The sequence below is a fragment of the Apaloderma vittatum genome, unplaced genomic scaffold (assembly GCF_000703405.1).
Source record: "Apaloderma vittatum isolate BGI_N311 unplaced genomic scaffold, ASM70340v1 scaffold3434, whole genome shotgun sequence".
NCBI lineage: Eukaryota > Metazoa > Chordata > Aves > Trogoniformes > Trogonidae > Apaloderma > Apaloderma vittatum.
In genome coordinates this window covers 1-52,619 of record NW_009713074.1, presented here as the reverse complement: position 1 = coordinate 52,619, position 52,619 = coordinate 1, and the positions used below count along the sequence as shown (strand labels likewise).

Here is a 52,619-nt window from a genome sequence, read left to right as displayed (position 1 = left end):
AACTTTATGCATTAAGTATGAAAATTTTGTATCTAAACTGCCCATCTAAATTTGAATTTCAGTGCCTAACCACAATCCTCATTTCTAGCATGTAATGCTCCTGAGCAAGTCACTGTGAAATAGTTAAGGACGTTAGAGAATGTAGAAAGTGAGCAAAATGGAAGAGAAAAGGAAGGAGTATAAATCTAAAGGGAATCAGGTTGATAGCAGATAAAATTGAACAAAAATGAAGAGATGAAGAAACAAAGAAAGAAAAAGGAAAAAAATTGAGATGCTTGTGTATCCAGTCATAATTTCTTCACAAAGCTTTTCTGTCTTTCTGTAGTTTTGCTTTAGAACAGTAGCAGATGTGAACACTGGTACTGCAGGCTTGCTGTAGGTGTGGAGCAGGATGAGACTCCTGGGGGCACGCTGCTGCTGCCGAGAGCCCTTGCTGGCTCCCACCCTGTCAGAAGCCTCAGGCAGTGTAAAGTGGTGTAGCTCCGCTGACTCTAACATGTTTGATTATCCCAGTGAAGCACTGGGAAATTTTGGGTTGCTGCGTTGATTTGTCCAGGGAAAGGGAGTCAAAGAGCAGGTTTGTGGGAAATGCGCAGAACCTGTCTTCTAATAGTAATAATAATGTTGCTTTAAGTATTCCTCATTCTGGACACTCCCTATCCCGGGTACATTAGGTTAATACTAAAATACTTACAGATTTTGGTTTTTTATCTGTCACTTTCTGAAATAGCCTCATCTATTCTCTTGCATCAGCTGGGAACAGCTGCTTTTTTTTATCTCCCGTAGACTCTACTCAGACATACGAAAGAGGCAGACTTCCTTTATGGAATAGGTTTTCAAAATAGAGACAAAACACTTGGATTCAGTTATGGTGTGTGTGAGTGATGGCCACTGATTTGTACTGAAATATTGGCTATGTTCATCACACCACACTTCAGCCATCTGAAACTTCGAGTTCTTTCAGCTTCTTCTGCTGCTAATGGAGAGAAATAAGAATCTCCAGACAGAGATAATGACCCCATGCTAGGATAAGCATTGTGAGTAGGTGAGGGCAATTGGATTCTGGCCATGTCTGTCCCATAGCATGCTTTGAGAGAAAGTCTAGATAAGATAAGCTTAGGTAAGATGCTTAGTATTTAAATGCTTATATACAGTGACCTGAGTCAAAGTCTTTGTCTTTAATGCATGGCCTACACTAGTCATCTGAATGTGTTTTCTTCTGAAAACACCAAACTTACCATTATACTCAGGAAAGCAGATATTCAGATGAACTTTTGCTATTTTCTCTTTGAAGAGGTCTTTTTTGTTTAGAAACAGCACTATGGAAGTAGCTGCAAAGCACTTGTGGTTGCAGATACTGTTGAAGAGCTGAAGGCTTTCATGCATTCTGTTCTGTTGAGATGCAAAAGGTAAACATGAGAGACTGACAAATCTCATCCCCGTATGTCATTTTTATTGTAATGTTCTTTACTGGCAAGAACCAATACAGCATAATAGCCTTTAAATGGTTATCAGGGAACAGGAATAGTTCTGATATGCCATCAGACAGTACATTAAAACTTAGCAGCAAAAAGGGTTGTTTGTCTCTTCTGACTCACCACTTCTTTATCCTCCACCAGAACCATGTCATAGGCACTGAGTGCAGCACAGAATATGATGCAAGTAACTCCCTCAAAGCAATGAATCCACTTTTTTCTTTCTGATCGCTGTCCACCCACATCAAACATCCTTTGCAGAAAAAAATAACATATGTACAATGTAAAGCACTAGCTAATGAGGACCTAGTTATGCAGTTAATGTGCAGAGTGCAACTGGAGATGAATGACAATCAAATATACAACTTTTCCAAATATCGATCTGTTTCCATCCCAACAGGTCAGGGACTACTATGTATTATTTAACATTTGTATTTGTAGTGGACATAAAATGAAACATAAAGGTTTAAATACCTGCATATAAGAAATACACTCAGTGCTTTCAGGTGGCAATCTGTGTTGGGGAAGTGGGGCTCTGTGTAAGGGCTCAGTGCAGGACTAAGCCCTGCAGGCAAGAATTGATTCAGAACAAGAGTTTGTATGTGAAACATTGACAAAAGACCCTCAGATCCACAAGGCATTTGTTACTTCACAGTTTTGCTTGTAGTGAACTGACACCTTGATCAACGAGAACGTATGACTGGAAGCTGGTCACTGTTGGCCAACTGATTATATTTAATTGGCAGGTGTAGATCTATACTGAGTCAGCTGTTCCTTGCCCTGGTCTGATCCCTTAGCTGCCTGTAGAACCTGCAGCATGCATTTGTGTGTGTGGAGGTCTCTGCCCCATCAATCTCCTTAGTTGCTTTTAAGCAGCAGTTCATGGGGAGCGGGAATCCCATTATTTGTAGAGGGGAAAGTGTAGGGCTCTGCTCCTCTGCATTAATTTCCTTCAGTCTTTGCCACAAATTACAACCTTCGGGTGGAGTCGTATGAACTTTTTATGGACTCTTTATAGGGGGTCCAAAGCTGACTGAGCATGCTTAGCTGGGACCTATTAGGGCCCATCTGAGGTGGAGCTGTCATCAAAGCTACCATTGTTCTGCTTAGCTCCAAATTCCCACTTATATTTGCAGTTCTTCAGTGATAAGGGATAGGGATTTCTTTTTACTATTTTTTTTGTCAGAAAAGGTGCAAAACTTGAATATTTTTCGAGTATATTAGTAAAAAACCTCAGAATGTAAAGAATCAAGATCATCCTACCTTTACTTTTCCTGTTCCCATGTGTTTGCATGACTTTTCCCTGTGCTGCCTGTTGAACTTAAAACTGTAAAACCTAATCCTCTGTTGTGTTACCCCTTACTTCAAGAAAACGCATTAGATCTTACTCTCTGGATACATCTCCTGCGGTATCTGAAAATTAAACGCAACTCAATTTTTATAGCAATGAAAATATTGGGATTCAGTATGAAAAAATCATGTCGGTAATGAACAGATTAAGAATAATTTTTTACTGAAATGCCTATTTTTTTGCAGTATATTGATCTGTTTTCTTCACCATCAGCAATGCAGCTGATAGAAACAAAGGTTATTGTTTATCATTTTTCATCCTGCTTAGAAGAAATGAAACCCTTCCCAATGCTCATGATGAACTGTTTCTGCAGCTGAGGAGTAATTCGAGAAAATTAATTTTTTTCTAGTACATTTCATCTCTTTATCTGACCATTGAGTGTCTATGAATGTGTATTATTAGGAAATGAGGAAGCTGTTGTGGAGCAAGATTTTGATAAGAGTAAGGGCATTCTTCCAAGCATATCTTCACTGAGTTCAGCATGCCTGCTGAAAATTATGGTCAGTACCAATAAAGCATCTTGGCTTTTGGCTGTAATTAGTGCCCAAAAGTCACCTGCTGTTATGTGTGTCCCTTTATTTGTGGTATGTAACTCTGAAATCAGGAGGGAGAAGCTTCAAAATTTAGTCTGCAATAAAGTTTTGCAAGCATACATAATCATATGAATCTGTATTCCCTTCCTGCAAGATTTTAGCATATGGCCCTGTGAATACTGATGAGAAGTTAAAACAAGACAAGATCAAGAGCAAAGACAGTGCTCATGGGCAGTTCTTGTGCTAGCCTTAGTTTGCTTGGCTCTTCTCATCTCAGGCCAGAACTTAACACATGCCCGTGTAAAACTGAAGTCCCTCTGTGAATGGTAGAAAATATATTTCTCGGATGACATTTTTCTTTTACCAATGCAGTCAAAGTTGATCTTGAAAGCTTTATGTTTTCCCAGCATTGCTCTTGGAAACTTAATTACAGTTAGAAAACTGGCTGTCTATTCATCTGTCCTAATGGTACAGATAATGAGACTCAAAGACTAAGCTTGCCTGATTTCAGTCAAACTCTTCCTAGCATATCAAAGGACAGGAGAGCAGGAAAGAACCTATGGAGATCAGACCTTCTTCTAAAAATATTTAACTATATTCTGAGCTCTGAAAGTCAAAGCGAACATTTGCAAAATAAATCGAAGGGCACAAGAAAGGTGTCTTAAACCAGCAAAGTAACTACTGAGAAGATAACAACTAATGGGAGGTCTTGCCTGTGCAACTGTAATTCAGTTCCCTGGAGCAGCACTGGGATTTAGACTTTTACTGCACAGATACAAAATATTTTCTGCCTCATTCAGCTCAAAAGAGGGACAAGTGTTTAGTGAATAAGACATCTGTTCATGTTTTCTTTTTATCCATGTATGGCTTGTGACCCCAAGCCTTATTTAAGTACATCGACCAAAACTCTGCATGTAGAAGTGTTCCTCTCTCTTTATAGATGTTTCTGTGGTACTTATCAAACCGAGCACAGAGTCACCAGGTTTCCCCAGCTGTTTTGCATTGCTCTGGCAGTGTGAAGTACCAGTACCTGGCTGGGTAGGATGGATTTATAACTGCTCTGCAACCCTATAGCAACTCAAAACACTCAGACTATTTTGAGGCAATTTTGCCTTGTTTTACTCAAGAACCTAAAACCACCAATGAGTTTACTCACATAACACCACTGTGATGCATAGCAGAGAGGCTGAATAGTGTTTTTGGCGTTTGTGCTGGCATTATGAATCTTTCCCTTGTTTTCGGACACTCGGGTAACTTGACTCTCAGTTGTGCTGCATTTCAGTTGGACCTAGACACTAATTCTGATAGTCTAATATCAGGACTGGTAGCATTCATGCTGAAGAGGGTTTTTACTCTGATGATTTCTTTCTCCACCCTGATTTTGTGTCTTATATAAACTATTACTGAAGGTGCTCAGATTTCCAGTGTACAAAACTGTCTGGAAATACATTAATCAGAGAAAAAGATGATGATGTCTATGACATTTCACTGTAGCATCTGTGGGCAAGTACTGAATTTTCACAAATGATTACTGTATTAGTAGGTGATAATTTATTTACAGGGCATCTACTTCAGAATGTTGTATTCCATATGTAATTTCTGTTGTGTTGAAGCATCTGTGTGGTAGCGTAAATGGTTTGGGAGATGTTTAATTGCTACAAGAGGAGAAAAAAACAACCCCAATGGTAAATGTAAAAGTTATAATGCTGATGCTTTATAAACCTCTCTATCTCTGCAGACAATTTCTTGTCTAGATTCCATTCCTCAGCCTTTAAATTAAGAATGCATTCCAGACTTTAAATTAAGAATTCAGTAGAATTCAGTCCATACAGAAAAGCATTATAGATCACCAAAACTATCATAATTGATTCAAAGACATTGTCATGTGGAATTAGATATTTTTAATTAGTTCACCAAGCATAACAAAACCTTGAGTATCTGAAAGTGTCAGGTATTTTCAGTCAAATTTCTCAGAAACATTATTTGCAGGATTTTTTTTCTGAACATTTTGCTTTTTATCTTAAATGAGCATGAAGGCATACATAATAATGCCAAAATTTCCCATGAGACAGAAATTATTATTTTTTTTCCAACTGTAATGCATTTCCAGTGTTAAGAGCAGTTATTTCCATTCTCAAAATAAGCCAGTGAAAGGTTGAGAGTGCATGCAAATTAGTAGTCATCAAATGTTTTGCATGCTGTTAAGGACATTTAGGTAGGCAAATTTCATAAATGTCAAAAACAATTATTCAGATGGCAGGATACAAATAATGCTTTTTAGACAGTTACATATGCAAAAATGTCCTTTTAGAACTTGATATTCCGACATCTCTTAATAACAGACCATCATATACTTAAAGTTGGAGCACTGGTACTGAAATATCATGATTTTTTTGTCTATTTCAAAATATTAGATAAGAGTGGACTCAAGGATATTGCAATGGGAGTACTGATATTATAGTAAATAAATATGTTTGAAAGAAAATACTTAAGAAAGATAAAACCACAGAAATCTGTCAAATATAGCTTTCATACCTGAAATTCAATTCTTTGAAAGAAAACTGAGTCTCTATAATCCCCGTTGTTTTCACTCGCGAGTGCAAAATGTCTTGCTCACTAGGAACGTAGTCTGGCATTGCTAACCTGTCCAAATCATTGAGGTAACTAAGGGGAGTGAAAAGAAATCGTGATCGGTGAATTCAGAAGGTGAAATGAACATTGCATAGTCACTTCATATTGAGGTACTTTTAAATGTTTCATGTAAATTGTACATTGAAATACAATACTTTGGGGCTTTATACAATCTAGATCCACAATCCAGATCCACAATCCAGAGCCTTTCTTTTTTCCTCTCTCTCTCTTTTTTTTTTCCTTTGTGTATATAAATGTAATTTAGTTATATATAGTAAGCATCTTTTTGAGAATTTCACTTCCGGCAAGTCCTTATTTTCCTCATGGATGTTAAAAAGCCACTTTGTCAGGAAAGGGATTTTGTTCATTTGCTTTCAGCAAATGGGAATTACTACCATAGGGGAAGAACCACAAGAATCTTTCAGCATCAGCTTGACTAAAAATTACCACAGCCTATCAGACCTGTTGCAACAGTATCTTTCTTCCTAAGTGAAAGGCAGGGCATAATATTTGGAAGAATTCACATTTAGGGGCTGTTTTCCCTGCAGACCTATCAGTTTAAAAAAGGAAGGTACGTGATAATTTATGAAATAAATATTTTGTAATCAAAATGAGAAATTTCAGTGAAGCTGAAGACCACCTTAGGTCAGTATAGTTACAACCTCCTGGAAAAGAGTGGATTATCTTGTTTTATGCCTGGACTACAGAGATAAAATCTGCATGAAACAAGAATTCAAACCAGGTCTTCAGAGCCCGTTACTGTCCTACCACCAACCCTTCTCTTGACTTTCAGGGTCATGCAGCTTTCTCGAAATGGCTGGACAGAGCCTGTGAATCCTACTAGCTGGTCTAGGAATCAGTGTAAAGGGCTTATGAACTGACAAAAAGAAAATAAGAGGTGATGTCTGGGTACCTTCCTACCTTTTAACTACTAATATTCAAATAAGAGCAAAGCCAAAAGCAAGAAATGATGATCATCGAAACATTTTTAAGTTTTCAGTGTCACAATCACCACCTTTTCGTTTGTAGCCTCTTGTCTCTCACAAACACAGCATAGTCTGTCTAATGTTTATTGGGCTTCATGCTTTATTTTTATCTTCTCTAACACAAAGTCTGCCCAGCATCAAGTTCTGCTATTCAGTTTAACCAGACAACTACCAAAAAAAGCCTCACAGCTCATCATCCTTGTATGCAATGTTTAATATATCTCTAAGTACAATAAAATTAAATAAAGTAAAATAAAACTAAACTAAACTAAACTGAACTAAATTATATTTTTTTGAAAGCTAGAATCTTCCATACGGAGATTTGTAAGTAATGCCTGGAAATGAGATTTTAAGTAAGTTGAATAGCCTGAATCCACTCAGCAAGGAGTGCTGAAGTTGATTGGAGTGATTTAATGATTAGTCATTATTTGAGTCCAGGCAACAATTTGTTGAAAAAAACCCAAAACCAAACAAACAGAAAAAAAACAAGTAAAAAACCCAATAGAGCTCTGGTTTTCTGAGTAAAGCCTGAGGCAGAGTCATGTCAGCTCACCTTTGTGGAAGGCAGAAACAAAAGACATTTTGCAATTTCTAAAGCACATAAACACTGAAATAAACACTTGTATATAGAATGCATTGTAGAGATCTGATATTTCTTAGTCACAAATACCTAAATTCAGTTCAACACAGCCAATTGTAATTGCTGTGTAATTGTAAATAAAAAATTAAATAAATAAATTAAATAAAAAAATTGTAAATAAAAAATTAGACCAAGTTAATTATATGTTAACGGAGCAAGAGAGGAATCTTTGGATTTTTTCTAGAGCTGTAGACAGGACACTCTGCAACCCAGCTCTCCACTGACAAAGTGCCTGATCTTTGCTTGGCTTGAATTAAGTGACATGAATCCCAACCTGAGAGGCAAATGACTGGGCAAGAAACACCGTGTACTACTGGTAGCTATGCAATGATATTTGAGGTTACCCATCACTCCATCTTGAAACAGGATTAATTCCAGGTGAGCCTAAAGAAATTCCAGCCAGATTTGAAGTGCAGGGGATTTTCTATTATTGAGAAAATCCCTTTTTTTTTTCTTTTTTTTTTTCCCAGTGAAAATACACAGAGGAAAAGCAGTGATCAAACTTCTTTAGCATGATTAATAATGAAAACACTAAGAGAAGATAACCTCAGAAAGTCAGGGTTTACACAATATAAATCAATACTCTGTGTAGGAGCTGATTCATGGGATCTGAGAAACAGGGGTTTGGCTTTAAAAGAAATTGAGGTGTAACATCAGCTGGTTGATCGCATATGGGTGGTTTTGAATTGACTATTAGAAGCCCAGCAGTAAGGGCAAAAATTAAGTTAATATTAATGATTCAGAGCCAAAGGCTAGATTTTCAGAAGCATCAGGTACCGAAAGATGAAGAGAGAGGATTAGCAAGATTTTCAGAAGTGTTCAAGTAGAAGAAAAACATGTCACTGTTGTTTTTAATGTAACTCTAGCAATGAATAAGGATTATTGGTTCCTTTGCAGTCTGTACTGGCTCCTTAAAGGAACAAAACCTATTTCAGGTTAAAACATGGCACGGCCCATAACAGTGAGAGGGAATTACTTTAGACTACCCTATATTCATTATTGGACATGAAAACCTGATCTGCCAGACTTAGGGTACACACTAGAATGTTAGCTGGTAACAGGTAATTATTTTTTCTGCTTTTTTGGTTTTTTTTTTCCATTTTCAAGAAGTGTTTTCCCTTTTAATTATGATGACTGACTTGTTATGGGCTTTTAGTGCTGGGAACTGCAGTGTAGCCTGTCCGAAAGGTTATGTTACGAAACAAAAGATTGCTCTATATTATTCCTATAGAAATACAAAGCTGTCATAAAATACTGCCAAATTAGGCATAGATCAGCACAGGCAATCTGCTTTGTTTAGGTATCTTGCAGATGGGTCTTCATTCTGGTTTTGAAGATATAAAGAGACAAAGAATTTCTACTAGTTTCATGGTATATCCTCTTCTACTCTCTAACTGTCTTTTACTGCCCTCGGTTTCCCTGGCTCTCAACTCAGACTCCTATCTTGCCTTTCCCTGCTCAGTAGAAGGGACACCCACCACCTCGTGAGGTTTCACTCTGCAGGTGTCCTCAGCCTGTAGGAGGAGCTGCAGGAGCAGAGAAACCTCCAGCTGCAGCTTTCGAAAGATGGACCTTCATCTGGAAGAACCCTCTGCCCCAGGGCCTGAGTCAGACACAAAGTCTAGAAAAACTCCAGCCCAGGTGACACCTCCCTTCTCAATCTTGTATGAGCTTAGGGAGAAAACAGCAGAGCAGGACCACTGTAGCCTACGAGAACATCTGTAGAAGCAACCAAATCAGGGACTCCTGAGAAGTCTAAGCTTCCTGACTGCATCTGAGATGTACCGCAGCTCAATGCTGGCCCTTTGTGGAGTTGCAGCTGAGCAGCCCTAGTCACATTCCTAATAGAACATTAGCAAAAAAATTCATTTTTTTTTTCAAGTTAACAAGCAATAATTCTCGTGGGCTGTTCTGCACATGAGGAAGAGTTACTGTGGCCAGCCTTCCTACGCTGACATTGCAGGACCAGCAGCTGCTCAGCACCTGCAGCTGGTGTCACCTACTAGGCTGCCGAGTCACTGAGCTGGTACTCCGCTGCCCTTGCGAAGCAGGCCTGGGTCCCGCCGTCATTCCACAGTTGTTTCATGAGTTCAACCAAGTCAGAAAACATGTTGCCGTCCTCCAGAGCCGTTGCCATGGCACACAGCGTCTGTTCATCTTCCTAAAGAGAAATTTTGGTAAATATTGCGCAAGCATGATGTGCCCCTCCACCTCCTTGAAAACGTGCTGGATTTACAATGAGTCGCAGGGGCACAGCTTCTCATTTTCACTGATCTTTCCAGGTGGCTGCACTTGTCTGTCTACGTAAGCATTCTTTTATAAACTCACTTCCCTCTAGTTAGTGCCAAGGTTAAACTTAAATCGTGATACAAAGAGTTTTCTCCTTTTTATTGTTTTGTTTTGTTCATAAAAGGGCTTAGGTTCATCTTACCACAGGTGTTCACAAAAGGTCCAAACTGGAAGGAATGCTTTTATTGTAAGAGCAGGGGGCTATCAAAAACTGGATTAAAATGGATATTTTAATCTTAACCATATTATAACATCAAAGCAGAAATATATAGCTAAACATATTTTCTAATGCATTCGGAAGACAGTATTTCTAGCTTTAGGCCACAGTGAGGAAAGTGGCAAAGTGAATGCAAATGCATTTCCTGTATAGTTTTTATTTGGGGAAGAAGAAACCTGTAACTGAATGAAATCCCAAGTATTTAAAATGCATTACTCTGTAATTTCTTCCTCTTGCAGTCAACCCAAAAAGACTTCAAGTAATCTCTTACATTAAAAATATTTCTTTTTCAGTGGTTAACAGCTTAGGAATGTACTGTAAATAAAGAGTCTGATTAAAATAGGGTCATTTGATACACTGTCACAGCAGTGGATAATTATAGAATATAATTCCTTCCCAGCCGTATAAGTAGACAACTGAAGTGACTTGCAATCAATAGCTGCAAAAGTAGAAATGGATTCTGACAGACGCTGTTTTGGCAGAGTGTGCTTTATTCAAGAATAGAAAATATCTTCACAATAATTTGTAACAAACTTATTTTAGGAATGTACTATGCCTTTACGTTCCAATAGAAGTTGTAGCTTATGGAAACTTTGTAAAAGTCAGAGACTGATCCAAAATAAAACACTGCAGGTTTTCTAAAATGTTGGAGAAATTGAGTTAGCATGGAAAAAAAGAAAAAAAGGGATGATGGAGGGAAATCACCACTAGAGAATTACTCTCACTTGAAAGAGGAAGGAGGATAGCCCTGCAATTGCCCGTCTGCATTATCACCACCATCTCCGTTTACACCCCCATCCTCTCCCTCACTGCCAGGATCAGCAGAACTGAGTCCTGCTTCCTCCCATGTGCTGCTCAAGCAGCTTCAAGATAAGAGCTAGAATGTTCTCTCCTTCAAGATAACACAGGTCATTTAATGATTATAGTTATCTTCCTACAATGTTGGATTTGTTGGTTGAATAGCCTACAATAAGAAGCCTTGAGCTCCGAGCCTCCTGGTGTAAATGGTCATTGGTTATTATGCAAAAGGTGGCAACTGTGGATTTTGATGCTTACAGAATAAAAGAAGATAGCAGCAGATTGAGTTTATCCTAACCCTGATTTATATAATGTTCTGTTTCTCTTTGGCATTTAGACAGACTTGAGATGATTTTCATATTAAAAATAGATTGCAGTGGTGCTTTAGGAAGAAAAAAAATTCCTCTCTCCCCAGAACAGATGTTGTTCAAAATTACGCGCTGAAGCACTTTCAGGACCACTAAGAGGTATTTGCGGGAACTCCTGGAATATGGATAAACCCACTGCTTTTGGGCCCAAGATAAGTGTTTGGGCTAGATGACTTTAAGCAGCTAAATCTGAACCAGAAAACATCCAGAACAAAGTTGAAAACAACTCAAGTCTGTAAGTGGCTTATGATTTTACAGAAAACATAACCTAAATTTGGTTTTGGAAGAAAGGCTAATGTTTGATGACATTTCAATTAAATGTGACTAAATGTCTATTTTCTTTAAAACTCACATCCAGGTTGCTCTTATGTGGTTCTAGGGGAAAAGAAGACGAGCATTAAAAATGTTTTATGCAGGTGTTTTCAACTGTATTCCCAGAGGAATTCCCACTCTGCCAATAACAGCTTACTGTGCTAGAAATGATCAACTCACAAAAGTTGTATTTTCTGCACTTGATTATGTATAATGCTGAGAAATGAACACATCTATACAACAAAATTTTTCAATTCCTACTTCCCTAGACTGTGAAATCCCTTGAAAATGATGTCTATGAAACTATCTTAGATGATAGATGATGAGTGAACATGTATAAACCTCTCAGAAAATTTGGCAGGACTGAGAAAACAGGCTGAAATACCAGGGCATGGGCAGAACGTATCTCAATTACAGATAGCAAAGAGAGCCTGGACCATGTATTAGAAGCTGTGCCTGGGTGCTACAAGCCTCTGCTGTCTTAGGCCAGGCAGACTGGTAGATGGGACCTGATGCAGTATCAGTGTTTATCACAGCTGAGGAGAGGGGCCAAATTGCAGCATGTTCACATGGGTCTATTTTCCTTGTACTGCTTTTGGGCACCGTTACGTTTGTTTGAATGACTTGCATTCATGGCCCCTTAAAATAATACAGAAAGAAAACATTTAGCTTCTATTTAGTCAAATGACTGTATGAGCTTTAGTAACCTCTGAAGCATTTGTTTATCATTTTTTAGGTCAAAGTACCACATGTCATTGTAATGAAATGAAGACTTCTGGAACAAGAAAAGCTCTTTCAGATAAGCAGATGTAATTCCCTCTAAGATAAACCTCTAGGGCATAAACAGAATTTGCCAGAACTGGAATCAGCTGATATTCTGACAGACCTTTGAGAAATTCTCAGCGAAGTCTGAATTACAGGCAATAGACTAAATCACTGCAGTGAGAAGAAAAGTATGTGTTTTTCCTTTACTTCTTTCCCTGAAATCACGTCACCCTGATGTGATTGCCAGAAGAGAGCAGATCTTCTTCCTGCAGCTTTTCCTTTATGCACTTGTGCATAGGTTTGGTAACTGTGTCAGGAAGGTGAGGCTCCACTTCTCTGAGGTGCCAATGCACCAGTGCTGCATCCGTACAACGGGGAGGTCTCTGCAGCAGGAGCAATGCCAAACTGAAATAACATGTCTAGATGACCCTTCCTTACATGGCTGAGCCCCAAGTTTTGTTCATAAAAGGGAAATATTTATTATCTTTCCCAATAGCATTAACTAAGTGCCTAAGCAACTAATAAAAAGTTCTCTTTTTTTCTTTCTTATGTCTTTGCAATTTAAACATTTCTTTTGTAACAAACAAAATGGCAGTTTATGCAAAGATTAGACCTCAGGCACCAGTCTTGAGAAAATAGAAATAAGTAATGACTTCTTGTCACCTAGAATTGAAACAATACTTAGATTCCATTGTCATAAAGCAAATGCTGAATCCTCTTTGTTCTACTAGTCTCCACTATTATATTACAAAAAAATATATATACATACTAACGCTTGTTGCAAGAGAAAGGATGTCGTACTCACAGTTCTAGCTGGGTTTTCGTAACTGATTCCCAACTTGGTCATTGCTTTCGTGATGGACAGGAGAGACTGCACTGTGTTACTATAAATGATAGGCCTGAACTCCATGCGTTCCTGGTAGGTGAAACCATCTTTATGGATGATCCTCATGTGAAAAGAAAATGAAAGGTTGATGGGATGCATTAAAATAAAAGAAAGTAATGACAAGTTGGATAAGATGCTTTTGTGAAAAAGAACTGGATCCGTCTGGCTCTTTGAAAAGTGTTTATAAATGGTTGATCTGCCTGTTCTACTGGAAGAGGTAAACAGCAGTTTCTGCAACTATATGAGGTTAAATTTATAAGGTTAGGTTTTGACTTCCCAGTCTGAGTGAACAGTATTGATTTTTTTGCCTTGTGGGTCAATGTAAGATAATGTACAAATACAGAACAAGAGCCAGGCCTATTCCTGTGGATACAGGACAAGATGCATAGTTGTACTTATATCCTAAACCTTTTATAGTTGGAATCTGTAACATCAGTCATGGGCTGTCACATTGCTTGTTTAATCATTCTCATTTTTATCCAGAGTCTTACCTAGAGTAGGAAAATTATTGCAAAAAAATATTTCTACACTGTGAGATACTTCCTCAAGGAAACAAAACAAACCAACTTTAATATTTCTTTGTGTATGTTACAATTTCTATGTTACTATGTACAGGCTTTGGGGACACATATACTACTCTAGATTTGGCCTATATTCCAGAGGACAAAGAACCTTAGGATTCAAATTCAATTATTTTAATTCTGTCAGAGGGATTATAATTTCATAATCCTCCTTGACTGGAGAATGGCATGTGGTTGAAGTTCTACAAGACAGTATGCAGATTAAATCATGACTCACAGACATATTTTTCCATAAACTGTGAAAAAGGATGAATATTTCATCCATTTTGATGTAGTGTACTCTCAATGAACAAACACCAAACTGCTTTGGCTGCTGCTGGAACTAAATCTCTATTCTCCCTCACCTCAGTTGTTCAGAGATGAAGGCCAGGTAATTAAATAATTTCTGGGGTTTGAGGTTTTGAGGTTTTTTTCCCCCCCTAGCTTTTGCCAGAGCTACAGTCTGGAGAGAGCTATACAAGCAGAACAGGGTGATGTGAAAGGATCTGGAAGGCTTGCCCAGAATTACAGGTGTGTGTCTTGGGGACACTTTCCCTTCAAGGAAGAAGTTGGCCCTGTCAGGAAATAATGCATTCACACATGCACAAAACCCAGATCACAAGTGAATGTGTTAACATTTCTCTAACTTAGGGATGTCCGACAATTCAGAAATAGCATTTTTGTGTCTGTAGGAAAAAAGAGTTCTCTAAATGTTTCCCCAATCATTTCTAGACCAGGCAAATCTATAAACTCTATTTAGAAGCTCTGAGTTTTTAAATGCTGTTTTCAGCGTGAATTCAAGTGCATCTGCAAGATTCAAAGAAATCCTGTTGAGTCTGAGAGGAAAAACAGGGGTGCAGTCTGGTATAGTAGCGAACCTTTTTTTTGCCATCCTCTGAAATATCCATGTGTCCCTGTGTCAACCTATGATTTGTGTGAAATAGTAGGAATTGTTCAGAGGGAAAATTTATTCACATGAGGGAGTCTCATGTAGCTCCAGTACACCGGATAATCTGGACTGCTGCTTGAGATCAACTGAAACAATGTCCTGTTTGTGAAGCACCAGGGATCCCAGAGCTTCATACTGGTGTCCTTTACTTGGCCAGATCACCTTTAGCATGAAATAATTTCAGCTGCTATCAGGGTTGAACCTTGAACTGGTACTTCAGCATATTCTGTGAAAGCAGCAGCTTTTCTATAAAAAGTGCTATGACATATAGAGAAACTCAAGCCCCATGAAGTACATTAACTTGGTTTAATTATTTTGTATGTCTCACAATGGCGACCATAACAGGATTTCTGGAAAATATGGATGTTTTGTTTGTGGCTGCAAAAATCTGAGATGAGAGAGAAGGAAAGGCCCTAACACAGTCCACAAATGGCTATTTTATACTTTAATGTTTTCCCTCTGAAGAACAAAGGAAAAAAAGATAATAGAAGATTTCAAAATAAAACTAGATTCTGTAATTATAGAAAGAAAACTTGGTTGTGCCTGAGACTCTTCATGTTTTTATTATTATTATAATTTCATTGTGGTTTTTTTTTAAAAAATAATATATTTATATCTTCTGGCAGAAGGTATAGCTAGTCTGCTAAGTCAGTAGTGAAATTTTCTGCTTTTATTAAAAAACTGTCATTCTTAAGGAAGGATTGTAAAACAGGCTGACATCTTGTATGGTCAGAAGGAACATTTTAGCCAATGGAAAATTTTGTTCTCTGATCCGCCTTGAAGAAAGAAATAACCTTTAAAAAATAAATGCAGGATGCCAAAGTCATGAGGTATTAGGCTACCAGTCATAATTACCTAAATTATGGGGTTTTAGTGGAGGAAAAAAGTTACTCTCCTATTGTTGTTTTTTTTTTTTCACACAAGGAGGGCTTCTCTCACCAGATAGGTGGAGTTGATTCAGTATCAACAGGCATGATCAGTTTACCAAATATTTTGTTTTCTGATTTTTATTTGCTGAATTATTCATATTGAGTTTATACTGCTAATTTAGAGCATAGCACAGAAATGGAATCATAGAATCATAGAATGATTTGGATTGGAAGAGACCTTAAAGATCACCTAGTTTCAGCCATGGGCAGGGACACCTCCCACTGAGCCAGGTTGCTGGTTTAGTGGGAGGTTGCTGGCCTTGAACACTTCCAGGGATGACTTAACTTGGATTTTAAAAAGTTAGATCAAATATTGGAAATTGTCTAGTCAGAAACAAAACCTCAGAGAAACTATATTTTTTTGCCTTTTTAGTTATCCCTTGTAACCATCCTAGCCTTTTTAGGGCCTTGTAGCATATGTATACTTTCAGCATCAAAAGCTATTGTGCAAAGCTTAGTGGAAGGATTTAAGTTTGATTGAAATCTTCAGGCTGAAAAGACTGAGATTTATGAATTAGAAAATTATTTTAATTGGAGTAAAATTACCTTGGTTTTGGTCGAAATTTGTAGTTTCAAAAATATTGCTTTTGTAAGCAGGTATCATTCTTCTCTACAAAGTTTTATGATTCACTGAAAAAATTGATAACTAATTTTTTTTAAAAAATGAAAAAAATATTTTTAAATAAAAAAGTCCTTGGTTATGACAGAAGGATGTGACTTTACATAAAAAAGTCAATTTTCATGAACAATTTTATTGTAAAGTAATTCATAGTTGTGATCAGTTCGACAGTTCTTAAAGGCATAGGGCTTTAAAGATAACTCTAAGCTTGGCAGTTTTCTATCCCCTCCTCAGTGCTGTTAAGGGTTATCAGCCTTCGTAAACTCCTCAGTTCAGACGAACATCTTTAATCTGCTTCTGTTTGGAATTTGAAAATGCCTTGCTGAATAGGGAGGGTCTCCTGGTTGGAACTCAAAACAGAAATAAAATTATCCACCATTTATCTGGAGCAAAAATGTTAGCAAAGCATTGGTGGATGGCTCTGAGTCTGTCTTATTACAAAATGAGCTGCTTAAATAGAAAATTGCTCTTATAACTTCTTTGATTTCACCCTTTAAAATGCATTGGTAAAGATATGAAATAGAAGAACTTAAATGCAGGATAATGTTGCTGATTTTGTGGAACAGTCAGGTTTTTACACTGGAAGAGATTGGCCCTTCAAAGTGGGATCGTGTCTAAACGGTTACAATGGTGGCATAATATTTTTCTGAGTTTGAACAGGTCTCAGAAGAGCACAGGTCCCAGAACACACAGCAGTATTTCAGCAGGTTCCACAGTAAAGGAGGATTTTTGCTGCCTATGTAAGTATGAATGGAATTCAGCTGGATTATCTATTTAAGCCAGATACATGATTAGTATTTTAACAACTCATAAAGAATAATGTGAACAAATTTAGTTATAGCCTCTTTTACTGTATGTGAAAATATTGTGATAGGAAATTGCAAATGGGGACACATGCATAAAAATTTGACCTTCCTCTGAATCTAGGAGAAATAAAGTTGCTGACTTCAATCTGTGTGGCACCATGTGCACTTTGAACAAATATCTACAAGTGTTCTTGTTGTGGATTTATGGGGCAGTCACAACATCTTCCTAACCAGATACTCAGTCCAAATTTGGACAGAGATTTCTGCACTGGAGCTTGTACAGCCTTTTTTTTCCCCAGATTGATTATTGTATGAAAACTCTTTGGAGTGATATTTTCCTTCCTAAAAGCAATTCTCATGACTATCCCTACCCATGCTAGGTGGTGGGTAGTAGCTGCTCACTGTGTAGACTGGCCTGTGGGAGACATGAGAACAATCTTTCTGACCACTGACAGGAGCTAGAATAAGACTGTGGAGACTAAGAATGATCTACAGAGCTCAGTTTTTGGGGAAAAAAGAAAAGAAGAAAAAAGATTGTGAATGCTTCAATAGTTTCTTCTGTCATCCAGTGTGATAAAATTAAATGAATAGGGGCCATGTTAAAATTGAACAATGGGAGATGGTTCATATCAAACATAATTAAAATGTTTAACTACTTGCCATAAGATATTGTGGATGTTATTAGTTTGTATTGATTCAAAAAAGATCCAGGAGAAATGTGGGCATGAATTAACTGAGAGCTATTAAACACAGTGATGCCATCTCTGGTAGAGGATGGTGCCTGAGTCACAAATCATCAGATACTATCAGAGTGCCCAGCACAAGTGTGTTTGCTTATTTGATTTGATGACCAGAAAACATCCTTCATTAGCTACTGCAGGAGATGGGATATGAGGCTCAGTGGATCTGCCGTGGCTGATTGTCTCGTACATTGTTGTTCTTACTACAATACTGCAACTCCTACCAAAGCCAGTGAAGAAGCTTCCCTGGTCTTTAGTTCCCTGATCTTCAGTAAGGAGCTGGACCATGATTTGATCAGACAGATTGGATTGCCAATCCAGCAGTGTGTCTTAACCACTTTGTGGTTTTCTTTATGTGGTTAAAAGAGAAATTGATTTTAAATAAGCATAAATATTGTAATAAGGCATTTGCTAGATAGCTTATACTACAAATACAAAATTCAAGAACTGATATGAATATTCATATACTTACTTCATCTGCTTTACAATGGTGCTCTTTCCTGACTCTCCAGCACCTGCAGAAGGGGAATGTTGAGAGGATACGATTGATACATGAATAAGTAGCAAGTATTAAAAATAACACTCTGGAACACAGAATTTTGTATCTATGAAGAGACATACAGATGTTTTAGATCTGCGTTGTACTAACTATATCCCTCCTTCGTGTCCATTCAGACTTACAAAGAATGAAATCTTGATAAAAGTATTAATTCTGAAAAGGAATGGGACATTTGAAAAGAAAGGAACATTTAGTCAGTTAAGGTAGAAATATGGATTATTTAATTATCAAGGAAATAAAATATGGGTCCTATTTTGATTTCATCCTTGGCAGACGGGCAGAAAGACATGAACAAACTGCAGCTTCTGACAGTACCCCATCCATTGCATGATTTGTAGCTGCTCATTTAACATATAACATGACCTTTTGCAAGCCAAACCAGCCAGTTCCATGCTCTTTAGCCAGCCTTTTTGAGCAACTGGAAAAACAGTGTGAAGACTTGCATGTGGTCTAGCTCATGATGCAGAGGCAGCACATGAGCAAATGTCTTGACACTGGTGTTCTGTTAGTTCCTGTGCTCCATGGTCTTCTGCTATATAGTAGAGTGGCTGGAAGTGGGAAGCCTTCAGAGCAGTGCAACAGATCCAGCTTGGGAGTGATTCTGCAGGAAATCCCTGTAGCTGGAGGGGAGGTACAAGGCATTCGCTTGCCCATCCAGTTGCAGAACTAGGACATAGGTTTGGTCAGATTATCTATGATTAACTTGCCCTTCTTATCTCATGGAAAGTGAGTAATCACAGTGCAAGCCTCCTCCACTAGAAATCAGTGCGAATGACTATCATTTTCTGTCAGTGAGCGTGATGAGGCTTGACAAGAACTGCCCAGCAAGAGCTGGATTTTAAAAGCACCGGAAAAGAGGATTTAGCTTTGTCTGCGAATCCATGGGATGGGACTCATCATTGCATTTCTCTTTGCAGATTATCGTTTACCTCTCTGGACAGTGTCAAATACTTTTGACAAGAGAGGAAATCTGGGGCACAGCTATTTTAATTGAGGGCTTCCCAGTGAATGGAACAAACTGATTACAGACTTTCCAGACAGATTTTGTAAAGCTAGTAACATTTAAACGACAAGGATTAATTTACTCAAATGAATCACAACAGACAGCAAACCACAGGCAAAACATTTTCTAAACCCCATGATGTGAACAGCAGAAAGTGCAAGAGTAAAACAAGCCTATGCAAAATGGACTGATGCTGCCATCTGCCACAGTTTGGAAAAAATGCAAATTTGCTGTAGATCATTTATTATCCCTTCTATGGCCTTCTGACGATCTTAGTAAAGCCCTGTCAGCAAGGTGGTGTTTACTGTAATTTTTATAGGGAAGAGATCAGGTTGCACTGAGAATTCTTACATTCACCTCATGGAGAGGTGCCAAGAAGTGTTATCTAGAAATGAATGTCTCTTCCAGATCTGAAAGGCAAAGTTACAAGAGAGCGGGAGGCATAATTTATATATTTCAGGTGCATTTTTCTACTTCTGCTCATCTTTACTTTATGATCCAGTAATGCCTTTATCTGAATAACAGATGACTCTCAGACTGGCTTCACCCTCGAGTTCCATGTTAGTCATAGCAGCATTTGCACCCCAGGAAATGGATCAGTAACAATTTACTTTGCACCTGTTTCCTTTCTTCCTTCCTCCTCAGGTGCAGCCTGCTCCTCTGGCCAGAGCCCCAGGCTGGAGAGCAGGGACAGGGCTGCATTCCCACCCGATGCAGCAGCCTTCTGCTCAAAGAAACTGCAGCAAAAGTGCATCATGGTAGCCCTGATGTGACTGCACTGGGAGCTGAAGGCAGCTTCTCTTTAGGAAGCAGTGAAAAGGGTAGCTGTAATCGAGCCCACATTTTTCTGAATGAAAGACAAGAACTTAGGTCACATTTGGCCCTGTCTTGAAGCTTGGAAAGTTTAATTGGCTTTTCAAAAACTCTCTGTCACTGTGAAGATTTATGTATAGCTTAATCTGTTAGGGACCAGGGATAATATGCCATAGCCTGTATTTTGCATCACACATAGATAAGATCTTATGGCTTTCTTAAATTTAGCTCAGATTTCTCTGTCTCTGTTTGGATGCTGAGCTTCCTTGAGATGGATGAAAGGAGAGAAAATAAAGGCACAGAAATGTCAGTCAGTGCCTGAAACTTTGGCCCAAGTCCTAAGAGCTGAAAGATGTCCCCACTGCCAGTAAGGTCAGTGGATGTTTGCTTCCACACTTTTTCCCAGAGATCACAGTCACCATGCCCCCAGGCATGCACATCCACTTTCAGCAAGGTGCTGACTCTGGCACACTGTAACCTGCCTCTCTTCTTGATCTGAATATTCCAAACTGCACTCACCCACCTGCCAAAGTCATTATATTTCTGGACACGCTGGGGCTGCAGAGGAGACTCAGGAGGAGTCATAGAATCATTAAGGTTGGAAAAGATCTCTAAGTCCAACTGTCAACCCAACATTACCGTGAATCAAAATCGCAAAATTGCAGAATTGCCTAGATTGCAAAAGACCTTTAAGATCATCGAGTCCAATCATTAACCGAACACTGACAACTCCACAACTAAACCACAACACTAAGCACTATGTCTACCCAACTCTTAAGTACCTCTATGGAAGTGGACTCTACAACTGCCCTGGGCAACCTGCTTCAGTGCTTGATAACCCTGTTTCCTCTTGTTCTATCACTTGTTACTTGGTTGAACAGACTCATTCCCACCTCTCTACAACCTCCTTTCAGGGAGTTGTAAAGAGCAAATAAAGTCTCCCTTCAGCCTTCTCTTCTTCAGGCTGAAAAATCCCAGTTCCCTCAGCTGCTCCTCATAAGACATGTTCTCCAGACCCTTCTCTAGCATCGTTGCCCTTCTCTGGACATGCAAGAAGTGCTGTCTGACATGGCTGCAGACACTGAGCTGCAAAATAACTGTTTCCCAGCCCTGGTGTGAATCACCCCTCTGCTCTGGGGCTGCCTAACCTCTTCCCTGTAGGCCACCAAGGCATATAGACAGAGCAGAAATAGATTAAAAAAATGGAAGTACCTTGAAAGTTGGTGAGAATCTCTCAAATTCAAAGGCAAACAGAACCTAGGACCTCAGCTGTAACTTGATGCTACTGTTTTTCTAGAGAAAATCTTTTCTAATAGTTGTAGAAGGTGAGGAGAGAACAAGCCTCCATTCAAGATTAGCATCTGCTGAGGCACTGAATGTTCTTTTTGGATATTAAGCTGCTTTTGTGTCTCAGATCAGGAGCTGTTGTCTCTTTGTATGTAGTTATGATTTATGTAGAAGTAGAGGTTTGGTTTAGGAATGTTTCCAGAGGTAAAGGTAAGAAAATAAAAAAAAAACAAACCTGCTCCCTGAATATTTTTTCTGAAACCTGACACAAAAGCCACCGTTAATGATATAAGGCAGGAAAATAAGATCTTCAGATTATCAGAAATGGTTTCACAACTCTGCCTGAGCCTTGTCTGTGCCATTAAGAGTTCTAGAAACTGTGAACTAGACTGGAAATTACATCTGCCTGGTCCTCTTACTGAACTCAACCAAATTTCTCCATGAAAGAAAGAAAATAAAGAAAATATCTAAGATCTAACTCCCTTGAGGGAATAAGGTCCTTAAAAACTGCCCCACCCCCCAAAAAAGAAAATCGATGTATTACAATCAATAGGATTATTGGACGATCTTTTTGTTCAAAGTATTTTCTTTCAGTATAGGTGTTAATTACAGGATCTTAAGCCTAACTTCAGTACTACAGTAAGTGATTCGTTTTAGATGTCTGTACTATAAACTTTTATATTCAGACTACTTACAGAAGTCTCTTACAGTCAGTGAGAAAATCACTTGCTACTAAAACTAAACCAACTGACCAACCAGCTTTGGTTTTTGTCACACTGAAGCAGATATTTAGATTAAATTGGGCTGGTTATGCACTAAAAATGAGTATTTTTCAGTAAAGTGAGCTGAGGATGACCAGCTCAAATGAGGGTGAGTTTTGTCCTGCCACTGAAAACTGTAGACAATCAAGTCATGGAGTAATACTTTAAAGATTAATAAGTTCAAAGTTTTAATGATTATTTAAACTGAAGCAAGTTCTTATTTCTGTGAAATAGCACTGAGAGCATCTGCTGTTTTGGCCAAGTTTGGAGAGGGACATGTACTTTGCACACAAATAAGTTGCAAGCCAGCCTCCTACAAAGTATATAAACTGTGTGTGTTGTGGTAAGCAAGACATGGCCCTGATGCAAAGGAAATAAAACTTTCACCCTGGAGTTTGTTCCAGACTGATTTTTCTGAAGTACAAATATATAGAGGCTAAATTTGCAAACAGGATGGAGGTGGTGGGATGACCTTGACACCGTAGGAATGCCTAACGTGGAGGACTTAACTCTCCTGGCTCCTGACCAGCTTATGAGGAACATCAGGAAGTGGCATAATTTCACCCCTCCCCCAGTTCATATGAGCAATTTTTATGTGCATGTCATATAAACTGTAAATTATCATCTCAACACAGATATTGTTTACACCCAGATCCTGGAACTTACCATAAAAAATGTGGTGACATTGTTTTCTAGATATAATTTCTTTTTTTTGTAAAGACACCTGCTGGAGGATGCAAAGAGACCAGACTAGATATTGTATAATTCTCTCAGGAAACAATCAGAATCCATTTTTTTCTTTTACATTTTAAGAGTAAGAACTTAATGATCATACTGAAAACTTTTTTATATTCATATACTTTTTTTTTCTGAGTATTTTGTACTAATCTACCTGCTGCAAAAATTCCAATGGTGGCATCTGGTCTGTAATATAGAGGTAACATATAAACTGAATAAACAGAAATATAGGACTAGGGTAGGACTAGGATGATTGACCTGAATGGACTTGTCTTTCATTAATGAAATGTCAGATTTGAATAATTTGTGAGAACCCGTCAGAGGTATGGAAAGATAACAGGTACAGATCTGAACACAGTAGTTTTAACCCTCTCCTATCTGGCCACTTCACTGGTTGGAATTAGGAAGGAATTACATGGTGCCCTTTATACACATTGCTTCAGCAGCTGTGATTCCAGATGTTCAAGAGGCACTTTCACTCTAGCTGTGCAATAGGCTTAAAAAGCCCTCGCGTTTTATTCACCTCTCACTTTTTTAACAAGAAACTTCAAGGCATTAAGTCTATAATTTATTTTTTCCCTCCAACAGGTTTTTTACCAATTCCTTGTGATTTGTTGTAACAGTTCCCCAGGAGAAAAAACTTTCCAAAAGCTTACCCGCTAACAAATTTGAATCTTTATCATGTGTAACATAAATAAAGATATTGCAGAATATATTCCATAAGTAAGATTTCACTGAAAGTATTTTGAATTCTGATGATCATCTTGTCTCATGAAAAGAATGTTTGTATAGTTGAAACTGAAATATGTTCAGATTTGAAATTAATGAGTTAAAGTCTTTTTCACATAGCTCATTGTTAATCTCCAAGTATTTTACAGGTATCTTGAGACTGATGTTAGTAGTGTCAGAAGCAGACTGACTATGTACAATAAGAAACATTTAAAACTAAAGTCCTCAATGCTAAATGCATATGTATGTTCTGGGAGGGGTAATTTAGTTTGTGTCCTGGCATAAGGCAGCCTCTGTAAGACAATACTACTGCCAAGGCATGAAAGCTTGAAGAAAAAAATATGTCATCAAACTGCTTATCTTATAAATTTCTCTTTATCTTATAAATTCCTTTTTATCTTATAAGTTCCTCTTTGTCCTGTGAACGTCTTCCTTATGGATCAGTGTTGGATAGTTAGAGACAGGATGCTGGAGTAGATGGATCCTGGTTCTCAATTTCCCAATTTTTGCAAAAATATATAGAAAGCATTGAAACTTCATGAAAGTCTAAATCAAAATACTATTCTGGGTTTTTTTTAGCAAATCAAGCTTGCCTCAGTAGGGGCAATATTTTATATTAATGTGACACAGAAAATCTTCATATTCTCCACTGGACTGAAAAGCTTTGTAAACCACAGTCTGAATACCCATGGTACATCAAGTGTATTTGTTTTTCTCTTACTTCTTTATTAATATTAGTAGTTAGATTCTCAACATGTGTAAATAGACTTTTTGCATAAGATGCAGACCAATAGATGTAAACTGGTTTACTTTACTAAGGGATCTAATTGAATGAATCAGTTTAAAAGCATTTTTAAGCATTATAGTTACAATGAAGGAAAAAATAGAAACATTTCAACAATCAAAGACTGTTGTCCTATTCGTTTGGAGAAGTCAATGTAAAGTCTTGTAACAGGCATCAGACTGAAAAAAAAACATTAATAGTGTGGCAGTGTTATTGTGCTCTTGGATATTTCTTGTAAGCTATATGCAGTACCGTGGAAAATAAGAGAGAAGAATAAAACTGTATCAAGAAAACAAATCAATTTTCTTTTGCTATTACTCCTTCTGGCTGTTAATAAATTGATCACAGTGTGGATTAGAAGTAGTAGTCTGTGAGAATATTCATTTATGTTCCTCTCATGTCATTACATTCCATTCTAGTCTCCATAATATTATTTTCATACATCAAAAAAAGTCCTTCTAAGTCACTTTCTGCTTCTGTAAAAAATGAAGTGGAACAGTCTGGAAAATAAACAACATCAGTAGCTTGTGACACCTGTGGATTTTCTATGTAATCAGTTATCTCACTTAATCCTTCTGCAAATGAATGCATATAGACTCATAAAAAAAAGAAAAAGATGTCTGTGCTATGTTGCCACATTCCATGTAAGTAAACATCATAACTTTTATTCTACGAGTACGTTCTCATTTTTAAAGTATTTTTAAAATCAAGGATCTATGATGTTTAAAGTTGAATACATGCAGTGACACAGCCATTTGCAGCCTGTCCCTTGTGGCTTAATTGGTTGCTTCATGAGTATCCACAACCAGAAAACATTTTGTGCCATGTATTACAGGATTGTCTTCTACAAATAAAACAGTGAGAGGTGAGAAATTCACTGTACTGAAATGTAATTCCAGAGCAAAATAACACCTTAATGGAAAAGCGTTATGAGCAATTTTCATTCTATTTACCCAATAGCAGTAGTTTGACTGTCCTGGCTTCCCTCTCTGCATCTGCCTGGAGCTTCTTTTCCAGTTCTCTGGATCTCCTGGCCGACTCCTTGCTCTCAGAACTGGCTCCACTGCCCATCTTGAGGTGTTAAAAATCCTCTGTTCGTCCAGCTGATCTGCTTCTTACCAGACTAGTTACTTCAGTTCAGAAGAAGAAGGTAAACGGCCTCTAATTAAAGAAAATTTAAAAATCCCTTTCAACCTTTGTGTTCAGCCTTCAAATCAAATGGTCCCTTTTCACCTGTCACATGATTTGGAGATGCTCTAGACAAGGATTTATACAGGGGCATTAAAATGTACTGCTGTGATGTCACAGAATTAAAATGATCCGTTCAAGAGCAAAAGTAAGGTATGGATAGGTCTCTCTCCTTGTTCAGGCAGGTTCCAGCTTCATACGCTTCAAAGAAATGTGCAGAATGTCTTGTATCAATAAAGTTGGGAGTAAGTGAGCTCAAGGAAAAAATGTTCAGCTTGTGAATCAGCATTTATGTCCTGAAGCAAAAAAAAAAAAAGATCTCTATGACTTAGAAGCATTTGCATGATTTATTTTTCATCTTTCTTACTGATCATAGCTCTAAATATATGTATTATTTATTTTAAAATGACAGATGACAGATTTTTGATTTATATAGTTAAAACATACTTTGTTTTGAATTATTAATTAACATGCAGAATGTTTGCTGCATTTTTATATTATGGCAAGTACATTTATTTTCTTGCAATGGTAATGAATGCCATATTCTTTTCCATTTCTCTATGATTTGATTAGTGGTTTTCAGTTTTGTCTGAAAACACCATCCTTTTTTTGTGATAGAAAGGACGTAGGTCAGATACTCCCCACTGATGTGGTAATTTCATATTAGTTTCTTCGCAGTGCACTGGTAATATAGAAATGTTTTATGCAATACTGTGGAAATATTACTTGGCATGTGCTGCTAATACTACATTGTGAAAATATACTCTACTGTAATATTGTAGTAGTGGGTAAGAGTAAAATTACTCTCAGGACTGAAAGATCCAAAATACTTTTTTTTTGGTCCCTTCTGTTCAGATTAAGAATTTCAAAATTAAAAATCTCATTAGTGTGCAAGATTATAATTAATTTTATTATTATACTTATTGACTTCATAATATATTTCAGTTATATAAAACAGACATGGAATGATATTAAAGTTCTACAATTTCTGAATAGTAGTTGTTGACAATGCTCTGACTTTACAGTATGTAAGCTTATAAGGTTTATCATGGAAATAACATTTAAGGGAAATATAAGCTTACAGGTCAGTTCGAGTGACATTAGACATATTTTTGGGTCAGAAGATAAATGAAGAAGAGGAGTGGAGGCAAAGCATGTGATTCATCCTGTCCTGTAGAAAAGAAACTTTTTGACAGCAGAAGTAGGTGGACTCAGATGCAACAAGAAAGTAGATGGTGCTGGATGGGGAAAATGGGAGTGAGAGGAATAAAGGTCACCCATGGTACTAACAAGATCTTTGCCATTAGAACAGGAAGGAGCTGTCTTCTGAGAAAAGATGGTTCATTTGTTATGCTCATCCCAGCCAATAGTGAGTGTCTTCTCAGACTTAAAATTAAGACCATAACTGCAATAAAGATCTGAAGTTGTGCTTTTCCAGTATGTGCTTCTCAGTTGGAGGAGCAGGAAGCCCTGTTCTCAGGCTCCTTACACTGTTTTGCCAGAAACAAATAGTCAGGTTTTGTTAACAGCTGAATTTTTGCATATGCATTTGCAATGCAAGAAAATGTCCTGTTCTATTAAGCCTATATTCCTACTTTGTTTAGTCTTTAAAAAAGGCCGCAGTAAGATCTTTGTGCAGCCATAGTAACAACTCATTTGTTTAAAAAATGAAAATAAGTGGCTTCAGAAGCGTGCTATCAGTGCCAGGTGTCTACCAGAGCTGTAGGCAAGTACAGCTCTCCAATGGATTTCAGTAGGTTTGAAAAATAAATCTGAGCTTTTCTGAACACTAACAGAGTATACAAATGAACTGATATAGTCACAAATCATGGAGATGAACATCAACTCCAGATTAAGGGTCGAAAGATTAAGGTAAGCTGCTCAGCAGAGAGGGACCTGGGGTGTTGACTGATAGCCAGCTGAATATGAGCCAGTGTACCCAGCTGGCCAAGGTAGCCAATGGCATCCTGGCCTGTATCAAGAGTAGTGTGACCAATAAGACCATGGAAGTGATTTCACCCCTGTACTCCATACAGGTGTGGCCATTTCTCGAGTACTATGTTTAGTTTTGTGCCCCTCACTACAAGAAGGACATTGAGGTACTAGAGCATGTCCAGAGCAGGGCAACAAAGCTGTTCAAGGTGTTATAGAAAAGTCTGGGGACAACCTCATGCTGAGTTGTGAAGTTCAGACTGGACCTCCATGCTTTCTAAACTTCCTCATGGAGAGGAGTCTAGGTGTTAGGCCCCAGCTGTAAAGAAGAATTCGGACTCTAGGTTCTGCCACAGAGTGAGTTTGTTTCAGCTCAAGCTGGTCCCTCCGAGAGGGACCCAGAACATGGAAATCCCTCAGCAATTACACTCTTACAGGCCAAGTTCAACTCTCTGATGGTTTGGTCCAATAGTAATGTTTGGGTCTGGGGTCTTCTTGTTCTTCATTGGATCCTTTCTCTGTCTCCAGATGGGCATTCTTTTCTTACCTTGAGGCCACAGTTTCTGTTGATCTTTCCTGTCTCAATTAATGTTGGTTTTTGGGCCTTTCTTCAGCCTAACTCATCAGTATTTAGGTACAAAATCCAGAATCTATGGCATAAGGCTTCAGTAAATTTGGCTGCTCATGCTAAGCAATGTCACTCATAAGACAAAACAAGTTTCAATTTATCATAATTTTAAGCAATCACACAACTAATTCTGATTTTCTACAAGTAAAATATTTTAATCTCCAACATAAGGGTCTAGAGCACACATCTTATGAGAGAACTGGAATTGTTTAGCTTGGAGAAAAGGAGGCTGAGGGGAGGCCTTATCACTCTTCATCAGACAGGTGTCTGATACAAGCAGGCTGTAAAGAGAACGTGTATAGAAATAAAGATTAAAACCAATTATTTCATAAATATGCTGAATCTAAAACATATTATCCATTTGATTTGCTCACTTGTGCCTTCGAACTCTTAACTAAACTGTTTACTGTGAAAACACAGCAATCTATTCCTTTGAGGTAAATCTCTTTCTCTGGAGAGTGAACAGGATTCTGTTCTGCTTTGGATATCTTCATCATCATCATCTTCTTCATCACCACACCATCATCATCATCAATCACTATGTTTTGATTGAGGAATTTTCTGCTGATGACTAAGCCAGGAGCAGTAGACACTGCTTTACATAGTTAAGTTGAATTGAAAATGTTTTGTGATACCTTTCTCCACCGCTTCTAGGTGCAATAATAAAATGTGGTCTCTCCCTGCCTCACTTCTGTTGTATCAGCTACATGTATTTGATATAGTGTAAGTCTTGAAAATGCTCTTTTGAAATGCAATCACTCTTTGTAAAGAGTATGAATGTTACTGCGGTTGTTTCTAGTGATGCACTCTAGGTGGTGCTGATAATATAGGGTGTACGCTAAAGGCACTCTGTAGCTGGTGAGAGTTCTAAGAGATTTTCTGAAAGGCTCTTTCAAATCATATGTTCCAAAGTCATGGATTTGGGATTCTGGATTCCAATTCCAAATTTTTATTTTGGAACTTAAATAAAAGGTGTTCTACATCGGGATTTTTGTTTGGCAAATAATATAGATTGTTCTGTTAATAGAGTATTTCAATTAACTTGTTTTCATTTGCAGTTTCTTCTGAGAGTACTATACTTTTCCTAGTTAAAGAAAGACGGGTAGCTTAGGAAATTCACACCTCCTAAGTTTTTGTCTCTTATTTTCTCTGTAGGTCTTTGTATTTATAAACTATTCAGACTGGAGTCCATTAATCTTCCCCAAGTTTCTCTGTAACTAATGTTTTCCCTTTTCCCTAATAACACTTGGGAGAATGACATTGATTAAAAAAGAGGAAGTTTTAGTAAGAATAGAATTCTCTAAATTTAGGAACTTCTAATACATTTCCTTCAGTATTCTCTTAAATAAAGGAAGCCTAAAAATCTTCAGTACAATGCCTGTTACAATCAAAGGAAACTCTTCAGCTCTTTCAGTTGGCTACAGAACTGCTTCTCTTCCATGAAAAGAAACAAAACAACTCTGAAGTACTCTGTTGTGCATTGGCAGCATTTTAGTGGGAAAAAAAAAAGTTTCTCTTATATCTTGAACACCAACAAGCCCTTCTAGACTTTTGTAACTACCAATGTGCAGAAATATCTGCTGAGTGCAGATACGAAGTAGATACAGAGTCCTTATGTGCTCCCAGTCAGCACTGGTGCTAGCTTGGATCCAAAAGAAGCTGCATCAACATGGCACAAAGCCAGGGCTTTTGAAACCTGTTAGGCATCAAGATTTATTACCTCTGGCACTCGGTCACAGCTATGGGGATGAAATGTTGTGGATCTGAGATATTACCTCCATGTAGGTCTGTGGTTTACTATGTGATGTTTACAGTCTGGATTCTTATTTGCTTTGTACACTGTAGGCTTGTCCTTTTTGCTTGACTGCCATAGATGATATACCAGATGTATTTTGATCATTCTATCAGCTTTTCATCTCTCAGACTTGCAAGAACATAAGATGGACCTGGTAAGATTGACTTCAGAACTGGCCAACTAGCCTAGCAGTAAAGTGTAACAGATGGAGAATCTTTGGGTACTGGATTGGCCATGGAGGGCTCCTCAGGCTATCTCCTCTCGCCACTCTGATCCTCTTCCAAGATATTGTGACTCAGTCAAAGGGAAGGTTGAATGTGATGTGAAACCCACAAAAAATCATCCAGACAGCTATCTAGCTCCTCTTAAGTATCATATCCATACCTCTCAAGCCAAAAGAAAAATGTATCAATCTAAACATCAACTATACTAGGGCACTGAGATATGTGACATAGAATTATAGAATCATAGAACCATGGAACGAATGATTGAAGAGGCCTTAAAGACCACCTAGTTATAAACCTCCTGCCATGGGCAGGGACATCTTCCACTAGACCAGGTTGCTCAAAGCCCCATCCAACCTGGCCTTGAACACTTCCAGGAAGGGGGCATCCACAACTTCTCTGGGCAACCTGTGCCAGTGTCTCACCAACCTCACGCTGAAAATGTGACAATCATCACACTGGTGTTACCAGCCAAATTGCTCCAGATTCTCTGGTTTTCCCCATAGCATTGCTGCCATCCATTCTACTAGTTCACATGTGACATGCTCAGTCCTGACTCAAGGGTAGTCAGAGCTTGGACTCTGTGAGTTTCCTACAGGGAAATCCAGACACTCCTTTGGGCACAGTATCTTAAAGAATTTGGCCACAAGATCCAATGGGGAGATTAGTATTTAGATACTACCATGCTACTATCCTCTGTTCAGTTATCTTATATGTATAACAAGGTGACTTAATCAGAATACCCATCTGGACCGTCTGTCCTCTCGGTAGGGGAATATACTGAAAGTCATGTTTCCAGATCAAGTTCACAGGTTGGTGTGTTGTGTTCTGTTCTGCATGAACAGCAATTCTATTTGTGAATACGCACAACTATAAATCAGGATCCACTAAGTTTATTGACAGAGAATATTGAGATGTTGTGGGGTGGAGATCCATTTATTCTTCAGATACCTATACTTAAAGAGTCAAAACAGAATACATTGATGTGAAAGTCAGGTGATACCTGAGAGCTACCATTCACAAGCAAGGATGGCTCATCTTTTCCTAATTCCCCCTTCTTCAGCCCCACAAGTAAATGGCTTTTTACTGATTTTTTTGTGTATTAAAAAGTAGAGATTCCTTAAGAGTTGTTACAGGGTGTCATGTCAAACTCCTTGAGGCCTTAGGAACTCATAGACCAATTTCATAACTTAAAATTAAGACAAAAAGCTGTTGAGATTTCTTTAATAAAATAGAGCAATTTAGTTTGGAAGTGATCTCCAGAGGTCTGTAGTCAAACTTGCAGCTCAAAGCAGAGCTAAGTTCAAAGTTAATCTTTCTCAGGGCTTTACATTGCAAAATTATGAAGTATCCAAAGACAAAAATTTCACAACCTCTCCAGGTAGCCTGTTTCAGTGCTTAAACACTCAATGTGAAGAATTTTTTCTATTTCTCTGGTTGGAATTTCCTTTGCTGAAGCACGTGACTGTTGCCTCTTTTCTTGGGGAGAGTTTGGCTGTGTAGCTCCCCTTTCTCTTAATGGAAGATCTTAATATTTTCTTAGATCTCCTCAGCCAGACTGAGCAAACACAGCACCATCTTCCCTACATACTTCAGCCTCCTAATCTTCTTCACTGGCTCACAACAATCTCTCCTTTTTTTTAATAGTGGTCCAAAACCTCGAAACATTTCTTTGGATGTGCCCTGAGGAGAGCTCAATGGAAGGATTCCCTTGACCTCATGGCTGTATTCTTAAGGCAGCTCAGTGTGTGGCTGGTCTTGCCTAAGGGAATTCATACTCAACTCACTGTCCACCATTCAGGTCCTTTTCTACAGCCACTTTCTCTCAGCTCATAATGTTTCATAGAGTTATTCTGTTCCAGATGCAGGAGTTAGCATTTGCCTTTGAGTTTCATGAGGTTTGTGTGGGCCTATTCCTCTGCCTTACTGAGGTCTGTCTGAAAGGCAACCCTGCCCCGTAGCATGCCAACCAATAATAAGCACTTGTCAAAGTTTACATTAAGTTAATCCAGAGCAATACACAAGCACACTTGAAATTCAGAGTTTGGGCAATAGCACTACTTGTTGCTGGAAAAAGTTAACAGGTTATTTGAGTCATTTCAAGCATAAGTGAAAACAGATGAACATTTAACTCAGAGCAACTCAGGTATATGATCTAGCAATTCCTTAGTAATATATATATATATATGTACCCATTTTGAAGCCTTTTCTGTACACACTGCAAGCTTCCACAGTGATTTATGCTATAAAAAAGGTAATCTTCTTGTAGTCCTGCTGCCTGTAATCATCTGTGTTTACTTCAGATTCCATTTACTGATGAATTCTGCTGTTTATCCTCTTGTTTCAATAAAACAAAATAAAAAAAATCAGTTCTACGTAGCTCTTATGATTTTTCAAAAATTAAAGTAACTCTAACGTAGTTGTTTCAGAAGGGTCATGTAACCTTGTGTTCTAGATGTCATCCTGGACGTTTGTATGGTGAGCTGTCATCTGTATTTTCCATGCTATGAAAAAAATCCATATTAAAGTAATGCGTAGATACCCAGATCTTGCTGAACAAAGCGAGATGTAAGGAGGTGTGAATTCAGCTGTCTTGGACTGACAGGCCCTTATCTGTGATGACTTATGGGGATGTGTGAAAAATGACATCTCCCAAGTTATCCAAAACTTAAAAGAGGACAAAGGACCAAAACCTGAATGGAACCAAAAGCCAAATAACAATGATTTTGCCGTGAGTCCCATTTCAACTGCTATCTAGTCTAGAAATATCTTAATATGGCTTAGTAAATCATTTATATACCAAGTATCACAAAATTAGCAAAAAAGTAGAGTTCTCAGACACAAATTTTACCTTTGAAAAGATAAGACGAAATCCCATCACTCCACCAAAGACAAAATAGACCAGTCAGCCTTACCTCTGTGCCAGGTGAAATCATGGAACAGATTCTCCTGGCAGCTGTACTAAGGCACATAAAAAATAATCACGTGGTTGGTGACAGTCAACATGGCTTCACTAGGGGTAAGTCGTGCCTGACTAATTTAGTGGCCTTCTACGACAAAGCTGCAGCGCTGGTTGACATGGGAAAAGTAACCGATGTCATTTTCCTCGACGTGTGCAAGGCATTTGACATTGTCCCACATGACATCCTTGTCTCTAAAATGGAGAGACATGGATTTGACAGATGGACCACTCGGTGGATAAAGAACTGGCTGGATGGTCACACTCAAAGAGTTGTGGTCAATGGTTCAATGTCCACATGGAGACCAGTGACAAGCAGTGTTCCTCAGGGATCTGTTCTGGGTTCAATGCTGTTCAACATCTTTGTCAGCGACATAGATGACGGCACTGAATGCACCCTCAGTAAGTTTGCCGACGACACCAAGCTGTGTGATGCCGTGGACTCACTTGAGGGAAGAGATGCCATCCAGAGGGACCTTGACAGGCTTGAGAAATGGGCCAGTGCAAACTGCATGAGCTTCAACAAGTCAAAATGCAAGGTCCTGCACCTGGGTCATGCCAATCCCAGGCACAACTACAAACTGGGCACATAGTGGGTTGAGAGTAGCCCTGAAGAGAAGGATTTGGTGGTGTTGATAGAAGAGAAGCTCGACATGAGGCAGCAGTGCGCTCATGCAGCCCAAAAGGCCAGTCACATCCTGGGATGTATCAAGAGAAGTGTGGTCAGCAGGTCAAGAGAAAGAGAGGAGATTCTCTCCCTTTACTCTGCTCTTGTGACACCCCACCTCTAATACTGTGTCCAGTTCTGGTGTCCCCACCATAAGAGGGACATAGATCTGTTCAGAGGAGGGCCACAAAGATGATCCAGGGGCTTGAACACCTCTGCTATGAGCACAGGCTGCGGGAGTTGGGATTGTTCAGTCTGGAAAAGAGAAGACTTTGGGGGGACCTAATAGCTGCCTTCCAGTACCTGAAGGGAACCTACAGGAAGGCTGGGGAAGGACTCTTTACAAGAGTGTCCAGTGATAGGACAAGGGGAAATGGGTTTAAGTTGAAGGAGAATAGATTTAGATCAGATCTTAGGAAGAAATTCTTCAGTACGAGTTCGGCAAGACTTTGGAATAAATTGCTCAGACGTGTTATAGCTGCCCCCTCCCTGGAAGTGTTCAAGGCCAAGTTGAACAGATCCTTGAGTAGCCTAGGCCATTCTATGATTGTATGATTGTATGATTGTATGATTCCATGATTCTATGATTCTATGATTCTATGATTTTATAATTCTATGAAGGGAAGAAACAACTTTGCAGATGTCAAGAGGAAGTATTTTTAAAATAATAAAGATATTGCATTTTCAATTCCTTCAAATGTACTTTTTTTTCCCCCCAAAATGCTGACATACACAATAATTCTTCTCCCTTTGTGTGCAAATCTCAAGTTCACTGTGGGGTGCATGAACTGTACTATCTTTCATATACTCATAATCCTTGGTTCTGTATTTGCAACACATACTGATGCAGTGGAATATTGTGTGAGCAGACTATTGAGCACTGGGTGAGGGCTTGTCGCATTAAAAGAAATGTAGGTTCAATATTTTTCTGTCAGAGTCACAGAACTTTCACCGATCCATTTATCAGTCCCAGCAAAGGACTTGGACCGATCAGATTCACAAAAAGTGACATTAGTTGCTTTACTGAGAGAGACAGAGCAGATTTGAGATTCCTGTTGATAAATTCGCTAACTACAGTAGTGCTACTAATTAAGGCTAATGTTGCTAGCAGAAATATTAAAAATATAACAACCCAGAGGCAGCATTCACCAGAGAGTGAAAAGTACAGCATGTACCCTGTCACGGAGGCACACAGAAAAACAGACAGGGCTGCTACAAAAAGTCAAAATGTATTCTAACTCAAAAAGCACCATGCACTCCAATAGACAAAGCATGTTACAGATTTGGATGCAAGTTGGGAATTATCACTACACAAGTGGATTTATTTTTTCACAATTATTCCTCTAGAAATATGACCAAAAGTGTGCACACACTCACTCAATAAAAGGGAGAAAACCCCTCACTCATACCCAGCAAATCACTCACCCATGGGGGGCAAGGGCTCTCTCAAGGTTGTCTAGAAGTCTTGCTCACCAGTAGGGAGTGGTGGGCACTCTCAATCCCGTGAAATTTCCTTGAACAGCATCCCCATCCAAGGGGAAGGGGAATGGTCCCCTACTGCAGACCTGCTGCTCTGAGAGGGAACGACTCATATCTCAGATTGGCTCTCTGTCAGGGTCCCATTTATACGTGAGTCAAGTCCAGTTAGCTCAGGAGCCAGTGCACAAAAGACGTGATAAACAAAGTCATCAGGTCTCACCAGGCCTCAATGGCCATCCTTGCCAGGTACTTGGAGCAGGTCTATTATCAGATCTTTTGCAGGGCCTGTTGTCAGGGAGGGCGCAACTGCCACATACCCAGAGAGGCGTCCCTGCCTGGGGTGGAGGAAGAGAACACAACCCATTGACTGGTCTGTCAGGTGTTGTGGTTCTTCTCTCCCAATTTAACAATCATTTTCTCAATCTTTTATCCTCCAAGTTGTGAAGTTTCGCTCCCCCCACCGATGACATTGGTCAGATATTGGAATGCACTGCCCAGCGAAGTGGTGGAGTCACCGTCCCTGGAAGTGTTTAAAGAGAGGCTGGATGTGGCACTTACTGCCCTGGTCTGGCCAATGTGCTGGTGTTCGGCCATAGGCTGAAGCTGATGATCTCAGAGGTCTTTTCCAGCCTCAACGATTCTGTGATTTTGTGATATGTAGTATGATTGGTGTGGAGAGATGAGTGCTACAGTCATACATGGTTAGTATGGTGCCGATTAGCTCAGTCAGTTAGAGTGTGGTGCTGGTAACACCAAGGTCACGGATTCGATCCCCGGGGGTTCCCCATGTGTTGCCTGATCTAGTTGAGAGACGTCCCTGCCCATGACAGGGAGGTTGGATTAAATGATCTCTAAGGTCGCTTCCAGCCTAGGCTATGATCTCTATAATCTTCATTGGCACGTGCAAGGGTGTCAACTTTAATAAGTATTTCACAGGTAATGAGGCAAGGTTAGTCATTAGGTATGGTAGCCTTTTCCAAGAAACAAACCACAGCTCCTGTTTTCTTGTTTTTGCTGACCAAAAGCAGGGCTGTCCTGCCTATACTGAGCCCTGTCCTTAGCTAGGAGAGCCAGGAGAGTCTCCTTTCCCCTGGATTGCACTAGAGAAAGAAAGGCCAGCCTTAGTCATTTTTTTGAGCATAAGGACCTTTCCTCATTATCCCAACTCCGTAGGGCTTGCTGGCTGAGTATCAGTCCAGATAAGACTCACATAATTTTAGTAAGTTTACCAATACCTCAGCTGAATTTAAGCTGTTTTCTCAGTGAACCTATGCCAGTTTTGTGACCTGTTCCAATGTGTGGCTTGGGTCCCAACATTCAGATGAACAGTTGGTCTTTCAAAATTTTGAAACTTGACGTACAGATTTGTCTCACTAGTGAAAAAGCAAAGCTATAAAAGAAGCCCAAACCCTTCAGTGTTTCCTGAAGAAATATTCTGACTCCAGATCATGCTTATAGGATGTCTGTGATATATTTGGAAGAGATATGAATTGCACCAAACACTGCTGATTTCTCACATGGAGACAGCAAATATCTCAGGGTCTGACCTTCTACAAGCATTAACAAATGATCTTTCTGCTGTTGTGAGTTTGAATTTTCTCCTGGCTTACTGCTGATTCACCCAAGAAAATAAAGAACAACTGTCCGAAGGTGTTTCATTATAATGAATAAATGATTTGAGCTCTTTGAACTGATTCACATGCATTTCCCACTGGAGTGTCTGACACTTTCTCCTGCTGACTTCTGCAAGAGGTATTTTTAAGGGAAAAAAAACCAACAAAAACCGAATCTTAGTGAGAAAATGGGCAATGGCTGCTTTATCTGCTAAAAGCATTTAGTTTCTGGTACAAGGTGAACAGTCAAAATAGTACATAAAAAAAAAAGCTTCAAACAATGGGGAATATTTTATCAAAAATCCACTCTGAACTTTTCCAATTCCCAGTAGACTCATATTTTAAGTTTTGCCAAGTCTCACGGTGCCTTACACACCCAGAAATGAATTAAGAGTACAAGCAAACATAGTTTTGATTTGACTTGAAAAACTCCTTGAATAATAAAAATTTTAACTTGTGTTAAGCTAACATGCAGACAAAATATGGAAAAGATTGAAAAACATTTTTCCTAGCAGACTAACATTCCTTCCCTTTTATCCAGCAGACTTGTTCCAGGTAAGTAAGTCTACGACTGCAGTTCCTTCAGCAGAATACTAGCAGCTCTGTACTGTAACACAGCTCTGTCGTGGCTGGATAAAATTTTATTTTTGAGCACTGAAGAGGATATAATCAGACAACTTCAGAGCTTGGAATGATTTCCAGGATGTCAGCTAAATCAAACTATTACACATGGAGTGTGTGTACAAAATTTTCCTTAAGAGCTGTTGCCCTATTTTAATAATCCCTATAGAAAATACTGTAGAAGATGTTGTTCTGTTGCTGAGATAATGCACTTCACCTGAAGAGACTTTTTTATTCTATATGGATTCTTATACTAGACATATATGGATGCTGGGTAATATCTGCAGCATATTTGTTCTTTCATTCAAACTCCAGGCCATAAAAATAACTAAATAAGATCTTTATTTTGCTAAATTTTTAGAGACAATGGTGGTATTAAATTTTTTAAAGATACATTTCACTGTAAGTCTGTGTTAGACTTGATGAAATCAAAGAATGGAGCATGAGAGGAAAATGTGGTAAGGCAAAAGAAAGACAGATTTCCTTTGGAAATCCATCTCAAATATTGAAATTATTCTGGGAAAACTATCTCCTGGTCAATATCACTTCTGGAAGGTAAGTTATTTCTCCTGAGGAGCAAAGTTTTCTCTCATTATCTTTGTGCCTTGTAACCATTTTAATCTCTGATTGAGCCCTATACATTGTCTTCTTCTGCGATCAAGTCTGCTTAACTTTCAAATGTATTCAACCAAAATACTTAAAGTACTTTCTGTCTTGATTGTATCCTGATATACTGTGACACAGCGGCGTAAGGTACCTCGTGCTGACCCATGCAACATGTGGAAGAAATACTGGGAGTTTTAATTCCCTGGGGACTGTAAGAATTCATGTTGGTTGTAGTATTCTTCCATTCTGCCTATAAAGTAGTGTTCTAATTAATACAACTTTAGATGACACTTCCCCTAGAAAAATATGTATTGTCCTGGAAAGAATTCAAGGGAAAATGGAAATTATCTCATTCTTTTCAGCTCCCACTCCCCTTAAATAGGAACTTAAAAACTGAGCCTTTCTTCCTGAACTTGGCTGGCCTCCACCCGAAAAATGTTCTGTTCTTAGAGAGGGAAGGAAAAACAAAAACAAAATGTTTTTACTATTCTCCAGAATGGAATGAGCACAGATCATGAGTACTCCCTGGGTACTTGGGAAAGAGATCCTAAACACATATGTTAACAGCTCCACTCACACACAATAAGGTGATGGGAAAAAGAGTAAACCTTCAGATCCTGAGGTCTCAAAGACTTTGGTGCAGAGGAAATGGAAGAGCCTACAAGACTAGCCAGATGTTTTGTGAATGCCAGTAGTGTCTAAGTGTTGTTCCATAACAGATCACAGCTGGGAGCAGGTGTCCATTACTGACAGTGTCCAACTTCAGCTGCCTAAAAGGAAGCATGAACCTCATTTGGTAACTACAGAATAATATGCTGAGATAGGGAATACCTCACTACCTTCAGGCAGCACATTAGTCTGTGCCTTCAAGAGTGATGTTTTTGTTCCTCAAAACTACATGATCATTTCCAGAATTAAATATTGTGCTTCTAGTTCTATTCTCAAAGTTATAACTTTAAATAGAATTACTTTCTAGTTGCCTGAGGTCTTGTTCTCTTGGCATCTACAGATGCTTTGTGCAAATGTCTATCCTTAATTTCTTCTCTTTCTATCATGTATCATGTCTCAAAGTTCGCTTTATCTGAGTGCAGAACAGAATGCGCCAGTTCTTTGGACAGTGACAGTTTTCTCATTTGTCTGTTTGAGTATTTTTCTCAATAGAGATTCTCCTTGAGTTATCCTGTGTTCTAGTGTCCTGTGTCCCAAATGTGTTTTTTGTTCTGGCAATTGATTTAGTGTTTTCATATTTGTTATTAAAGTATTAAGCTACAGTGCTGGTTGACATGGGAAAGGGAACAGATGTCATTTTCCTGGACTTATTCAAGGATTTTTGCACTGTCCCACATGAAATCCTTGTCTCTAAAATGGAGAGACACGGATTTGACAGATGGCCCACTCGGTGCATAAAGAACTGGCTGGACTCAAAGAACTGGTCGCACTCAAAGAGTTGTGGTCAATGGCTCAATGTCCACATGGAGACCAGTGACAAGTGAAGTTCCTCAGGAGTCTGTTCTGGGTCCAGTGCTGTTTAACATCTTTGTCAGCGACATGGATGACAGCACTGAGTGCATCCTCAGTAAGTTTGCTGATGACACCAAGCTGTGTGGTACAGTGGACTCACTTGGGGGAAGAGATGCCATCCAGAGGGACCTTGATAGGCTTGAGAAATGGGCCAGTGCAAACTGCATGAGCTTCAACACGTCAAAATGCAAGGTCCTGCACCTGGGTCACGCCAATCCTAGGCTCAAATACAAATTGGGCACAGAGGGGGTTGAGAGTAGCCCTGAAGAGAAGGATTTGGTGATGTTGATAGAAGAGAAGCTCAACATGAGCCGGCAGTGCCCTCATGCAGCCCAAAAGGCCAATCACATCCTGGGATGTATCAAGAGAAGCGTGGTCATCAGGTCAAGAGAGGTGATTCTCCCCCTTTACTCTGCTCTTGTGAGACCCCACCTTGAATACTGCGTCCAGTTCTGGTGTCCCCACCGTAAGAGGGACGTGGATCTGTTGGAGCGTGTTCAGAGGAGGGCCACAAAGATGATCCAGGGGCTGGAGCACCTCTGCTACGAGGACAGGCTGCGGGAGCTGGGAAAAGAAAAGACTTTGGGGGGACCTAATAGCTGCCTTCCAATACCTGAAGGGATCCTACAGGAAGGCTGGGGAACGACTTTTTACAAGAGTGTCCAGTGATAGGACAAGGCGAAATGGGTTTAAGTTGAAGGAGAATAGATTTAGATTAGATCTTAGGGAGAAATTCTTCAGTACAAGGGTGGAAAGACTTTGGAATAAATTGGTTCAGAGATGTTGTGGGTGTCCGCTCCCTGGAGATGGTCAAGGCCAAGTTGGACGGAGCCTTGAGTAGCCAGATCTAGTTGAGAGGCGTCCCTGCCCATGAAAGGGAGGGTGGGCTAGATGTTCTCTAAGGTCCCTTCCAGCCTAGGCCATTCTATGATTCTATGATTATTTAAGTATTATTAAGGTATTGTGGCAATACTTTCATGTGGTGCAGTGAGATTTCCTCAGAAGTCATTGTAGTGCCCATCCGTTATTTGAAGGTGTTGTGCAGCTGGCAAGGTGTTACTGATATTTCGCACAACTCTGTCAGGCTCTTTGTTTGTCTGCGTGTCCTCTGCTGCTCCAGAGTCATCCCCATGGAAAGTCATCTCTGAGTTGGCTGGATGCCATGCATTTCCCTGTGTGATCCCAGCTCCGTGGAGGCAAGAGTCACATACCTGTCACTGTCCTGTTTCCTGAGCAGTTGTGCCTCGTGGTTCAGTGTGGTGCTCTGCTTAGATCTTAGATTTCATACGTGCCTGCTCAATTTTTAAGTCCCTCTGAACTGCAGACACTGCAGGGCTGGACTCCACTAGTTGTGATCAAACTTATATATATATTCAAGATCACATTCAGTTCAGATTTCCACTTAAGCCATTCCCTATGTATACAATTTGCAACACAGGTTGCTTTTCCAGATGGCTGGGTCTCCTCGATTCTCTTGTAGCAAGTGACAGAAAGAAATAAATGTTCTCACTCAGTATTTGCCCCCTACTCTCAGTTATCTGTTGAACAGACAGGCAGCAGCTATTTTTGTAAATTCAAGAATGCCTGGCAATTATCCTGGAACTGAATCGTCCATGCTTGTAAATTGTTAGGACAGTCCCAGTACAGAATTTCATGTGTTTATGACATTCCCTGGATAATTCATAGACTTGAGTTGCCAAAGAAAATTGACACAACTAAAGGCAGATTACTTACAGCCTGTCTGGTTTGAAGGCTGTGACAGTTTACTAAGAGACTTGAGGTGGGTGGTGGCAATTGATCTCAGTTACTGCAGGTGTAAACCATACATTCTGAAGCTGACATGAAGTGAAGGAAAAAGCATTTGCAAGCTGTCTCATGAATGGCCTTCCCAGATCTTTCTCTCAAAATCTTATTCTGCATTACATCCTCCTGTGCTGCCTAAGGTACGGTTTGAGTGTGAGAAGAGGCTGGCTGAGGTGGTTTCTATGCCCACAACCAATGATAAACTCCCTGCTACTCTTTTGAAATTATTAGTTTGCACCTGCTCTGTAAATGCATCAGTACCCAAAACTAGCATTTTTTGGTCAATATGCTGATCAGCTACCTGCTCAGCATTGGCCTCTTATCATCCTCTTGAAACTTATGATCCTATATGTATAGGAATGGTAAATTGTGAAAATGTCTTGCCACTTCCAAGATCCAAGACTGAAGAGATAGAGAACTACAGTGTAGGCAATACTGTTCTTTTCTTCTGTCTTTCTCTCTTTCTCTCTCTTTTTTTTTTTTTTATATATAAGAGATGTCCATTGACCAAAGCTAAAAATGTCATGAGTTATGTGAAAAATATAAGAGTAGGATGAAGAGATATAACTTTTCATATTTCAAGGAAGGGCAATGAAGCTGGTGAAGGATCTAGAGCACCAGTCTTATGAGGAGTGGCTGAGGGAACTGGAGTTTTGTAGCCTGGAGAAAAGGAGGCTGAGGGGAGACTTTACCACTCTCTACAACTACCTGAAAGAAGGTTGCAGGAAGGTGAGATTTGGTCTCTTCTCCCAAGTAACAAGTGACAGGACAAGAGAAAATGGCCTCAAATTTCACCAGGAGGGGTTTAGATTGGATATTGGGAAAAAAAAATTCACCAAAAGGGTTACCAAGCACTGGAACAGTGACTCAACCAGGGCAGTGGTTGAGTCATCATCCTTGGAGGTGTTTAAAAGACATGTAGATGTGGTGCTTAGTGAAGTGACTTGGTTTTGCAATGCTAATTACTGGACTTGATCTGAAAGATGTTTTCCAACCCAAGGTATCCTGTGATTCTATGATTTTAAAAGATTCCCAAGTGATGTACCAAGGACAGAAGAGGACATTTCTCTGACAGGCATATACTTTTGGAAATGCTCATCACATTCGCCAGGGACATTTCTGATTATGTGACACTATGTGAAAAAGAATTGAAAGATCCTCTTACTTCATCACCATTTGGTAACCCAAGATGCCTTTTTGAGCATCCTGTTTACACAAGTTTGTATCTATGAAAACAAAACAATGTTTGTAATTTATATCATATTCTTTTAAAAGTGCACTTTTGTGCAGAGGCAATAAAATTAGAAATGAATATATATAAATAGTAATTTATTGTTCAATTTTCTGTTTTCTGTTGATAATTCATTAGAATCATGAATACTTAATAATACTGCATTCTGTCACTGCTGTTGCAATGTATTTGTTGACATTAGTTGCAACTGTTTACAGATGCCTACAATGTACGTGTTCAACTAGACTAGTCAGCTTCTGTCCTTTTTGTAGGAAATGAAAAATAATAGGCATTTCTGGAGTTCAGTATCCTGTCACACTTGCAGCATATCGTATAGAGGCCTCATCTTTTGCTACTAAAACTCTTCAGCAGAATGCTAAAATCTTTTTTATCTCTGTCTGCGGTGCTCTCACTGTTATTCTCACAAAGGCTCTTCTGAGTATGGTGCTTATCAGAAGTACATCTTTTGCATTAGAATCCCCCAGGTTTTTTTCACTTCTCCTAATTCAGCAATTCTCCAGGGAGAATTTAAATAGCATCCTTCTCCCATGGAAGTATCTGGTGAAAGATTTCTTTACCCCAGGAACTAAGGATGAACTGTTTTTCTCAAAGTCATTAGACAAATGACAATGTCATCAAAGTCCAGAGAGACTCCAAGAGTCAGAGTTCAATTTCTCATTTTAGGGAAGCACTTTTTAAAGATCTTGAAGTCAGGAGTCTTTCCAGACGTCGGGGCATGAACATGTTTAACTCGTTACTGGAGGTTTATTTCAGTGGTTAGTGGAAGTCTTTCTGGAGACATCCTGATAGACTCTGAGACCTGTTGGGCAAAACATCCATGTGAATCTCGTGAGTGACTCCAAAGAAGTTTGGAAAACTGACAGGAAGTTGGAAGCTGGCCAAAACTAGTGATAATTGCCAACACATTGGAGTAGGAGTGACAAGATGAAATAATTTGATTGATTAAAACATATATTTCATTAAAATAGTCCAGTAGCTGATCTATGAACACAAAATGAGGAACAGGTGATTGAGAGCTATGGCAGACAGGAAGCGTCCTTGTGATGATAGCCACATGCATCTTTGCATTGACAAGAGCTCTTTTGTATGTGTGATTGTTGTGTTTTGGTTTGTTGGTTGGTTTTTTTTTTTCCCCCAATTCTACATGCAAGATAACACATTCACTTTCACTTTACTAGATTAATTGTATAGTCTAACCATCCATCAAGGTCTCATTTTTGAAAGGACATATTTATGTCAGAGATTATATTTAATTAATAGCTAAGAATCAAATCCATCTCTGGAATAATTTCCAGCTGCTTCACTGGCCTGTAGTTTGAATACTAAAACATTTGTTCAGAACTTATTGCTTTCAAAATGAAAAAAAAAAAAAAAAGCCCTCCAAAATAAACCAAAGTGACAGAAATAATACAAAGCTGTTTTCTCTAGCAGGAAAATAAATATAAAATAACATTACAAGCAAACAAAATCAGCTACTGTGCTTCTGACTACACAGACTTGTAGTCCACTACAGAAAAACATCTGTTTTACTACAGAGCAAGTTCTGAATTGTTTTGAGTTTGTGTGGGTGTACATGCAAATTATAGGAAAAAAAATAGAGGCATAGCTCTAGAGGCAGGAAAATGTTGAAAGCCTCAGTTTTTCATATATGCTAAGGGAAGGAAGAAAGTGGATGTACAGACATCTTCTGAATATGATACCTCTCTCAGAGTTGGAGATCTGCCATAACAGGAATATCTGAACGGAATTGTAGCTAGTGATATCCAGGTCAATATAGTCAAGGAAAACTCTTCCCAGGGATAACATTACACTGCTGAAATGCAATAATGCTTTCATATGAGACAGTACGGGGTTCCATCATCTCTTTAAAGAAGCATCTTAGATCCAAATGCAGAAGAATGTAATGGAGGCAAAAATCTAGAAATATCCCTCTTTCAACCTGTTACACTTTTTCTGATTGAAAATGTCAGGGTATTCTGGACAAAAAACATTGTTAACATTCACCATAGCAATTTGTAAGTAGAATGTAATGGGCAACAGACTTCCACTACTCCTGAATTTTTACACTATATAATAGAATTTTTTGGATGTATTTGTCTGATGTAATATATGCAAGTATGACCATGAAAATTCTTTTATTTGTAATAGTTTTAATAGCTTAGATGTAGTCTTCCCTTATTAATTAATAAAGAATATACAAGGGAATTATGGTGTTTAAGTAACAATGCAAAGACAAGCTGTACCAAGCAACAGGAAAAAATAAGCTTACGGAAATAATGGCCATAGTGAAAAAAAATCACCTTTTTTTTTTTTAAGTTTGGAAAAAAGGCTAACAAGGAAATGAAGTGTGGAAATGGTCACGATAGTCTAAAAATAGCAAGCATGAATTCAGATGTTCACATCAAGAAAAAAAATGTTTTAATTTATAACAAGGAAGGTTTCTTGTAGATCTTATGAATGCCTTCTAACTGTAGTGGTAGATAAGCAGTGGGACAAAATACATATAAAGGTTGAGGCAACCCCTTTGTTTTATCGAAAGAAGTGGAATTAATTTCTGTTGGGGACTGTTATGGCACACTGAATCCAGCTGTATTTAACCAGAGAGAACAGAACTGCTTCTGATGTCTCATGTCCTCTGATGCTTCATTACTGGTGGTGTCTTTATCAGAATTAGGGCAAATCTGAAGGTTTTATTTCAACGGCATAATTACTCTCCTCATTCACATGAATCATAGCGTGCCTTTACACCTACCGTTTCTCTCTCAGACTTTTTGTCGGCTTGCAAAGATCTTCATGATAGCTTTCCTTTCTCTCTTGAATGTTACACTGAAATACACCACAGGCCTTTATAATGTGTGCCAGATTAAAACCTGGCTGTTTACTTGCATTAAAGAAAATTACAGGGATTTCAGAAACTTTTTTTAGTCTGAAGATTTTTCCTACAGTCTCCAATCATGTGGTCATGCATTACTTTAAATAGGACTCCCGGGCTCAAAAGGGAGACCAGAGTGAAGAAAACAGTGTTGAAGAAATAGAAAGCCGTGTAGGAAATTCATCCGGAATAACTGAGGAGTGCCAAGTTACTAAGCTCACCTTTTCAGAATTGAATTGATCTGCTTTGATCAAGATAATTTGAATGACCTTCTAGAATAAAATATAAATGTTATCTGAACTGACCACGTTTAGGGTTACATCATGCTGAAGAGTGAACATTAGGATTCTCTGTATTAGTTTCAAGCTTCTTAATTGCTTTTTGGGTTTATAACTGGCACTAAAATAGGTGAATCTTACCATAGAATCACAGAACTTGGGTGAGCCTTGTTACCTTATTAATGGAACTTTGCTTCAGAAATTCCTAGGATGTTTTGCTTACTGTGAATGTCTTTAAGGCTTCAAAACAGCTATTAAGGTAAGGTAATTGTTTAGCTACTTTCTGTCTGTTTCCTTCTTTTGTTGAGAAAACTAGAACATTGCTTGAGTGGTGATACAAAACACAGGTGGTGGGCTGAAACCTCCTCATATTTATGGCAATGTACTCATTGTATACTTCCTAATATTCATTACCTCCAATTGTTTCCTTAATTGATGATGATTTCTAAGAGCCTGGGGGAGAGTTTTGCAAGAATGGAGCTGTTCAAACAAGATTTCAGGTAAATCCTATGTCTGGTGTCGTGCAGACTGTCAGAAAAAATAATCTCAGTGCAGCACTTGCTTAGCCAGCTGTGGACTGATTGGTATTGCGTTTCTGCTCAGCTCTGAACAGAAAAAGACCTGATCCACACATGGTGCATTAAATGCTAGGGTAGCACCAGGCATAAAAGCATTATTAGCTATGTATGACAGGATCCTTAACAGCTCACAGAAAGTAGATCTTTCCTTGCATTGATTAGCAAAAAATTAATAAATATAAATACATGCTTCACTTCAAAAAAAACTCTTTCAGAAATTCTGTTGACAGTACTTACGAAGCATAAGTACATCTCTTCTATCCAGTCTCATATGCTGGTCATATGAATCAGAACCTTTCACTGTTTTTCTTCACAAGAGTACAGATATAGTAGAAATGCTTTGTTAGATTTTTTTCTGTATTGCTTCCTTTCCTATGTCTTTTCCTCAGCTTCTGTGCCTTTACTTTGTGGCATTGCACCCAGGAATTGGAAGTATCCAAAGCTAAACCAGGACTGAACAGGGGCTTCCTGGAGCCCTGTACTGATGCTGGCGGACATGGTGCCTATGATCATCCAGCTAACACTGAATGCTGTGGCAGCCTTGCAGGGAGGTCTATCTTAGAGCCTCTGATGTGACCAAACAGCAGAGGAAAAAGAGAAGAAGATAGAGAACGAGTCAGTCCAGCCTCTCTGGGCTGTGGCTCACTCAGCAGCTGTGCTTAGTGGCTTCTTTTATGAAGAAAGGGCAAGAAGGAAAATAAAATAGATTTGGCCTGCAGTACCCCTCCAGAGCTGATGGACAGAGCTAACCATCTCCTGTTTATCTCAGACCACAGCAGTCCAATCTCACTTCTGGCTGGACCATTACTGGTGCCCATTAAAATGATTCTAACATAGAAGTAACCAGGAAAAACATGTGATAAACAGAATTTTGAAACTTCAAGCTTAGTTTGATCCCCTGGATTTCAGTGTCCAGCTAGACCAAATTCTTAAAATATAAATCAAATTATATGATGTCTAGATGCCTTATTTTCAGTCCAAACAACCTCTTGCTCCTCTACCAGATTATGCTGCTGCAGGCTTCAAGGGAGTTAGGTTAAACTCGTAATAGGTATTGAAAATGAGAATGCTGTGGAACATGCAAACATATTTTGTATATCACTTATCTTCAGAATAACAATCATACCCAGTATTTTTTTTGGTGTGTTTTGTTAGGTAGTCAAAATAGGAGGAGGCTGCTCTGTAGCATGTATTCCACTAGAGAGCTCCAATGCCACAGGAGAATTTGGGATGCTATCGTCACCTTGGTTATGGGCTCTCCACATCCTTCTTACTGGCTTGTTCAGATGAACTCAGCATGGGACCCTCCCAGTGACGGAAATGATGAGGACAGAATTTCTACATGACTAAATTCTTGGGAGGATACACTGTGCAGGTCCTCCTAAGACCTTCCAGAATTTATGTTTGAATAACATGCAGAGTATGTATGCCCACAAACCACTACCACATCCTCCAGCCCCAACGTGATAAAGATTGTCTCCCTGTCTCTTTCTGGAAGTTACAAAACCTTTTTCCTCCCTCATTTTTTCATCCAAGGTTTTTGCTGGAGATGTTCAAGGTCAAGTTGGATGAGGCCTTGAGCAACCTGGGCTAGTTAAGGGCATCCCTGGCCATGGCAGGGAGGTTGGATTAGAGGATCTCTAAGGTCCCTTCCAACCTAAGACATTCTGTGATTCCACATTAAGCCTTGGATCGCAGGATTCATCTTTGTTTATTCTGGAGGCACAAATATTTTTCCTTAGGTTTGTCTGACAATGACTTTCCAGACCCTAAGCTTACCCGGCACAGCAATTCCCCACCTTTAATGGATGCAACGGAGACAGGTCAAACCTTGGAGCTAACAATGAATTTTGCTACTCCAAGAAATAGATCGAGTGAGTGGGTGGAGGTTGGCTGGGGTGAGCAACTCCCACTACGAGGAGGAAGGAGGAAGCTGGTGGGAAAATGTGTTTATCTGGGCTTGTTGCTTCTGCTGCCCCTCAGGAGACAGAGAAACAAAGGATGGTGCCTGGTGCCTGGGAGGAGCTCCTCCCTGTGCTCTCCCCAGCACTAAGCACCAGCCCACTCACCACAGGAAGACAAAACATCTTTGCAAGACTCCAGTATCATAAACAAGGGGAGGGGAGAAGGACAGCTGTTTGTTGTTTGGTTTTTTGGGGTGTTTTTTTCAGGTTTATTTTTATATATATCTACTTTTCTAAGCAGCTGCCTGCATTACTGCTGACAAAATCAATCATCTATAGGAGTGAACATGCACCTTAACTGTGATTGCTAAATCTTTCTGTTAGAGAGGAGAAGGTGGCCACCTAGTTTCTCAGAACATCTTTCACAGAAATGGCACTGGGCACTTACTCAAGGTATCATGGATTTATCTCAAGTGCAATCTATTTCTTGCAAGGCAAAGCTCAGTGTCAGATAATTTACCTTTCTCTATGTCAGTGACATTTTTACTGGTATTAGCCAAATCTGATAAAAGTTTCCTTTTGGGAAAATCATCAGGTATTTCTAGAAAACGTGCAAACTGTTGTGCTGCTTCATTTGGAACATTTTGTACTGTGGAGTTGCTATCTAGAGCCTGTTCCTCCTACACCTCTTTTCAGTGATTGTCTCACAAAATGCCGAGCCGTCTCTCCTCCTTTCTCGGCTGCACAAATGCTCTAATTCTGGCCTTCAGGCTCAGACTCTGACTTTGAGATTTGCATGTACTGTAAGAAAGGGCTGTAAAGTTTTACAGAGGTAAAATGTAAAGTTTGCTGCAGTTTGCTCCTCAGTCTTTCACCTGAGCAGTGGCTACATCTTCTCTCAGCAATGTAATTTCATGGCGAAATCTTTAACTTCTTTTCCAAAAAGGCTAAATGGCTTTTACTTGGGAAAACATGTTTGCTCTGATGCTTTTGGTTTGAGTAAGTGCTCTGTTTCACTGTTATAAACAGCACAAAAATGACCAAAAAAATGTTCCTGAACTGTGCTGAAATTATGTATGTGTATATTTTTAGTAGGTTTTAGTGTTTGAGTTGTATGGAAACTGTATAAACCAGTACAGACTGACATTTGGTGTCAGCTCACCTCTGATTTAGTTGCACAGATTTGTACCATGAAAACCAGTGAAGTCATTTGAAGTTTCAGAACTTAGACATTTTGTGGAAAAAATTTATTTCTTAAAAATCTGCTTTTAGGAGCTTTTGAATAAGCAAATGCAGATTCGTGTTTGTCTTCAAATTAATTTTGAAACTTTCATGCTAATGTAATTATTGACCCGCAGAAGCAGCCTTGTTATAATGTCTTCTTCTGAATAAATTTAGTAACAGTTTCCTTTTGATATATCAGGTAACAATTCCTGAACTTAATCTTTTAATGCTTACTGAACTGGAAATTTTAAATCACCCTTACAGCAATAACACATATAGGAGTGTGTAAGGTTCTGCTTTTTTAACCATTAAGTTGCCAAGTTGAATGAATTTTCATTCCTGTCTGTGAAATTTCTCTTCTGTTGCAGGAGTGTTTTACATTCTACCAGTATTGTTGCCGCTGTGATTTAGTGAAAAACAGAACAAAAAACACCTCAAAAGACCCAACCCCAGAACCTATTTCCAGTTGTTAGGGGCATGGTCCCAAGCTGTACTCTGCAGGTTGTTACCAGTTAAAGGTGTTAATCTTCCAGTTGACAGAACGCTGCTTACTGGACCTCCTTCTTTTTGTAAATGTGACCACTGACACGTGATTATACTTCTTTACATTCCTTAGGAGCCCTCTGACTTGCAGCCACTGAGCCTTTCACTGATTGGAAAAATGACCGTTTGTTCAGCACAACTGGCACAATATTTTCTTCTGAAGACCCCAAACAAATGGCTCAAACAGGTCTTGAAAGATTTGTTTGCCTCTTTAAAAGAGAAGTTTATTGTTTCAGGAGAGTCTGGAACTTTTTGGAGGGAAACACAAAGCTTGGGGAAGGCGATACGGTATTGTCAGGGGTTTGTAGATGCGTTTGGAATACTGAGAGTGGCTGCTGTGATTCTTATGCTTTGATATTTCATAGTAGTATTTGATAGCAATCCTACCCAAAAAAAAAGGACAATTGCAATCAAAAATACGCAAAACAGTGATCAACATGAAACTTTTATTGGAAAACAGGTACTCCTGTGGCCTCTGTAATGCAAACAGAAAAAACAAGTCAGGAAATCAAAGTTAGAAAAGATATAGAAGGAAAACTTTGCAGTGCTTTGCTAAAGCTAAAAAATAGGAGCCTGGTCCTGACTTCTGAGTTACTATTATTCTGGTATTATTCTACAGAATTTAGAGAATTTTTTGTAAATCTACTCTAAATCAGTGTAGGATATCCTCTTGCGTACTTAAGGAGCAAGAACATCAGTGGGTTTGGTGGGGATCTGCAATATCAAAGCTGCAAGACCAGCAGAGGGTATTTAATTAGCCTTAACATGTTGTGTATATGTAATGAACACAGCCACGAGTACTTAGTTGTATCTCTCCCTCATGCTTTGTAATATAAAAGTGAATTTGAGAAATTTATTATGCCATAGTTGTGTATAAAGGGGTTTAAGTTCTGATAGTAATTACTACAGCATGGTGAGCAGATTTCTCTTTGTACAAAGTTCTTGCTATCACATGGTCTCACAGACAATGTTTCAGAAGTACAGTTATTTTGTTAACTTTCCATTTTCCACAGCTATAGCTTAGCAAAACTCAAGCATGTTATTAGAGCACAGATCTAATAATACTGATGATTGCTCAGTGATTGGATTCCACTTCCTGCTTACTTAACTCAAACATGTGATTATCTTTCAAGATGCAGAAAGGCTCATATTTAGACACAGTTGGAGGCAGTATGATTTCTTTTTTCCCATTAAAACAACAGAGACAAACTGTTTCTACAAATATTGGCACTCATCCTTGCAGCACTACAGCAAATGCAATTGGCCAGCTGTCAGTTCTGTACTGCTCCAGAGGCATGGCCAGAGAGTTGGTAAAAGAAAATCTGTTTCTGCCAAGCACTACAGAGAAATAAAGTTGCTTTTATGGGCACAGCAGCTACCTATTACATTTTCTTTAAAGGTAATAAAAACAGTTCCATTTTGTAAAAAGCATTTCAGTCCAGAGTTCCTTTAAAAGAATTATTTTAGAATAAAGGCTACTAATGCAGTTGTTGGATGATACATTTCAAAACCTCTGACTCAGAAATAAGTCCATGTTACATTCTCTGTAGTTTTTCATGCAAATGGTTTTTACTGGCTATGAACCCCCACAGCTAGAGGAAAGTTCATGGACAAATCTCTGAGTCTCTGAACAGCCTTTGCTAATTGCAGAAGGTCACAGAAGAAGATTATCATGCTTGGGGAGCTGAAGAACTGAGTTCTTTAGCCTCACACACTTTGTATTAAAGCATTCACTTAAGAGACATTGATTTAGAGTATTTCAGTCCATGTACCAGCACATAATAAACTCTGTCCTTTTTAATGCAAAAGGGTCTTTCTGGCCTTGTTCTGCTACTGCAAACAAAATATCTGAAGACAAATGTTTGAGTATTCTAATCTGTACATGTCTCTTTGCAAAGCAAATGGTGCAATGGATTAATAATTTAATGGAACTGTTCATAACAGCTGATAAATTTCTGCTGTTACAGAGCACTGGGAAAATGCTGATGCTATAAAATGAAATGTTTTCCAGACACCTAGCAAGTAGGTCAATGGCTGGGCTTCCTGGGCAGGGCACCTTCAGGCTGCTGATCTTGCTGGCTGCCCTACTTTCAGACCAGCAGCACTTCATGTCCATTTCTGCCATTGTATATTTTCCTCTTCTCCATGGACACCCTCTTGTCATGAGGGAGAAGCTTGTGTGCCCTTATGAGGTTGTGAGCTATGCTGGCGGTGGCATATGCCTTCGATAGAGTCTCCCATGCCAGACAGGTCTCAACTGAAGGATCAGACTAAGTGTGCCCACGGGTGGGATGGGCTCACTAGCCTCCTGGCAACCATCCTAGGAGAAGGACATCCTGAATCACTGGTCTGAATGTTTCCAGACTCTCTTCCGTGTCAGCTGTGTAGTTCAAGGCTCAGCAAT

At 39.0% G+C, this 52,619-nt stretch overlaps 1 protein-coding gene across 1 annotated transcript; it reads right to left on the bottom strand.

Moving 5' to 3' along the window:
• Nucleotides 1-1,238: 1,238 nt before the first annotated feature.
• Nucleotides 1,239-25,599, bottom strand: LOC104267176 (guanine nucleotide-binding protein G(t) subunit alpha-3-like; the record flags this gene model as incomplete). The annotated part of the gene is made up of 7 exons (XM_009868217.1): nt 25,482-25,599; nt 18,327-18,369; nt 13,171-13,312; nt 9,620-9,777; nt 5,895-6,023; nt 1,599-1,728; nt 1,239-1,392 (listed from the first exon to the last, which is right to left on the bottom strand). Coding segments are annotated over exons 1-7 (874 nt in total), but the record flags the coding sequence as incomplete, so codon positions are not given.
• Nucleotides 25,600-52,619: the final 27,020 nt, after the last annotated feature.